The sequence below is a fragment of the Zootoca vivipara genome, chromosome 4, assembly GCF_963506605.1.
Source record: "Zootoca vivipara chromosome 4, rZooViv1.1, whole genome shotgun sequence".
Classification (NCBI taxonomy): Eukaryota; Metazoa; Chordata; class Lepidosauria; order Squamata; family Lacertidae; genus Zootoca; species Zootoca vivipara.
The window spans coordinates 69,446,792-69,507,739 of NC_083279.1; the positions used below are offsets into that span (position 1 = coordinate 69,446,792).

General features: G+C 42.7%; 1 protein-coding gene and 1 long non-coding RNA gene across 3 annotated transcripts; one reads left to right on the forward strand and one right to left on the reverse strand.

The window, feature by feature from the left end:
- Window positions 1–11,056: 11,056 nt before the first annotated feature.
- On the reverse strand, window positions 11,057–49,471 carry NFKBIZ (NFKB inhibitor zeta). 2 transcript variants are annotated; one of them, XM_060273707.1, is made up of 12 exons: window positions 49,454–49,471; window positions 21,274–21,413; window positions 19,715–19,751; window positions 19,495–19,598; window positions 18,654–19,405; window positions 18,223–18,328; window positions 17,828–17,974; window positions 16,837–16,900; window positions 15,901–16,070; window positions 14,707–14,817; window positions 14,398–14,565; window positions 11,057–12,875 (listed from the first exon to the last, which is right to left on the reverse strand). In XM_060273707.1, exons 2-12 carry the CDS (start codon window positions 21,400–21,402, stop codon window positions 12,822–12,824), a joined length of 1,842 nt encoding a protein of 613 aa, XP_060129690.1. In that variant the 5' UTR covers window positions 21,403–21,413; window positions 49,454–49,471; the 3' UTR covers window positions 11,057–12,821. The 2 variants fall into 2 exon arrangements, with proteins under 2 accessions (XP_060129690.1, XP_034970998.1); XM_035115107.2 differs by lacking the exon at window positions 49,454–49,471 and adding an exon at window positions 25,137–25,473.
- Window positions 23,964–24,542, forward strand: LOC132592005 (uncharacterized). Its single transcript, XR_009557493.1, has 2 exons — window positions 23,964–23,994; window positions 24,350–24,542. It is a non-coding gene; the product is annotated as an uncharacterized LOC132592005 (long non-coding RNA).
- Window positions 49,472–60,948: the final 11,477 nt, after the last annotated feature.

Genomic DNA, 60,948 nt, shown 5'->3' on the forward strand with positions numbered 1-60,948 from the left:
TCTGGCCAGCACTCCACCTTAGTGACTCATTGTGCCAGTCTATGCTGCTTCACAACCTGCTTTCTTCCACCTTCGCATGCAATAGAAGAGTGATTCATAGGAGTTTTGGCATACATGAAGAGTCTTTGGGTTTTGATCTGATGGGCCACCAAATGGAGAACGTGATTGAAATATACCAGGTGTATACTGCATGGGGGGCACAATTTATGCATTTGTTGAATAAGGACTCTCATTGTGTTCATTAGCGTACTGGTGGTAATGATGGGTTTTAGAACATTCAAGGCACTTCCTGTGATACCTTTTCTTGGTAAACCTTACAAGAACTCTAACAAAGAAATAAATCAGTATTGTAGTTGGGGACTAAGGCACACAAGTTAGTGTAGTGATGGTTTTTATTTTTCCAGTGGGGTAGGCTTCTAATTTCCCTTCTAGGAGTCCCTTCTAATTTCTGAATCCAACAAGGATTCAAGTGTTGGACTAGCTAGGCAAGTTTTTGATAATGGCCTAAGTAGGAACCAATGATTACGTTAACAAAGGAAGTGGCTGTGTGCAGAAGACAAATGGGTGGGCCTTCCTCAACTCTGGTACTCAGAAAGATAAAAGCCAGAGTCAAGATGTGTGAGCTAGAAGCTAGACGCTAGAAGAAGGCTGGGCAGCTGGGAGACATAGCCATGCCTGATTTCTTTTGGAAAGTAAGGCTGTGGCTATGGGCAAAGCAAGACCCTCTTGGAGTGTTAATGTTAATGTGTATATATCCGGTTGTATATATGTGTAAATCCACCATATATAAAAGACACCGCAGTCGCTGCTTTCCCTCCTTCCAAGGAAATTGAACCCTGGGTAGGCACCTGGATCCCTTGGAAACTTGCACCACTCAGAGATTGTGGTGGCATGCAACATGATCTCTTTCAAAATTTGATTCTGGAAGAACATAAAATGCTGCAGGCAATGGAATTGTATTTACTTAGAGAATAAGTCTACCAGAGTTCTGATCATTGCCTTAGCCTTGAGGAAGCATCTTAAGAGGAAACAGTTTTGTTCATACTCAGCCTTTGTGCTCTTCGCCAAAGATGATGTCAACTGTTTAGAAAACTGAAATGAGGCCACCACACATTCAAAGAGATTGTGTGATGTTTGTCATTCATGGCAACTTTTGTAGCCGTTATCGACTCCTGCAAATAAATAAGTTTCAACGGTTACCGGTATGTCGCAAATGGTCTATTTTCTTCCACTCATTTAAAGATGTGCTACTACATGGCTAAAAGGTAAAGGTAAAGGTACTCCTGACCATTACCTACTAGCTACCTACTACATGGGTAGCTACTACAAAAGACAACTTTTAAGCCATACTGAATAAATCAGTGATAATATGAATGCCATTACTGTATCACCTTGCCAAAGATTTCCAAATGGTCTTCAGAGAAGGCTTTGAAGAGAATTTAAAAGTCCACAGGCTTAGGTGATAGCTAAATATGTAAATATGTAATTCATGCCAAGTCTCTTGATTTTGACAAGTTTAATCACAGGGATATTCTGTGTATTTCTTGGTGAATATGTAGACCTGGGCTGGTGAGCCTCTGCTCCTTAACGTGCTGCTGGACTTCAACTCCCATCATCATTGACCATCTGTCATGCTGGCTGGGATGGGTGGGAGCTAGAGTTCAAAAACTGCTGGAAGTTAGCCAACTGTGATGTAGTTAATGTTGGTCTTCTTCAAATAACAGAGCTTATGTAAAAGTTAGGTAAAGGTAAAGGGACCCCTGACCATTAGTTCCAGTCGTGACTGACTCTGGCGTTGCGGCGCTCATCTTGCGTTATTGGCCGAGGGAGCTGGGGTACAGCTTCCAGGTCATGTGGCCAGCATGACAAAGCCGCTTCTGGTGAACCAGAGCAGCACATGGAAACACTGTTTACCTTCCCGCTGTAGCGGTACTTATTTATCTACTTGCACTTTGATGTGCTTTCGAACTGCTAGATTGGCAGGAGCTGGGACCGAGCAATGGGAGCTCACCCCGTGGTAGGGATTTGAACTGCCAACCTTCTGATCAGCAAGCCCTAGGCTCTGTGGTTTAACCCACAGCACCACCCGCGTCCCTACATATGTAAAAGTTAGAGATGTGCTATTTTGAGGGAAGATTTAAATTGTGGTGTATGCAACAAAACCATTAGCATTTCACATCATAAAGCAGCAAAAATGGGTAACTTGTGGCATGCCAGATGTTGCTGGAGTCCACTCCCATCAGCCCCACCCACATGTCCAATGGTCAAGGATGATGAGAGATGTAACCCAACAACATTTGGAACGCAATAGGTTCCCATTCCTGACATAAAGAATTCATCTTCTAAGCGGTTGGACAAGCACTGAAATATGATGTGGAAAGAGATTAGAATCAAAGGGAGGAGATGTGGCGGATTAGTGCTTGCTGAGGACTCCGGTGCATTGGGGGTTAAACTATTCCTCCAATGATAGGCAGTTCTCTAGGAGGTGGAACTAGACTGTGTTTAAAAACTAAAGAGGGATAACCATTAGGGGGAGTCGGTTGGGGAAGGTGGATAGGGAGTGTGGGGAGTGAGGAGGTTAGGTTTGGAGGGATGAAAAGCTATATTTAGTCTGTGTCCTATAATGAGAGGGATGCACTATAAGTTACCAGTGAAATCCATGTTCTCAAGTTAATAAATAAAGTTAAAAATGTGCCAAAACGCTAATTGACTCCAGCAGTGTGTCAGTTCCTCCAGTTGTGTGACTAAGAAGAGAACCAAGTTTCCCTGGGGTCAGGAAAGGAAGCTAGTTCAAAGTACTTCTGACATACTAAGGGCTGGTCAGTGAAGCCAAGAAAGCCACGAAGTTGCCTGAGGGAAAGGCTAACCAGAGCAGTAGGGATCCATGAGAGGGAAATCCCACTGGTGGTAAGGGGCTTTAGATAAAGTAACCTGAGGTAACCTAAAGCCAAGCCCTATCTCTTGTGAAACTGGAGGTTTTCATCCCGCTTTTGCTGAAAGAACAGTGGGAACTACTGTCTGGGTGTTAGAGACCCGTTGTCCCTTCACAGGAGACATTCTGCAAGAGTACAAGTTGTTGAAGATATTGTTTCTCCTAAGGATCCAGACACTGACGATTAATGGAGCATAACTCCAAGACCCTTGTCTACAATCCACGTGGGCCCTGAACTGAACCATGCCTGTTGCAACTCTCAACAAAACCACTTTTAAAAAGAAACTTGACTTTTTGCAGTTAGGAAAGTGATGGGGAACTGTATTGAGAAGTGTGGAATGAATGAACAAATGATTAAAGGGAATACATCGAAACACCCCACAAGCAAATTAGGGTGAATATTGACCTTCCCACAAACTAATCAGAACAAATGCTCAACAAATATTGTTTATAATATAACCTCCATGTAAGCTGTGTGCAAACAAATCAGGTTGAACACTCAATAAATAGGTCATCTGGAGGAGCCATAAACTAATCCAACTGCATTAAAGTTTTGCCTTTTAGGTACCACTGAAGCAATAGCATCAGTGGGTGTTGGTTCCTCTTGCTTTCTAAGTTAATTAAACTATCACTTCGTTTGATCATAGCTCATGTGTCATGTTCTTTAGCTGCAATCCTTAGCATACTTGCTTATTTGAAAGTTAAGTCACTGAAATCAATGGAAAATCAATGGGACTTCAGAGTAACCTTATTAAGTGATAGGGTGTAACATAGGGATTTATTGAGTGTTATAGATGCTAACTACAAAGACTTGAATAACATCAGCTGTACCATACTCTGATGGGGCATATAAGGAATAATCATGAGAGCAGATAATAGCAGATAATGACTGTTCCAACAGAGGAATTGACAAATCTAAAGAGAAGAGTGGGAGAAGAAATTGGGGTGGTGAGCGCTAGGAAAACTGCCAGTTAATTAAAGAGCTGTAAGTGGCTATAATTAAGGATGACAAGAAGGGGAGAGGTAATTTGCAGGCAGTAAACTAGGCCGTAACTAGCAAAGAGCCTGGGGGCCCTATAAATGAAACAAGAACATGGAATCAACCAAAGCAGATGTCATCAATTGTACATGTTCATGGATCTTTAGCATAGCCACATCTTTAGCAATGGACATTAATTATTTTCCTGTAGTGATTTAGACATAGGAATTGATTTCTAATGAGAATTTATTTCCCATTAGAGTAGATAACCACACTTAAAGTACCCTTGGCATATACATAAATGTATTTTCCTTTATGCTTTACCAAATACGTTGGCTCTCACAAATCAAATAGGCTCAAACTAGGGTGGTATCCAAGTGGACGTTTTGAAATCAGTAGACAAGTTACTTAAGTCCATGAGTCCAGGTGGGTTTAGCATTTGGATATCACTCCTAAAACTTTAGTTTAAGCTTTAGGGGTGATTGAACTTCCAATTAAAGCCTGCAGCTCTCACATTAATCTTTTCCATGTGAGGTGTAAAAATATGGGAAGGACTTGAAGTAATATTCCCAGATTGCAAAATTATAGTGCAAAAGTGATTTCATGATTCAAAATCAAAACAAACATGTGGATTTTAGAGCTATCAACCTATTAAAAGGAATTATGATCAATCATTTCCATTTTAGCCAATCAATGTTTAAAATAATAATTGTAAGACAAATAAGTGTTTAAAATAATAATTGTAAGACAAATAAAATTAACTTACAATTTTATTAAAAAATATTCTCACTTGTTGTTAGAAGGAAATGTCATCCTTAATACTTCCTTTCTAAACTTCTTATCATAGCTGCCAAGTTATCCCTTTTTTACAGGGATTTTCCCTTATGCTGAATAGGCTTCCTCGTGAGAAAAGCGAAAACTTGGCAGCTATGCTTCTTATTACAGTAGCACCTTGGAACCAAAACCATAAAGTATGCTTATTTCTAGTTCCTTTAGATATGCCAATTACCAGAAATGAACTGTTAATTTTCTGACTTTTCAGTCAGTTCCCAGAATGCTTTGAGTATGAGACAGAATGTGGGACCGGTTGCCAGAATTTTAACTTGTGCCAGCAGATTTTTAACGCAAAGTGCACACTTACATGTTCCCAAATTTTGCCTCAGTGTGCCGTTTCACATGCTGACGCATTGGGGACAGAGGCCATATTTACACCATACAGTTAAAGCACTCTTATACCACTTTAAACATTCATTGCTTCCCTCAAAGAATCTTGGGGACTGTAGATTGTTAAGGGTGCTGAGAGTTGTGAGGAGACCCCTATTCCCCACATACAGCTACAGTTCTCAGAGTAGCTTAACCAGTCCTTTTTTCGGGGAGGGGGGACGGGATGGCAGGGGTACGCATACCCCTAAACATTTTATGAATTTAGGTTTGGCCTCATTGAGGGGCAGAATTTCAATATGAGTAGGAAAATGAGAGTGCCCCTAAACATTTTTTTAGAAAAAAAGCACTGAGCTTAACAACCAATGCCTCTTCCCAGGGAATTCTGAGAACCATAGCTCTGTGAGGGGCATAGGGGTCTCCTAAGAATTGTAAGCACCCTTAACTATTGTTCCCAGGATCTTTGGGGGAAGCCTTGACTGTTCAAACTCAAATAAGAGTGCTTTAGATGTCTGGTGCACATATGGTGTGTGTGTGCAGAAAGGTGCTTCCTCCATACTTGTCCCAGACAAGCTTCGTTGGGCAAGGTGGGTGATGTAGTAATTCTGTGGTGGTGGTGGTGGGAATTGCCTGTGAGAATTGCCGGAACACCCATGTCTCTGTGGAGCTCTTTTGCCCTCTATGAGGAAACACAAGCACTAGGTCCACCCATGTTTTTTTCCCCTGCCATGAGCTTAGAAACACATAATAGTTTTGCCTCTGCTGGAGTCCAACTGGTGTCTGCTCCTGGCCCATTCTTCATCCTGCCTTCTGGTCCTCCAAAACGCTAAGGTTTTCAGTTTGGGGAATTCAATCCTGACAATATTTTCTACCACTGATTAAAACGGGCCTGCCTTTGGCTTTCCGGTTCCGGTCTGCCTTAACGGAGGCAGCTCCCACGACAGCAAATCGTTGGCAAAGGAAAAACCAGGATGATTGAGGGTCATTATCCTTCCCAGGGGCGTAGCCAGGATCAAAACGGGGGGGGGGAGCCATGGTCGTTCAGGGGCGGGGCCACAAAGTGGGAACGTGGGCGGGGCTACAGGGCCAGCTGGCCTGACGACATTGTGGCAGCAGCGGCAGCGGCCACCTTGTGCTTCTGGGGCTGGCAGCGTCGGCAGCTACCCTGCTTGGCTGGAGAGGACGGGAGGGTCGGGCAGGTGAGAGGGGGTGGCAGGGTGGGCGAGGGCAAGGCAAGGCACGGCCGCCGTCACGACGGCTCCGAGGCATTGCTGCATATCAGCATAATATTTCAACCATGTCGTGGGTTCAAGCCCCACCTTAGGAAAAAAAATTCCTGCATTGCAGGGGGTTGGACTAGATGACCCTTGTGGTCCCTTCCGACTACAATTCTATGATTCCATTGATATATTATATAGCATATGCATCATTCTGCTTTCTTGAATTGTCCTACTCCTAGGCATAGCAGCCAACTCCTAGAGGCCTAGGTGCCTCTCCCCCCCAATTACTGTTAAATACCGTATTTGAAAGAGTCACCCCCCCATGTTGATGGGCTTTCTATGTGGGGCTTATCTGCCCCCCCCAGTATTTTATTAAGGATGGAAGAGGGAGGGAAGGAAGGAAGAATAGAGAGAGGGATAACTCATATTCGTGGGTGCCTCTGGGTGATGCTGTGATGCTGGAACTCTGCAGCAAGAGGACGGGAGGGTCGGGCAAGGGAGAGGGGGTGGCAGGGTGGGCGAGGGCGAGGCAAGACGGCCACAGTCACGATGGCTCTGAGGCGTTGCTGCATATCAGCATAATATTTCAACCATGTTGTGGGTTCAAACCCCACATTGGGGAAAAATTCCTGCATTGCAGGGGGTTGTACTAGATGACCCTTGTGGTCCCTTCCGACTACAATTCCATGATTCTATTGATATATTACCATAGCATATGCATCATTCTGCTTTCTTGAATTGTCCTAGGCATAGCAGCCAACTCCTAGAGGCCTAGGTGCCCCCCCCCCAATTACTGGTAAACACTGTATTTTAAAGAGTCATCCCCCCCCATGTTGATGGGCTTTCTATGTGGGGCTTATCTGCCCCCCCCCCCAGTATTTTATTGAGGATGGAAGAGGGAGGAAAGGAAGGAAGAAATAGAGAGAGGGATAACTCATATTTGTGGGTGCCTCTGGGTGACGCTGTGATGCTGGAAGTCTGCAGCAAGAGGAAGATACCGGTACACCTGTACAGGAGCCTTGTAAGCAGCTTTCTCTCTGCTTGATTTACAGCAGGCTTGTCCAACAGGTAGATTGTGATCTACCAGTAGATCACTGGATGTCTGTGGTAGATCACTGCTAGATCACTGGCACCCCTAAAAAAAAGCTCACCCAAAATTTTCCTCCTCCCTAAAAAAAGCTGAACTATGACCTGAAGCCCTAAACAAAAATGGGCCTCCCTCCCTCCTAAAAGAAGCTCAACAAGTTTGACCTAAACCCCCCAAAACAGGGCTTCCCTTCCTTAAAAAAACTCAACAGCTTTGACCTAAACCCCCCCAAAGGGGGTAGATCACTCCCAGTTTTTAACTCTGTGAGTAGATCAGAGTCTCTTGGGAGGTGGCCACCCCTGATTTACAGTATACAGATGCAGGAGGAGGGGCAGACTGGAACACCACTGCTTTTTATAAACATCACTGTGTCTATCAAAGCTACAGCACCCCCCCCTTTCTTATTCACTTCCTTTTAGCCTTGCAGGGCCACCTTAGTCAAATTGAATCCTCTGCACCCTCATTAAATCGCCAATAGAACTGTTAATGCGATCCCTGAATGCTCATTAACAGCTCCCACTGAAGAACAATAGGGTGAATAGGGTGAACCTTGCCTGAAGGGATATTCTGCTCCATTGTCTTAACTGCTTAAGTATGGGTAGCCACTTTGCTTTATTTATTTTGTTACATTTGTTTATTTTATTTTATTTGTTTATTTTATTTTGTTTTGTTATTTTGTTACAGCTGTGTTCCTGCCCCCGCCCCCAGCAAGTGGAGAGCTGCTCTTGCTAAAGCAAAGCCCTTTCCACTTCAGTTTGGGGAGGGGGAAAGTGCTGGTTATGGTCTGTAAAATACAATAATTTTTTGCTTCTAGGGGGGGCAGCTGCCCCCTCCTGCCCCCCTGTCTACGCCCATGATCCTTCCTAGTCTGCCCCCCCCCGGGACGGGGAGGGGGATGGGCTTCACTCGCAGTTCATCTCAATACCTGGCTCTCTCTCCAGCATGGAATGTGTGAGTCAGGGAGGCGTTGAGTGCAAAAGCACTTCGCCTGCTGATAATCCTCCTATGCCTCCACTAACAAGCAGAAGTACTCCTGTTAATTAGAGCTTAATTTGGGCTAATGTACAGGCACATGCTAGAAAAGATGAGATCACAATCTGCAGAATGGATCCAACTGCAAGGTCGTTAAGGTTTGAACTTGATAGAAGACTTCATTCGGTGTAAAAGACTTGGGGGGAGGAGCCTACTGTTTCTCTGAACAAGGTTTTTTTCTTTACATTTATGATTCGGCAACCTTCCCTGGAATGTTAGTTCAATTTATGTATGTGCAAGTGAGGAAAGAGGGCATGGGATTGCAGGTAAAGGGGCCCCTGACCATCAGGTCCAGTCGTGTCCGACTCTGGGGTTGCGCCGCTTATTTCACTCTATAGGCCGAGGGAGCCGGCGTTTGTCCGCAGCTTCCGGGTCATGTGGCCAGCATGACAGAGCTGCTTCTGGCAAACCAGAGCAGCACACGGAAACGCCGTTTACCTTCCTGCCGGAGTGGTACCCATTTATCTACTTGCACTTTGATGTGCTTTCGAACTGCTAGGTGGGCAGGAGCTGGGACCAAGCAACGGGAGCTCACCCCGTTGCAGGAATTCGAACCGCCGACCTTCTGATCAGCAAGCCCTAGACTCTGTGGTTTAACCCACAGCGCCACCTGGGTCATATATATATATATATATATATATATATATATATATATATATATATATATATATATATATTCACATCTATTCCTACACAATGGAATACACAGCAGTGCATGCGGAATTTCCAGGTGGCCTGCCATTTGGTCACTTACATCCAACCTGCACAATTTTCCTTCAGGCCATGTCCTGATGCTCATAATTTGGGAAAGCAAAAGGCATGTCATATTATTTATTACATTTCTTACCCACCCACGAGGACAGGCAAGAAATCTAAGAAATAATAAGATCAAAAGCTGCTGTTTCCTTATAGGGCTCAGCCTGCTCTGCCACATCTGAAGACATCAGAATCTGAAACAATTAATCTACCAGAATAATATTATGAACAAGGTATGGAACTATAACAGGTAGACAGCTCTAACAAGGCTCCATAGCTGCCAAGTTATCCCTTTTTTAAAGGGATTTTCTTTTATGCTGAATAGGCTTCCTCGCGAGAAAGGGAAAACTTGGCAGCTATGCAAGGCTCCACTGTGAAAAACTATTCAAATTGTGCTTTTGCATCCACATCATACATTTAAAGCACTTATCCTGCCCACCCAGGCATGGAATCCTGGGAACTCAAGTTTGTTAAGAATGCTGGGAATTGTAGTTCTGCAAGGGAAACTGCTTGCAGGTTTCCCACAGACATCTGGTTGGCCACTGTGAAAATGGAACATTAAACAAGATGGGCCACTGGCCTGATCCAGAAGGCTCTTCTTAGGCTCAAGTATTTTAGTTTAACTGGGACATAGGTCAGAAGTGAATGAGGCCTACAGAAATAAAGATTAAAGGGAGGCATGATAAGAGTGTAAATATTTAAACAGTTGCTTTCCAGATGAAATGTTTTGTGCTCTGTTGCCACTAAGAATAGGGTAAGAGGTTTTTATTATAGGAAAGTATCTTTATGTTAGACGTTAGGGAAACTTTTAAATCCTATTTTATCCTTAGACAATGGAATAAATAGCACAGGGACATTGTAGCATTTTCTTCATGGGAAGGTTTTCCCAGAAAGGTCCAGTATTGGTGTGGTAAATACTTTTTCAGGGCAAGGGATTGGATCCGATGATGCTTAAGATAGCTTCCTGTGTACGACGATGCATGGTAAGAATAGCCGATTGGTAGGAATCTTCTTTGGTGGAAGAGGGGCCGAAGTCTCCAGCTTGGGATCAAAACAATGGACCTGTGCACTAGTATGAAACAGTTGTCGCGCTGCCAATTAAATGGCACTAAAGGAGCTTCTCCAGTTGTTGAAACAGTGCAAAGCTGTTATAAATTGATATGATTGAAATACGTTCATCAAACTGAACTGTACAGTGGTACCTCGACTTACAAACAACTCGACAACCGAATTTTTCGACTTACAAATGGGGCAAATGGCCGCACGCTTATGAATTTCTCGACATCCAAACGGAAACCGCGGCGGTTTTAGATAGGGTTTTTTCAACTTACGAATTTTTAGATTGGGTTGCTTCAACTTATAAATTTTTCCGTTTCCAATGCATTCCTATGGGAAATTGCATTTCCAATGGCACTTTTCTACTTACGAATTTTTCAACCTACGAAGGTGCCTTCGGAACGGATTAAATTCATAAGTCGAGGCACCACTGTATATGTACTTACTGATTTTGCATTACTTATTCTGTTAATCATGTCTGCATATATACAATAACTCTGCCGACTAGCCATCAGGAATCTTGCTTGGCAACCGGGGTTTTTTAAGATTCTGTGAAGCATTGACTACATATTTTCAAGATACATCCTCAAGGACTACAATTTTGGAATTTAAGAAGGGGAAGGGGGGGACACTGAGACTCTCAAGGTGCTGTTCTGTACCAATTCCTAAATGCTCTGTTCATCTACCAGATTATAGACAACCTTTGTTATCACTTGGAAAAGGAAGAGTTACTTGTTCAATGTTATGTCAAAAAGCCCAGATCATTGAACTTGTACCCTTAAGGAGGCCTGGATATCAGCAAAACAGTCAGGCAAATCATGAGATACCAATGCTACTGATTAAACAACTTTATTCCAAAATGTGTATCAGATATTACAAGAATAAGCTCTGCTTTGGAGATAACATTTCTCCAATTATTTGTCTACAAGACATACTTGGTCAAACAATATGATCAGAATAACTATGGAAAAGATATGCAATGCAGAATAGTCACTCAGGAAACAGTAAATGTACAGAGGGAGTAGACTTAAAAGCATGCTGCATAATTTTATAAGCAAATAACTATATAGATGCATTTAATATGTTTTATCTACATTATCTGAAGTACTAATCTGAAAACTGTCAACAACAAAAAAAAATAGTTACTACCATTCTTAAAACATTAATACTTGACTGCCTACGATACCTATGAGGTAAAACCAATACAATGGAATTAAATTTCTGCAAAGCCCTGAGAAAGACTTTTCTCAATTCAAAAACAGAGAGACAATTTCAGCATATGAACATAAGACAAACCCTGATGGATCTTCCCAAGGGTTCATGTAGTCCAGCACCCTATTTCTAACCATCGTCAGGCATATGCCTCTGGGAAGGTCATATCCAGGGCATGAAGCAATGATACCCACACCCCTGTTTCTTTCCAGGCAACTGACATTCTGAAGATGAAGTTTCCACCTCCCATCATCCCTGACCACTGGACATGCTGTCTGCAAAGGCTGATGGGACATTTTTATTGAGCTATCCATCACAATGCCAAGACTTCTTTACAATTTACTTTGAGGTTAGCTAGTTTAGATCCCATCAGGGAATATGTGAAATGGGATCTTTTTGCCCAAGTGTAAATCACTTGACAATTACACTGAATCTCATTTGTCATTTTCTTGCCCGTTTGGAGTTCTTCATTCAAACTAATTTGGTGTCATTTGCAAACTCAGTTACTAATATACTCAAGAACATGCTTAATCTCTTATCTGAAATGCACAGATGGAGAACCAACTTTAACCTCTCTATAAATGCTTCTTATTAAGCTAGAAACTCTGAAATAACTCTGAAATAAGAAGTGGAAAATAAATAATGGTATTAAAATAAAATGTTATTCCAATTAAATGTAAAGAGAATAACTTAAAAATGGGGGTGGGGGAACCCAGTCCAAAATGTTTTCTTTTCTTTTTATAGTTTTCATAAACTGTTGCTGGGAACTGGAGATGATAAATGTTCCCTTCTTTTATTAGTCTGCAAGGTGACTCCACAGGTTATCAGCTCCCTCAACAAAAACATACCTATAAAAGCCATTAAATGCTTATAAAAACTTTACTGAATTCTACACAGAATTCTCAAATTTAAAAGTTAAAAAATGGTTTTGTCCTGTATCAAACTGCAACATACTATTACAATTTGAAAATCACAAAGCATCCTATACATGGTACTGCATAAAATAAAACATGTATGATATAAATGTTTACTTGCAAAATGTTATGTTAGTATTCTTAAAAAGCTTATGTTTCATGTAATGAACAACAGCTCTAGAGTGTTTAAGTTTCTTTTTGAAAAGTAACAATTATTCTTGCCTGATATTTGTTACACTACAGTTGTGAAGTCAGTTAAATGGACCAGCTCAGACTGATCCAAACTACCTGGGTATGAAACATTCCCATCTGGTTCAGAAGTGTTGTTATTAACCCACTATATAATAGTAAACAAGATATTTTTGTTTCATAGAAACAACTAACATTTGCCTCCACTGGACAAATGGTCTATTTACAGTAACATCGGCTGCCTAACTGACAGCGAGCGTAGGTCATCATTCACTCATGGAACTTAATAGACTGGTGATCTCTGCTGAGTCGTTTTTCCTTTCAAGACCCGTCTTATCTAGAGAACAAAGGAGAAGCAATGGGTTATCAACGTTCACTGATTCTGACGTTATGAAAAAACACACTACAGTTCCAAATACATCTACAGTGGTAGCTCGCTAGACGAATGCTCTGCTAGACAAATTTTTCGCTAGACGAATGGGTTTTGCAATTGGAGGTTGCCTCGCAAGACAAATTCATTTTGTGAAAAATTCGTCTAGCAAATCACAGTTTCCCATAGGAATGCATTGAAATTAAATTAATGTGTTCCTATGGGCAAAAAAAAAATTTCAATGCATTCCTATGGGATTCGCAAGACGAATTTTTCGCAAAATGAATTGACTCACAGAACGAATTAAATTCGTCTTGCGGGGCACCACTGTACTAAGACCTAATTCTCATTGAACGTGAGGAGACTTAACTTCCAAGGAAACATGTCAAGTACCAGGCGGACAGTTACACATCAACTGAAATCAACAAAGCTATCTATCCCACTAGGTTTCCAGATAAATTCTGATAGTATAAAAGCTAGATTTCATCACCACAGCGGTACAGTGAGTCAAGTCAACAGGATTATAATAGTTTAGCTGTTTACTGACCTGCCCATGACGCAGTTTCTAAGAAACGTACAGGGTATCAAACTCCTTGAAAGGATTATTCAGGTAAATAATCAACCCAAGCTCAAAAGACTGGTGTTTACATCAGCAGCTTTACAGATTGGAAAAGCTCAGTCAGTAGAGCATGAGACTCTTAATCTAAAGGTCATGGGTTCGAGCCCCACATTGGACAAAAGATTCCTGCACTATGGGGGTTGGACTAGATGGCCCTCACACTCCCTTCCAACTACACAAATCTATGATTCTATGTGCATAATTATGTTGATACCACACATATTTTTTATTTTTAGTCGCTCAACATCTTTTTTACAGTCTGCTGAAATTACCCATGCTCTGTAACTTGAAAGAAAAAAATGTTCACTTTCAAAAGTTGCATATTTGGCATTTAGGGAAATAAGCAACAGAACTCAATAATTAGAAAGAACCGAACATTACACTCTCAAAGCAAGAGTCTCTTCTTTAAAATAAAGTATGAACTGACTATCTAGGAATAGGGGAGGATTTCAGCTCAGTTTGGATTTTAATGTGAACCTGCCTAATTTGCAGTGTGCAAATTGAAATACAGTTACCCTTTGAAATTCATAAAATGCATGCATTAGTGAAAAATATATATAAATATATATATATATATATATTATACCAGGAAACTTTCATCACACAAATAGTCATATTAGGAGAAATTTGCACTAAAATGGTGATGAGTTTTGATGCGGATGTTGTTGTTTTTTAAGGCAAACAGATATGGAAATGTGAAGACTGAACTTAAGGGGGCGGGAGAGAGAGAGAGAGAGAGAGAGAGAGAGAGAGAGAGAGAGAGAGAGAGAGAGAGAGAGAGAGACTGAAAGATGCCAAAACTGCAGAGCTGCCCCTCCTCATTACCACCCACTACACTTCAAAAGAGCTCCAGCTAGTTGGATCTCTTACCTCAACTCCTACAGGGCCATCAGGTACTAGGTGAACCGGCTGCTCATTTTCCAAGTTCCTGGCACTTGGATCAGCTCCCTTCCGCATCAACAAGCGAACTGCATCCAGCTGACTCACCCGATGCTGCAAGCTGGCAGCTACATGGAGTGCAGTGTTCCCATTATATGCCTGGATGAGGTATGAAAGAAAGACCATTATTCTTTAAAAAAAAATGTATATGCAGGACGCTTTGTTCCTTCTAGCAGCTACATGCTGAATTAGACACAGTGCTTTATGCTAATCTCTACTGCTGGCTCAACAGGAACATACCTTGGCATTGATAAAAGAAAGGCAAGTGGGCAGCTCTAAAAACAAACGAAGGAGTTCCACATTTGCTTCTTCCGCTGCTAAGTGAAGGGCAGAACGGCCACTTTTACGATCCTGTCCAAGCAGATGGGGAGAAGCCTAGTTAATTTTACACAATAAGCACTGAACCACTTACAAAATGCCCCTCCCCCCAAAAAATTACATGAAAACATAAACTGCTCTACTACATAGTTTCTTTTATTTGTCCCTACAACTTCAGAGGTAGCCACCAATATTTCCATTTTACAGACAGAAGATGAATCTAGGGGATAACAGGGGCACCTAATGATTCAAGGCTGGGGTGGGATTTGAAGTTTGGAACCTTTATCTCCTCTTGTGGTATCTATTGGGACACAATGACTCTAGAATAATTAAGACCAAGTAATTCAAGCTTCGACTCCCAAGAGAACCTAGTTTTCAGTCTACTGCTGGATTTATCAGTGTTTGCACAACCCAGCAAGAGTTTCACCCATTTCACCCATGATGAAATCCCAATTAAATTACTGAGACGCAAACCAATTCAAGCATGTTTACTCAGAAATAAGCCCCAGTAGTTTCAATGAGGTTTACTTCCAAGTATGCTTAGAATTCTGGGATACGGGTGGCGCTTTGGGTTAAACCACTGAGCCTAGGGCTTGCCGATCAGAAGGTCGGTGGTTTGAATCCCTGCGGCGGGGTGAGCTCCCGTTGCTCAGTCCCAGCTCCTGCCAACCTAGCAGTTCAAAAGCACGTCAAAGTGCAAGTAGAATAGGTACCACTCCAGCGGGAAGGTAAACGGTGTTTCCGTGCGCTGCTCTGGTTCGCCAGAAGTGGCTTAGTCATGCTGGCCACATGACCCGGAAGCTGTACGCCGGCTCCCTCAGCCAATAAAGCGAGATGAGCGCCACAACCCTAGAGTCGTCCGCGACTAGACCTAATGGTCAGGGGTCCCTTTACCTTTACCTATGCTTAGAATTGCAGCCTCAGTTCAATGTTAGTTCCATTAATTTAATGGAATGTATACTCCTATCCTACACATGTCTACTGACAAGGGCTGATAATAGCCCAAGACATCTGGAGGCTGAGGAAGACTGTCTGAAGCTTTAAAAAAAATAGTATGTGACTCAAGTCACTGACACAAATCTGGGCTTGTTACCATGATTTTCTTGCTGTACTTACTCTGGCTTCAACAGAGGCCCGCATCTCAATCAGAAATTTGATGGTGTCTGCCAACCTCTTGCCTTTCAACCTTAATTCCTGGACCTCGGGAGTGTGAGGTGATTGCTGGCTCTCTATGTCATGTACCACAGCATTATGGGCCACCACTGCACAGTGCAATGCTGTCAAACCTAAAAATGAAACACAACAAGTGAGCAATTCTTTAAAAAACAGCAACACTGTTTTGAGTGACTCCCTTTTCCAATAACTGACTCAAAAACTTTAGTCAATACTAGTAAGCCAGGTTTCAACTGCTGTTTGTTTGTTTGCAATGCAAGTCCTTAAAGGATTTTTAACCTGTTTCCAACATTGCTTTAGAGAAAGAACTAAGGTAAAGTTGCTTGGCAACTTGAAGATGTAAAATTAAGCATACGTATTTTTGAAAAGCCTTTCCATGTGTAGATACCCTTAACAAAAATATAGTTCAGGTTTACCAGATACTGCTGTCCAAAATAAGAAAAGAATAAAAGATATTCACAGGTTTCGATGGGTAGTTATGATTTTTGATTTCTCTCCTGACAGTGGCACACAATTCTTTGACTTAAGTTACATGGGGCAGTCATCCTGCTACCATCATGTCCAGCTGCCTTGTATTCCCAACACAGTGGAACAGGTTCTGATTTGTTATTGATGAAATGGAGAGCATCAAGTGTAGGATCAAATATGAATGAGTATTTCACCAGCTTAAAGTGTTTAGTAAGGGCCCTGATCGCCTTCCCCTGCTCCAAATGTTGCTTTGCATTTTTCTGTTTTGAAGTGGATGTCAATAGTAAGATATTCCTGTAAAATATTCCATATGAAATCCAAGGGCCTAAGAAGCAGCAACAACAAATTCAGCATGTTTTTATTAAGCTTTTTGCCTAACACAACACAGAAAGGGGACTCTTGGCTACTCACCATCATAATTTGTTGCCTCCCAGTCTATGTATTGGTTGCTTACAATGGCTCCTTTCTCAATTGCCTGTAGGTGTGAAATGAGAGCATACGTTAACCCTGTACAACTATGCAAAAAGGTAACTGAAACCTCCACAAATTATTTTAGATTCTTTAGATAATAATAATAATAATAATAATAATAATAATAATAATAATAATAATAATACCCCACCCATCCGGCTGGGTTTCCCCAGCCACTCTGGGCGGCTTCCAACAAATATTAAAAAGATTATTTTAATCAATATTATTCACTCAGTAAATCTACTGAGATAGCATTCCACAGTCATGCAGATTAGTAGAACTAAGGCTCACAGATTTTTAAAAAAATATTCAATCCCTTTGTAAACTGTTTTTTGTAAACAGAATTAGTTATAGTGAAGCCTAAGTCTTCACTATAGGAAGGAATGCCATATATTCCTATAGGAAGGAATACCATATATTCCTCTTCATGAACATGGGGTCACGAAGAATCGGACACGACTAAACAACTAAACAACAACAAAGTCTTTCTTAGCATTCTGCAGAAACAGCTTCCTCCAATAAAATTTCTTTAACACTCTTTCTTTGCTCAACTTCCTTACTTTTGGGGTGTGGACAGAACTGTGCTACAGGATCCACATAGTATTACCACACACAGCCACTTCTAGGGGTAAAAACTACCTTTCCGTGTTCAGCTACACTCCTCCTATTGTGGGGAGAACAGGATGTGGTAAGAACTTACGGCAGCTGCCGTGTGAGTTGGGGAGTGGCATGTTCCACAGGTCATAACATGTAATGGAATACTAGCGCCTTAGCAGTCATTTACAAGATTCTAAAGCATTAGTATTAGTATAACCCCCAAGTACTAGAGGCACCAAAGGAAAGGCATATATATATATATTGGATCTTTACTGTACATGCTACATGTCAGGAGAAAGGGAGATAGTTGGAAGATTCAGCTCTGGCCGCTTACCTGAAGGACTTGTGCATGCCCCTTTTCAGCGCACACATGCAAAGGCGTCCTACCCCAGCAATCTGTTGTGTTCACTTGCGCCCCAAGGCTAACCAAGTCCTGTACAATGAGGTGCTGGTTTGCAGCCACAGCCACCTGCAGGGCACTCTATGAGAATGAAAAACAAGATGTTCACCAAAATCCTACCAGAAAATAGCAATCACCTAAGTATAATGAAATATTCCCAATAAGCTACAACCATTTCAGAGTGCAGCTTGCCCAATGTACTTCTAAGGCCACCGTTATAAATTAGCCTGCATGTTAACCTTTGAGGTTAATATAAACAGGCGTTCAAAGGTGTTTTGCATTAAGTCTTGGAAATGTGCAGTGGGAGCCAGTTCCGCTGAGAGCCTCACCTGGCCATTGTGTTCTTTAATATCCAGCATGTGTAGGGCTACCATCTTTCTTGCCAACACATAGGAAACTGCTCGGCGCCCCTGGGCAACTGCAATGTGGAGAAACCTGTGGGGAATAAATACTGTGTTTGTTTCCTTTTTAATATTGAAAAAGCACATGTGTTTAAGGTGTTGTGAAAATCCCTTCCCTTAAAAATATCCTAAACCCCAAATAACTTATGGAACTTGCAGACTGCAAGGAATACCATATATCATTACACTGTTGAATGCACACCTCAATTTAATCACATTTTGAAAGGCAGGCATAGAAGTCTGTGTGACATATTATTTTTAATGCACAATAGAATAATTGACAATTCATGAGAAAGGTGTCTTATTGCTAGCATATCATCTCCATTTTAGTACTGGTTAACAACATGAACAATACTCACGTGTCACCATCAGCGTCTTTGGCAAGAATTTGATCTTGAGAGATGTTGGCCAGTTTGCTTTCTTCCTGTTCCACTTGCCACTGGAAGAACGATTTGCCCAGCTGTGCTGTGTTCCTGACGATACCCTGATGTTGCACAGATATATTTGAAGTAGCCAATGGTAAGCCATGTTCTTCAAGAGCACCGCAGAAATTACTGGGTAGCTGACTGAAATTCTGAGGGTGGCTGCTGACATCACTTTGCTGAGGAAGTGGTTGAGGGAGGGGGGCAGAGATGTCCGACCCTTCTGAATCACTTAAGAGAGAAGCAAAGCTTTGAGTGGGACAGTACTGCAGTTCTTGGCTTTCAAAAACATGCTGATAGTCAGAGGACTGGCTGCTAGTGGAGTGCGGTCTGCAATCCATAAGGGGATTGTAATGCTGAGACAAGTTCTGGGTCTGTGTGGAAGAAAACTGATAATTCTGGGGTAGCTCCATCATCTGTGAGGGGCTGCTTGCTTGAAATGCTTGGTACCTTTGGGGAGGTGATAAAGCTTGCGCCCCAACCATCTCTTGATACTGTTCCCCTGGAGAGTTAGGATCAGTCATGGTGTGAAGCCAGCTCACTTGCACTGTGTTCAAAGAAACTGGGCAGGATTCATTCTTAATATTCATAATGTTCTGCAGCATATCACAACTGCTGTCTTGTTTGGGATCATTCATATGGGCATCCTCCATGTTGCTATCCATTGATGTTGGTGTCTGTGGAGGTGTCTGTAAAATAAGAGCATGCAGATTTTGAATGATCCCGGGCAGGTGAGAAATGTGTTTCAATGTGAGCAATGACTATAAAAAATACATACCAGGAGGTGAGGTTGGAAAGGAGCTGTTCTTTTATAACAGGATACATCTGGAAATGAGTCATGAGCTTTTCTTTTTCGACCATTAGTCAATATATTCTTCAACTCTAATGGAAAAAAGAAAAAAAATGCTAAATTTCAGTTTGTACCCTGCTTTTCAAGTATGCTTTTCTAAATACTAACACATCTAAAGTACTTAAAGGGTATAAGTAAAACACGGTACCTGTGTATGGGTCATAATTTGGTAATCCTCCTTGTACCTGTTTTTTAAAAAAATAAAAAATAGAATTATTTAGAATATAGTGAAAACATTCTCTCCAAGTCTTAAGGCAGCTCTAATGAGGAACAATGCTAACTTTTTCTAATGTTCTATTAATTATTAAGTTCTAAAATCACATTAAAATGTTCTGAAAAATTAGTACACTCTAGATATTTTCAGGAACGTTTTGAGAAGAAACCCATCCGATTCAGACTGCAATCCTTTATAACTTTACCTGGAAGTAAGACCCATGGAACTCAACGAGCTTTACTCCATTAGGACTCCATTATTAGTTACAGCTTTTACAATGTATTCTGCTTCATCCAAGCAAAGCCAAGCAAACTCACTAGGAGTTTCAACCTGCTATGTTATCTACTAGCCTACTCCAGTATGGTACAGGATAATTTTAACAAAACAAAATGTGGCGGGATAATAGCTTTTACAGTTAATCTTCCAAGCATTTCAATATTTTACTCATAAATGTGAAGTGTAGCTGACTGAAAAATTTGCATGTGTGCAGGTAATTTCTGAAAATATTGTTATTCCAAACTGATCTCTGATTCTTACTTTGTTTGGAAAGCATTACCTCTGTGAATGAGCCAGTAATATCACAAAAGTATATGCATTCTCAGAATCTTAAATATTTCCAGATGATGTTGTTTTGTCATTATAGCTTAATCATACAGTTATATATTTGCAAGACAATTCAAGGAATGTATGAATAAGTTTGTAGAACTTGCTAATTCTAAAATCTGTAGCACCTACAGATACATGCTTAAAATGGTACGCAGAACTGCTATATCAAGAGGACCCTAAATAAAGAAAATTTTATATTGCTGTTTTAAGCTTTTTTCGTATATATCAATAATGAATTTACTGTGCAACTGCTGGCCCTTATGTAGCTAAAACAGCACAAGCCATAAAAAGAAGAAGAAGAAGAAGAAGAAGAAGAAGAAGAAGAAGAAGAAGAAGAAGAAGAAGAAGAAGAAGAAGAAGAAGAAGAAGAAGAAGAAGAAGAAGAAGAAGCAGCATTTATATGCTGACTTTCTGCCAAGGCTGATTTTCAATTTTAAAAGACTAAAACAAATGATATAAAATTTAAAGTTCAACCATGCAGAAGGGGGAGGGGTAAAGTTCACAGGAAAAACAAAACAAAGAATCGCTGATTAAGAAAATAAGAATTGCCATTTTAGATCAGACCAAAGCTCTACCTAGTAGAATGTTTGCTCACCAACAGAACTGCAGAAAGTGCTAGTTTTATAATTCCAGCATCTGCCATACTTCCATTACATTCCATTTTTAGCTATCAAATCTCATATTCACTGACAAATCGAGGCACAACAAATTTCCTTTTTTCAAAGGCAGGCAAGCTAGCTGCCATTACCCTACCTCACAGAAATGAATTCCATACACTAATTATGCCCTGTATACAGTTGTACGCTACTGATATTTTAAAAGATGAGAGACTGTGCCATTTATGATTCTGAATAAAATTATTTTAAAAGAAAAGTAATGTTCTGCACCTTTAATTCATCTGCACCATGGTCTGAGGACATCTGCTTGCTGTTTCTGAGGTGCAACAGCAGCTCTTTCACCGAGTTTTTCACACGAACACCTTGAAAAGGTCCTCTTTGTTGCTTTCCTCCCCCCATACGTTGCTCAACTGTTGAGACACAAACAATGAGAAATAAAATAAAAACACTGATAACAATTAAACAGAATATTGAGTTTTTTAAGAGAGGGTGGATTTGTACATAATCTTAGCTAAGAAACATAGGTAATCCTAAATTAATTACACAAAACCTTAAAAGCATGTACAAAATATATTTTGTCAGCTTTGTTGTCACAAACACAAAAGAAACTTCTCTCACTGCCCCCCTGCCCTGAATTTGAAAGAAAGGTTAGAAGCGGGGAGACACCAGTGCATATAAAGGATATGTTAGCTTTAACATGGTTTTACGTGAATGAATTTTCAGAATTACTTGTGCCTGTCACCTCCATAATGAAACTGCTTGTCCAAGAAAATGTGCAACCAAAGAAATGAACTGCAAATATTACATTCATTCTCTTATGTCATCATTCCTTTTAACATAGTCTACTTTGAAGGTGAAAAAACAGAAGTGAAAAGAGGAAACTACAATGTAATACTATCCAAGAGAGAAGTTGTGACTTCATTTTAAAAAGTACAAACCCTTCCAAGTTTATATATAGAAGTACTGCAGTTTATACGACATTTAAATAATCTGAAAAGCCAATTGCTGGAGAACTGGAATTTCTGTCTAGAAAAAAACACACACCCCAATTTATGGGCAAATGATTTCTTCTTTGCAGGTATGCCTAGTTAAAGCAATTAATTGTCCCTTATTAAATTGCCTTATATTGTATCCTTCAAGACAGAATTTGTGCCTACTTGAGAAAATATTGTTAAAGCAATCAAAAACAAAACAAAATACTTCAATTAATAAAATACTTCAGATTAATATTTATAGAAAGTGCAAACCAATGTAAAATAAAAAATATAGTACAACAATAGTTTTCTTATGGAAAAAGATCGAATTGGCCAGAGAAATAAAATAATCACACTGTTTTAATATTATGAAGATACACACAACAGATATTGTTATGCTACCTTTTAATATAATTCCCAAATGAAAGAAAATTTGTGGAAGCAACTTCTGCACTAAAAACACCATGAAATTATATATAAAGACAACTGAGGTTCTTAATTGTGTACCATTTCAACAGCAAAAGGTGCATAAGAAACAAAAGCAATTTCAGCTATAAGAAGCACTATTTGGAAATAAAAAATATTACATTGTTTAAATAAATTGTGCCTCTCTGTCTATTTATATTTGGTATAGATAGCTTTGTCCTTGTTCACTCCACACAACATGTTGTACAAAAAAAGTGAAATCTTTCTACACAATGAATTGTGTTAGCAAATCCATACAAAACTTTCAACTTTCATTGAAGTGATATAAGATTCAAAAGCCTGAATACAAGTCATTTCAGAAAAGTTACCACACTTAGCCATTTTCTTTTCCAGTTAAATTGGGGGAACCACACTAATCTATTTTATCTTCCAGTATCTATTTTATCTTCAAGTGCCTGCAGTTTTAACTGCTCTATATTTGCAAATCACACTGATGTGCTTATCAAACTATTTGATTTCTCTCTCAGTAATACAGCAAATATTATTGAGATTTAAACAACCATAACGAAAAGTCAATACAAGCTAGAATTTTGCAAATTTGCACTTCCTGAACACACACACGCAAGAAATAATTGACAGAAGATTCTAACTCACTGCAAAGGGTCAATAGGATAAACTCCCCACAAACCCACATTAATTTGCATGACTGTAGCATCCTGCTTACACGCTGCTTTCTACCTAAAAGCTTAAGGACATTTCATACCTGAAAATGCTGGTGATTTCCAAACTAACTGATGCAAGACGCCTTAACTACAATTTTTCAGTTTCTTCATGAAATGGATACAAACTGCTGGCACTTCAGCAGCCTGCCATGTTGTGAAATTGGGGAAAGAGGGAAAGAGTGCTTCTTGAGGTGGCTTTTACAACTGCATTGTTCAGATACTGTATTGCAAACGGGTTGATGGCAACAAGTTTCTTTCATTTATTGGATATCCCATGCAAAGGGTGAATCTAGACCAATGGGGGGGAGTTGCATTTTGATGCCAATGACGTGTGGACGTAGCACTCAAGAATGAACGGGACTGATCTCACAATAAGCACCAAAAAACACCTTCCACAACCTTCATAAAACCCTTTCATCAACAGAGCAGCACTGGGGGATGTGCAGGTGCAAAGTGTACTGCAACCTGAGATAGGAAACTCAAGGTGACTTTGGACATATGTTTACCACACTAAAAATCCACCTTTTTCATTATGGAGCCGAGAACACATTCAATGGTGGAGCCTAGACTGGTTTACAGTAATGGTCACTTCCCACATTATGCTTGGGCATACTGAAATACTTGTGTGTATTTCTTCACCTTTTCAGCCACTGACGTGCTTTCTCTTTGTGTGTGTGTCTGTGCGCACACTCGCGTGCAAAGTGCTCTCCTTGCCTACCAATAACAAGCAACTCTGCACTAACTTGCAAATCAGAACGAGGCACTTTGAGCTGTGCGGTTGCATATGTTGCAGCAACATACAAACAGGAACCCATGCAGTTCGGAACGGCTAATTAGTGCCTAACCAAAAAAGCCATCCTTTACAACAGGTGGCGCTGTGGGTTAAACCACTGAGCCTAGGGCTTGCTGATCAGAAGGTCAGCGGTTCGAATCCCTGTGACGGGGTGAGCTCCCATTGCTCGGTCCCAGCTCCTGCCAACCTAGCAGTTCGAAAGCATTTCAAAATGCAAGTAGATAAATAGGAACCGCTACAGCGGGAAGGTAAACAGCCTTTCCATGTGCTGCTCTTGTTTGCCAGAAGCGACTTTGTCATGCTGGCCCCATGACCTGGAAGCTATACGCCGGCTCCCTCAGCCAATAATGCGAGATGAGCGCGCAACCCCAGAGCCAGTCACGACTGGACCTAATGGTCAGGGGTCCCTTTACCTTTACCTTTTACAACAGCGCTGAGGCTACACGGCGGCAGACAAAGGAACTCAGAAAGTAGCCCCCTGAAGGAGACTATGATACAGTACTGGGTTTCCAGACAGGTGTGCATTGCAGGATCCGAGCTCATAGAATCATAGAACTGTATAGTTCGAAAGCCCCCCGAGGGTCATCTAGTCCAACCCTCTGCAATGCTGGAAACTCAACTGTTCCAAGTTTTCCAAAACGGCCATGCAACGCAATTGGCATCAACATCTATACGGTTTTGAGGGTGGAATGGTATTATTTGTTTTTGTAACCGTCTTTGCTTTATTAGGACCTGGTGGGATATGCATGCATATGCATACACACAAACAAACACACACACTCTCTCTCTCGCCCGTCATTTAATCCGGGTTCACCCTTTCCAAGGAAAATTTGTCAAGCTTTAAAAGAACATACTGTTGCCAGAGTCCTTCTGGGATTTTAAGTGCCGCCGGGTGTGCCCCCCCCCCCCGCTGCAGTCTTGCACTGACAGCAGTAGCCCCCTTTTTCTCTCCTAGCCCAAAGGCCACCCAGAAAACCGAAGTGCCGCGGAGCATGAGCGCTCTCACCGCCCAGAGCGGCTTGCCAAGGCGCAAAGGAGACTTTATATACCACATTAAAAAGAAAGGAAAAGCGGCGGAATACCAAACGCGACGGTCCGGCGACACCACCCTCTGAACGGCCCCCTCGCCTCAACTTCAAGAAGACCGCTTCGTAGAAGCGGCGTAGAAATCCCTCCGTCCCGAGCTGCGCGCGCGACGGATGTATGAAATCTGTATACCTTCCCCGGCTGAGCGCGCGCCGCGCCGGGAATAGCGCCTCGCGCCGAAGTCGCCGCTGCCGCCGCCGCTACTATGGCCCGAGTCGGACCCCGGGGACCCCGGCGAGGAGTGCGTGGGCGAGCAGCTCCCCTCGCTGGAGTGGGGAGAAGCTCCGTAAAAAAAGGCCAGGTTAAAAGGGCTGCTCATGGAGCCGTCGCCGCCGTCCGGCAGCTCGTCGCGGCTGCTGTCCACGATCATGATGGCTTGGTGTCGCGCGGATGGCGAGGAAGAGGCAGGCGGCTGCTTGGGCTCAGCCGGTGCGATGACGGGGACGGGAAAGGGCTCGGAAAGCGGAGGCGGCTGCAACGGCTCTTATAGCGCCTCCACGCCCTGGCGACGAGGCGGGGGGAGGAGGCGGGGCGGGGCGCGGCTGCGCCTCTGCAAGCGGCATTTCCAGTAAGTAGGTCGCCGGCCTCTGTCAACAGTCCTCCCGGCTCTCTCGTGACTCCCCGCCTGACTGCATAGCAGGAGGGATGGGCTCAGGAGTTGCCTCCAACAACCCGAAGGAGCCTCGCCAGCCGTGGTGCGCCATCGGGCACCTGGCGGCGGCTGCAGCGGGAGCATCGAACGTGAACGATCTCCTTGGGTGGTCTCTCTCTTCACATATACTGTACCCTGTGCGTGACCAGGGGGCTAGGCGGAAGCAACTCTGTCCGATAAAGTTAGTGGTGATACCCGTGTGTCCCTGTTGCTCCAGATAACATTTTCCTCAACTGGAAAAGGCGACCAAGAGATATGACCGAGATGTATAAAAATTAAGCGTGGCTGCTTCTCTTTCTAGATCAGTGGTGGCCAAACTTGGCCCTCCAGCTGTTTTTGGAATACAACACCCACCATCCCTAGCTAACAGGACCAGTGGTCAGGGATGATGGGAATAGTAGTCCCAAAACAGCTGGAGGGCCAAGTTTGGCCATAGCTACTCTAGATCAATGCTAACATTTGCCTATGAAGCTGAACAGTGGGAAATTAAGGACAAAGAATGTACTTCTCCTAGTCGAACTATGGAATTCATTTCCGCAAGATGGATGGCAATGAGATTAGCCATCCCATTTGCATTGGTATGGTCTGAGCTGGGAATTAATCTGTCTTCATAGAAGGCGTGACTACTCCCACTTGTCTGCAATTCCTACCTGCATTTATTGTTAGTAATATTAATAAATTAGCACTATTAACCCGAGCAAGCCCATTCAGATGAAATTCCACTGCAGCTCTCACTCTCATCCCTTAGCTTGGTTGTCTGTTATCACCCTATTTCCAAATATGGTGGCCTTCAGATATTGTTGGCCTACAACTCCCATCAATCCCAACCAGCAAGGCCAAAGGTGATGGGAGCTGAAGTCCAGGAACGTCTTGAGGGCCACAGGCTCCCCATCCCTGACATGCCATAATTAAAAGGGTACAGGATTGCCCATTTAACATCAGTAACAAAAAAAGCCTCCACCATTACAAGCGTCAAAACGCTATACCTTATAAAATCCTTGTAACACCTATTAAGCTAATACATTGAAACATGATATACATGATCTACCTAATGAGGGTTATGAATGTTCCAAACTGATACAATAGAAATTGCCAATGGTACACCAAATTTTAAAATGCTGAAAATCGATACATTATCCCTTTTATATAGGCATGTATTTTCCTAAATTTTTGTTAAAACTGCATATATATATACAGTGGTACCTCGCTAGACGAATGCCTCACAAGACAAAAAACTCGCAAAACGAAAACATTTTGCGATTTCAATGGAGACTCACAAGATGAAGTTTCCTATGGCGCGCTTCGCAAGACCCTCGTGTCCGACTCTGGGGTTGCGGCGCTCATCTCACTCTGTAGGCCGAGGGAGCCGCCGTTTGTCCACAGACAGCTTCCGGGTCATGTGGCCAGCATGACAAAGCTGCTTCTGGCGAACCAGAGCAGCGCACGAAAACGCTGGAGCGGTCCCTATTTATCTACTTGCACTTTGATGTGCTTTCGAACTGCTAGGTGGGCAGGAGCTGGGACCGAGCAATATATATATATATAATTCAAGGTTGTTGAGGAAGACACATTTTCATTGGTTTGCTAAAGTTCTGGGCAGCATTTTAAAGGTTAGCAAGCTCTTCCTACTTCACAGCTGTGAATTATTTATCTTAGCAACTAAAATAAAACTCTGTTCATGCAGTTTAAATTTTCAAGCAAGTATTTTGCCACTGCATGAATGTTTGCAGAGGGGATAACCTAGTGGATACTGTGTGCAACACTTTTTTCATATGGGAAATATAGAATGTCTGGGACCATCAAATATTCCTTGCATTGTCCTGGTCCTCTTCTCCCCTTATGAAGCACCTGAGCCTTATTATATTATTAGATGGATCCTTCTGTGAGCTGGCCCATCTATGTTTGTTGTTTCCATCAGTGGTTGGCAGACGCATTAAACACTGGGTCGGGTCCCTCTTCTAGCACTTTCAATCATCGTTATGCTGGCTCATCACAGTTTTTAAAAGAAGTGTTTTATTTTCCATTACAACGATAATAAACTGACAGCTTTAAGAAACACTGGAGTACTAGTATTCTTACCACATTACCCAATTTCATCTCTGATTTCGCACTTCCGTTGCAAGACATTAAAACATTGCCAAATCCACAGCTGTATGTCTCCCCATGCACCAAAAGCAGGATTGATGCTGGAGTACTTTATGCACTTTATGAAAAGCATCCAGGACTCAATATAGCCTTTTCAGGGGAGATTTTGCCAGGTCAGAACTATAAACACACATCTAATGTCTTATTTATGGCTCTCTCCCCCTTTGACTAATATTGTAGCCAGCTTTATCTCCAATATGGCGGAATCTAAATTATAACTGCATCATAACTCAGAAGTTTCTTGACAAGTTTCCAGCCGCTAATGAGATTGCTTCTCTTTGATGTCCATGTTTTAAGGAATCTTTAACCACATTCCAAGCGAATCCAAGAATACATACTTTGATTATTTATATTTTCAATTCACACAGTTTATATATTTAAGAAACCATATTAATTCAATAAATTTCCCACTTTCCGATCTCGCTTGCTTTATAAATGTTGTTTACGGTTCTTCAGAAGGGAGATTTGTTAAGTAAATTGTAAGGCACAGTAAAGCAGAGTTATAAAATTCTCGCTCCCCGCTTCCGCTCCGTTACATACCATTTCTTGCTATTGGGTACATTCCTCTGTTATCTTTTGTTTTCTCAGTGGCTGAATAAATAGCAGAATAAATCTTCTTTCCTTGTCTGAAGCATGTCCATGACTTATAACCAATCTTTCTCTTGTCATGGAGCTTGTTTTCGCTCGTAGAATCAGCATCCCGGGAGATCCAGGCTCCCACAGGGGCTTTCCATCCAGTGCCCCCAGCCCCTCATTCCTTCCAAAGTCGAAGTGGTAGGCATCTGCAGATGAGACTGCATCTTCCTGTAAACCCCCCCCCCCCCCGGGAAGACTTCCCGAGGCTGCATACTCCCATTTACAGCCTCATAAATTACCCCGTGGGAACCGGAGAGATGGTATGGAAGTCCAGCACCACACTTTGAATTGTGCTCGGAAACGTACTGGGAGCCAATGTAGGTCTTTCAGGACCGGTGTTATATGGTCTCGGCGGCCGTTCCTTGTCACCAGTCTAGCTACCGCATTCTGGATTAAGTTGTAGTTTCTGGGTCACCTTCAAAGGTAGCCCCATGTAGAGCGCATGGCAGTAGTCCAAGTGGGAGATAACCAGAGCATGCACCACTCTGGTGAGACAGTCCGCGGGCAGGTAGGGGTCTCAGCCTGCATACCAGATGGAGCTGGTAGACAGCTGCCCTGGATAAAGTGATCACCTAATTAACATATCCTACAGTCACATGCAGAAACCCCTCCAAAATGTACAACTGTTCATCTGGACAGAAAAGATGTAAATGAAATCTTAAAAAATTGAGTAGGAGGGAATGTCCTGAAATGAATGCCCCATTTCTTACTACAGTTACCTACAGAAATTCTGCATGGCATGGACATCTTCAGCAGGACTACAAGTAGTACTCAAATACCACTGAAGTGCTACCAAATGAAGACCAGTGTATCACAGAAACAAGCTGTAGTCCTACCCTGTAGTCCTAAACAGCCCCAACTTAAACCCACCAGTATGCTCAACATTTACTTCACAATTCAAATCTATTGTGGCCAAACTTCTGTTGTTGAGCTTTTGGGGGGACTATCAGCCAAAGTTGTTGAGGTTTTTTTTGAGGGGGGGAGATAGGGGTCTTGTGATCGACCAGGGACACCCCACGATCAACCAATAGATCATGAGATACTCTGGATAAAAAGCAGTACTGTAGTAGTAGTAGTAGTAGTATCAGTTGAAATTACACATAGTATCTGTTCACATAGCTTACTGTGTCAAATATATTGCTCTTTTTCTGTTTTCCTTTTATTCCATTAATTCAAAAACTTGAAACACAAAATGGAGGAGTTTTAAAAAGTGAAAGTGTTTTCCAAGTATGAGAAAACTAAACAGTTGTGCTCTAGGTTTTAAGCCGCATCATGATTTGTCAGTTAATTGCACAACTTTTTGAGCTTTGAAACTGATGACACTAAACAGAGAATCCCACACATACACATACCAAAACTTTAGGTACTGTATTGTTATTGACATTCCAGATCTATGGGCCTCCATATGGAAAATTTTTCAAGCTAAAATGACAACTTTCTGAAGGAAATCCTCCAGCTGCCCCATTTTGACACCAGCTTAATTAAATAGTACTGGTGATTTGGTCATGCAGACACACAGACAGCACAGTCCAGCCAAAGATAGGAATTTTAAAGTTCCATGATTTCCAAGGTAGAGTTAAAAGAACTTTTAAATCTCACTAACTTTGAGGTATATATAAATGTGGATTATGGAATGCAGTGTCTTGGTAATTTGATCTTTCAGTACAAGCTTGCCAGACAGAACAATCTCCCCTCTTGTCCCTTGCATGATGTTCTGACACTGCACAGTGGATTGGGGGGGGGTCTGACTTCCCCACCATTCCCAGAAATAGCACACAGCACTTGCCTGGAGGAAAGGCAGAGGTGTTCCAGTTTGCAAACTTTTTTCAGAAGTCGAACGTGCTCCATTTTGAGTGCTACACTTCCGATTTGAGTGCCACACTTCCGTCTTGAGTGATACACTGACAATTTGAGTGTTATGCTTCCTTTTGAATGTTACACTGAGGTAAGGTCTGTCTGTTTTCGCTATTTGTTTTGCGTTTTTGTAGCTCTTTTTTTTTTTTACTGTGTGGAACCCAGTTCAGCTACTGATTGATTGATTGATTGATTGTGTGACTGCAGTATATTGTTTATTGCTTTCATTTTATGGATCAATGGTCTCGTTAGATAGTAAAATTCATGTTAAATTGCTGTTTTAGGGGTTGTTTTTAAAAGTCTGAAATGGATTAATGGGCGAGATGTAAATAATAAATTATTATTATTATTATTATTATTATTATTATTATTATATTACCACTGTACATGATTTTTGCTTATACGCATAACTCTTGCAACCAAACCCTCACGTAAAATGTGATTAATCTCTACTTAAAAAGAGAGTCATATCAGAGGAAGTACAGATCAAAACAATAGGAGGATAGAGATCTTCTCCCAAGACTAAAGTGCACATCTGTGGATACAAGCCAAGTGATTTTATCAGTATCATAATTCCAACCTTATGCTTTCCCCCTTCATTTTGATGTTTTAGTCTAGTAACCTTAACACTCTTTGAGAATGGATCAACCAATTCTCTTTTTCCAGTTTAAGGAGATGAGAAGCTAGGTTGTTCCCCCTGCCACCTGCTCCTTGGACAAAACCCATTTCTTCTTCAACAGTTGGACCTAGTGGACATTATCAATGTTTCCAAAACACTTCTGAATTTGCTTTTTTAATCATGTTCTTAACATGATGTGAGATGAGTGGGAGGGATTACAGGGCTGGGCAATTCAGAGTATGTGACTCAACCTTAGATTGAAAAGGTGGAGACCCATCTCCAAGTGGTTTGTCAAAACAATATGGCCCTACAGTGTTTCATTAGATCTCTAATAGGATTGTTTTATCAATTATTTTACCAGAAAACTCAGCTACCATCTAAATTTTAAAGCTTTCCGGGATTTCCCCCTGACTTTCTCCTAATGCCACAGCTAGCACCGAATAAGTTGTTAGGTACTGGATTCTCAAATACTGGCTTTATTTCATTGTGGATGGCACATAAGCAAATATATTCCTGCTGTGTGTGAATGCTTGTGTGGTTATGAATATCATTAGTTATAGATATCATCATAAACTTGAATTTTGTTGCTTTTCCCATCCCTATGTAACATGTAGTTATTCCCACTGAGTCATGCAGAGGAATGGAACTGTAGTATGAAACATGAGCTGGAAGTCCCCAGCTGAAATCACAGCATGTACTCATTCATTGGTGTCTAGCCAAAGTTCAGTTTCCCAGCCTCAACACTTCATTCTGCCATCAAGGTGTACGGGTGGCACTGTGGTCTAAACCACTGAGCCTCTTGGGCTTGCCGATCAGAAGGTTGGCAGTTCAAATCTGGGGGTGAGCTCCCGTTACTCTGTCCCAGCTCCTGCCAACCTAGCAGTTCGAAAGCACACCAGTGCAAGTAGATAAATAGGTGGGAAGGTAAACGGCATTTCCGTGTGCTATGGCTTCTGTCATGGTGTTCTATTGTGCCAGAAGCGGTTTAGTCATGCTGGCCACATGACCTGGAAAGCTGTCTGTGGACAAACACCGGCTTCCTCGGCCTAAGAGCGAGATGAGTGCTGCAACCCCATAGTCGCCTTTGACTGGACTTAACTGTCCAGGAGTCTTTTAACTTACCCTTACCTTTACCTCTGCCATCTGTACTATGGACATGGGTTAATGATCCTGGCCACTATAGCAAGGTTGCTGTGAGGAATACTCAGATAATATACTCAGTTCTGTATAAATACCAGACATTGTTATCTAAAGGAATTGAGTGATATTCTCCACCCCCATCATTCTGCCCGGACACTGAGGTCCAGCACCGAGGGCCTTCTGGCAGTTCCCTCCTTGCGAGAAGCCAAGTTGCAGGGAACTAGGCAGAGGGCCTTCTCGGTGGTGGCGCCTGCCCTGTGGAACGCCCTCCCAACAGATGTCAAAGAGGAAAACAACTACCAAACTTTTAGAAGACATCTGAAGGGAGCCCTGTTCAGGGAGGCTTTAAATGTTTAATAGATTACTGTGTTTTATTTTTCTGTTGGAAGCCGCCCAGAGTGGCTGGGGAAACCCAGCCAGATGGGCAGGGCATAAATAATATATTATTATTATTATTATTATTATTATTATTATTATTATTATTATTATTATCATTGAGTGTCCTGCAAGTATCTAGACAGCATTGCATGTGCTGGTTTTGAGGTGCGGGGGGGGGTGTCTCTTTGGACAGGGTTGTTGCTGTTGTTTTTTAATCAAAGCCTTCTTCGGACAGTCAAATAGTATGTCATCATGTGAGAGGAGCCACAGGGACAAGCACAGTAGTATAACTATTCCATTCACCCCCCAGATTCTGATTTAAGAACCCTGATGTGGTTCTCATGTGCAGGGAGCCTCCATGAGTACAGGAGGGCCCCCCCCCACTTCAGTAGGTCCCCTGCCATGAATTGGTTGGCTTAAATGGTGATGAAGGAGGAGCACACTCATCTACCCACACACCCCTCTTAAGGCATTAACAGAATGCTTGGTGAGACCTTAACTGATCAGTCTAGCTCTGTATGCTGGTTTGCCAAAGAGGAATTAATTAAAGCCACACATTGAGTCAAAGTGTTGTAGCGGATAGAGCAGTGGGGCTTTGCCCAGGGAGAACTGCTGGGTTTAAATCCACACTTAGCAAGGAAGTTCCCAGATGACAATAGGCCAGTCCCTGTCTCTCAGCCCCAACCTGCCAAATAGGGCAGAGGTGCAGGCATGGAAGAGGAGGAAGGCAGATCAGGTTGGGATCCGATCGGGCTGGGAGCCGGGGAAGAAGAGGCTCAGTTCCCGCCTCCGGCTTGCTTAAAGGAGGGGAAGCCCCGCCTCCCGGCCGACCCTATTGGTCGGCCCGGGTCTGACGGAGGCAGGAACTCCCACCTCGCGAGGAGGCTGAGCTCTCAGCCCCCATCGCGAGAGTTCGGTCGGGGCAAGCCCACAACACCACCTCCATGGGATGCGGAAGTGGTTTTATGTCACACAAAACTTCTTCAAGAAAGGAAAACAATATAAACAGATTTCTGTTCAGTCCTCGGAGCTTTTTGAACATTTCACTAGCTGGCAGAAAACATACAGCAGTCACTAATCATCCTTGTTTAAAAAGGAATAACTATCACCAACGGAGACCTAGAAAACAAAGGCTGTCATATTGTGCACAGTTATGTGCCTGTGGGCCCTATGAAAGTGTTGTAGCTATGCTGTTCATATCACAAATGCAGCCCAATACCATGAATGGGGAGAGTATTGTTGCTTTCATGCCTTGCCCATAGACATCTGGTTAGCCACTGGATGCTGGAGTAGATGAGGAATTGGTGTGATCCAGCAGGGCTCTTCTTAATGGAAGAGTAACTTAGGGTTGTATCCAGTGGTGGCTTTGGAAGCAAAAAGTACTTGCGCTTGGGCAAGGTGGAGCATCCAATTTTTACCAATCCTAGCCCCTGCTACAGCCTTCTGTGCATACTGTTTTGGAGGGTCCCCCAACCATCAGGGGGTTGCAATGGATGGGGAGGGGGGAATAAATGAAAGCCAGGTGCCCAGCCCTGTATGCATACAATGCACAAAACCACCATTGATAGAAGCAGATATCCACAAAAACCGGTAAAGAAAAGAAATAATATGCACAAAAGAAAGTGAAACTTAAAACCACTGTGCCTGTCAAGTTAACTATTCATTTCTTGTATTACAAAATAACTTTTAAAAGTGCCAATGAAACATTTTTTTGACCATCAACATTTTATAGATTCTCTAAGGCCAGGAGAAAATTCCCAGAGCGGAAAAACTTGGCATTAATGGATCACCGTACATAACGCAGCAAGGAATCAAAGGTGACCGTTGTTTGTGGAAATGACTAATGATTAATCAAGGCCATAACGTAAAAGGAAATTTGCCGGCAAAGTTCAAGTCTACTGAAATGGGAGCATCACAAAAATGACCATGCCTGCAATACACATTTGTCCAACAAAAAAGGTTGCCTTTTCAATTTCGTGAGCAGAACAGCATTGGAGGTTCCCATGATCACCACTGTACACTCTAGTGCTCGACCAGGTGTGAGGGAGAGCACAGAAGACAAAGAGAGCTTGAGACAGTTGTGCAGGTGATGCTGTTGGTGCTAAACCATTGTTTGATATGTGAATGGAGAAGGGGCCAGTAAATGTGAAACAGCAATGCTGTGTGGCCCCTAGGGTTTAGGTTCTTAGAAAAGTGTCCGTGCAGAAGCAGCTGAGCAGCCTGATCAGATGTGATTTTATTTACAGTAAAACATTTTTAATCCTGTCTTTCCTTAAAAAGACTTCAAGGCAGCAAACAATCTATTAAAGCAATAAAAGGCGACGGATACTATTTTTGAAAAATACAGTCATACTTCGGAAGTCAAAAAGAATCTGTTCCGGAAGTCTGTTCGACTTCCAAAACGTTCAGGAACCAAGGTGCAGCTTCCTATAGGCTGCAGGAAGCTCCTGCATCCTATCGGAAGCCACGGAAACCACGATGGACGTTTGGGTTCCAAAGAACATTCACAAACCTGAACAATCACTCCGGGTTTGCGGCGTTCGGGAGCCAAAACATTTGTCTCGCAAGGTGTTTGACTTCTGAAGTACGACTGTACACAAATTAAAAGCAGCAGACATTAAAACAGTAATTGAAAGAAGTAAAGTAAAGAAAGGCACCAGATAAAACAATTGAAACAGCTTCCAGCAGAATTAACCCTATTAACCCTAAGCATTCCTAATACAGAAATCTTTATACTGCAGCAAAAGAGGGAGAAAGGTGGGCTTCCCTGTGGGGGGTGTACCTGAAAAGGCTCTCTCCTTGGTCCCAACCATATGCATTCAAGAGGTCATTGGGATACCCAGAAGGCTGAGTATCTTAATAAACAGGTGGGCTCAGAAGAAAGAAGGCAGCCCTCAGCCCTTCTGATACTGTGCTCCCAAATTATCAATATCTTTAAAGGGCATCACTAGCACTCTGAAGTGCTAGTGACTAAAGAGATCAGAAGCCAGCACAATTGTTTTAACAAGGGAGTCACAAGCTTCCTGCAGGCAGTTCTACTCAATAGACACATTCTGGACCAACTGAAGTTTCCAAGCACCTTTCAAAGACACCCCCATGCACAGCACAGTACATTCGTCCAGATAGGATGTAACTAAAACATGTGTCATCACAGCCAAATCTGCAGTTTTCAGGAATGGGTGTAACTGGCACATAAGGCTACTTTGGGCAAAGATGCACCGGATAACAGCCATTAGCTGAGCAGCCAAGGAAATAGTCGAGAAAATTACAAACTTGTGTTTCCATGGGGACTGTTTACAACTCAGATGTCAACAGGTTTTTCTCTCTCTGTGCCTGCCGCAGAAGGAATGTCAAGAGCAGAAATGCCCTTGCCCGTTCATAGACCTTGACCTCGTCAGCACAAATACTCTTCACACTGCTCAACAAGATCGGATGCCCAGCTAACTGAAGATGGTTTGCATTTCCATCCAAGGAGCAATGGGGGCCTCTTCAACCTGGCACATCTCCATGCCAAGACAAAAGTGTGGCAGGTTCTAATCTGCAATATGTTGTTTGTGGATGACACAGCCTTGACAGTGCACTCCAGGGAAGCTCTACAAAGATTCATCAGCTGCTTTGCCCAAGCCTGTAGGGAGTTTGGCCTCACCATTAGCCTGACAACGACCAGCATCTTGGGTCAAGGATGTTGCCAGCACTCTACGCCTCAGCATTGATGATCACACACTTGAGGTAGTAGATTATTTTATCTGCCTGGGCTCCACCATAACCAGCATCCTTTCCATTGACTCTAAGCTAAATAAGCATATTGGTAAGGAAGCAACAGCAATGGCTCGCCTCTCCAAGGGAGAGAAGTGCTAACAGTGCCAAAATGAAGGTTTGCGTGTTGAGCATTGCATCTTTATGAAAGTGAGTCAGGGGCAACTTACACCTGTCAGGAACAACACCTCAATGCCTTCCATATGTGCTGCATCAAGACAGTCTCAAAGATGTGCTCTTCCAAGTCCACATTCCCAGCATGTCTGCAGCGATTATTATGCTGGCTTGGTCGTGTAGATAGAATGGATGAAGAAGAGGAAGAGGAAGAGGAGAAAGAGGAAGAGGAAGAGGATATGGCAGCATCCCCAAGAATATGGGTGCCAGGTTCCCAGTAAAAACACCCCTTTGAAGTTATTATTTTCATTACAAGGGAAGCTCCCATTTGTGCCAATGGAGGCTTCATTTGAAATGCAGATAGCCTTGAGGAGGGGTTTTTCTCAAGAACCTGGCAGAGAGGAAAAACAGAGGAACTACTGCCTCTCCTCACCACTCACTATGGAGATTGTTCAGGTTGTTACTCATATGACTCCCAAAAATATATGTACATTAACTGCATCCAGGTGACTAACATCACATCTAGCTGCAACACAAGTAGCTGCATAGGATTGCAACCTTGGTGTCAAAGAGGCACAGCAGAAGGATAGAAGTTAACTTTACTCAGTCTGCCCCTTTGAACAGCATGTGTTGCATTTCCTTTCCTCAATGAAGGTTATCATAGAATCAAAGAATTGCAGATTTGGAAGGGACCCCAAGGGCCATCCAGTCCAACCCCCTGCAATGCAATAATTTCAACTAAAGCATCCATGACAGATGGCCATCCAACCTCTACTTTAAAAATTCAAATGAAGAAGAATCCATTGCCTTCTAAAGAAGTCTGTTCCACTGTCAAAGAGCTCTTAGTGTCGGAAAGTTCTTCCAGATGTTTAGTCAGAATGCCCCTTGGTTTCTTTGGCTTGGTTGGAAGCCATTGGTTCGGGTCCTACCCTTTGAAGCGGGAGAAAACAAACTTGCTCCATCTTCCATGTGACAGCCCTTTAGATATTTGAAGATGGCTATCACTGAACCAACCGAAAAAGAGCTAAATAAATTAACTGATAAGACTCTTTTATTGACACCATACAGGAAGCTGGTCGCAAGAACATTCTCAAAGTAGACAGTTTATAATTAGCAAACATTGCATTATCTACACAAATATTTGCTGTACCAAAGTGGTTGCCACTGATGTCAATCCGCTCTCCCCTGCTCCACGAACAGGAATAAAGTAACACAGTAGAAGTCCAGGTTAATTTACACAAAAGCAACTGCCCTATCCTTATCACTAGAGAATGGCCTCAGTGCCAACTAATAATAAAAGTGATGTTGTTGATTTTGTTGTTGATTTTGTTGTTTCAGTTCTTTGCCCTTCCCCCTTTGAGAACTTAAGGCGGCTAACATGAAACACACACACACACAAATGAAACCATAGCACAAAACATCATATAATATAAAATATAAGAGCCAACTTTAAATTACGCATGTTGACTCTCCCTTTATGATCAAAAGGCTTGCTGGACAAATAGATCTTAAGGTGTTGCATGAGTGAAAATAATGCAAGGAACGTGTCCGTGATCTCAATAGGGAGGGATTTCCAAAGCCAGGATACCACCATTAAGAAGGCCTTGCCTTGTACAGTATAGCAGCTCCCGTGCCGTGTTGACAACTACACTTCTTAAAACCCAAGTTGGCTGGTACTGGGGAAGGCACTCCTTCAGGTAATTGGGTCCTCCTGAACCATTTGCAGCTTTGTAGATCAGTACCAACATAATAATAATAATAATAATAATAATAATAATAATAATAATAATAATATATATTTATACCCCGCCCATCTGGCTAGGTTTCCTCAGCCACTCTGGGTGGCTTCCAACAGAAAAATAAAATAAAATAAAATAATTGATTAAACATTGAAAGCCTCCCTAAACAGGGCTGCCTTCAGATGTCTTCTAAATTGGGCCTGGTAGTTCGCTGGCAGCCAGTGCATTGCTTTCAAGACTGGTGTTCTGGGATCCCATTTAGATGACCTATTCAGAAATTGGGCAGCAGCATTCCGTACTGCTGCCACTTCCAGACAGTATTGAAAGAAAGTTCCCCGTAGAGTGCATTGCAATAATCCAATCAGGAAGTTATCAGAGCATACACTACTGCAACCAAGTTATCCCAGTCCAAGACTGGTTTTAGCAGATGAACCAGCAGAAGCGGATATAGACTTCTTGCCACTGAGGCCACATGTGCCTCCTGTGACAATTTGAAATCTAGGAGTACTCCTAGACTGTGCACCTAGGAGTACTCCAAGACTGTGCACTGTTCTCCAAGGGAAAGTGCCTCCCTGTTATTAATATGTCATATACCTAATTCTAAGACATGGGAATCACCTACCCACAAAGCTGCTACCTTTATTAGGATTCAGCTTCTGTTTAATGAACTTGATCCTGCCAATCACTGCCTCCAGACAGCAGCCCAGCATTTGCACAGGCTCTCCTGAATCGGATGGTGTGGAGCAAGAGAGTTGAGCGTAATACACATACTGGTAATGCCACACTTGGAATTACCAGATGACACCTCCCAGTGGTTTCATGTAGATATCAAATAACATGGGAGACAGGATAGAACCTTGTAGAACTGCAAAAAGTCCTTTTTTGCACCTCAAATACTAATTTTTGTTCTGTCACAAGTTCTCATGGACTTGAGCTACAAAACCCAATGCCAGAATTCCATTCCTTCCCTGTATGGGGGAACACCCCCCTCCCCTGCAAGAAGAGAAGAGATGGGTAACATGGGCAACAATATGGGGGCAATTTGCCCTATCAGGGAGAACAGGCTATTTAAGCCCATTCCACCCCACACTCACCTCTCCCCTCTTCTCATTGAGGTTAATGTTGGCCAACAGAACCACAGTGTACATGTCAGGTTCATATACCCAAACAGCACACATTGAGGAGGAAGGAGTTTCTTCAAGCCTTGCTGCATAATCTCAAGTGTGTGGCTGGCAGTTCGCTTAGGAGATGGGGCAGTTGAAATCATCCCATCAATCCACCTAACCACCCAGACTTCATCAGTTTTGGTTAATTTGGTTTCATTGTTCTGATTGGCAGATTCTTCAGTTGCTATATTTTAATAAATACTCATCTTTACTCATCTTTATTGTCTCAAGTCTTCTCGGGTGTGTTGGAGATAAAACTATTAGACTTTAAAGTGTCCCAAGATGCCTTTTGGGATTTTTGTTGTCATCGATACTACTACTCTGTGGAACTTTGAAATATGAATATGATGGTGATCCTTTTTCTGTATGGCTTGATTTTACAAGGATGCCACCATATACAGTGGAACCTCGGTTTATGAACACCTCGGTTTATGAATTTTCGGTATATGAACGCCGCGGACCCATCTGGAACGGATTAATTCATTTTCCATTACTTTCAATGGGAAAGTTCGCTTCAGTTTATGAACGCTTCAGTTTATGAACAGACTTCCGGAACCAATTACACCCATGCTTCAGTTTATGAACATTTCAGTTTAAGTACTCCGCGGACCCGTCTGGAACGGATTAATCCACTTTCCATTACTTTCAATGGGAAAGTTTGCTTCAGTTTATGAACGCTTCAGTTTAAGTACTCCGCGGACTGTCTGGAACGGATTAATCCACTTTCCATTACTTTCAATGGGAAAGTTCGCTTCAGTTTATGAACGCTTCAGTTTATGAACAGACTTCCGGAACCAATTGTGTTCATAAACCGAGGTACCACTGTATCAAACTGCAGTTTTGTAGGTGGCATTTCTAGAGGACAGTTTAAGGAAGCTTTCCAAGGGAAGAGTACAGCAACAGTTGCAAGTAAGAGGCTCCAAGGGGACCTAGCCTATTTCCTTCAGTTCATCCCTATTGCAGGAGCAAGTAAGTAGCCCCACGTCAAGTCCATTGCTATAGAAGAAGAAGAAGAAGAAGAAGAAGAAGAAGAAGAAGAAGAAGAAGAAGAAGAAGAAGAAGAAGAAGAAGAAGAAGAAGAAGAAGAAGAAGAATCATAGAGTTGGAAGAGACCACAAGGCCCATCCAGTCCAACCCCCTGCCGAGCAGGAAACACCATCAAAGCATTCTTGACATATGCCTGTCAAGCCTCTGCTTAAAGACCTCCAAAGAAGGAGACTCCACCACACTCCTTGGCAGCAAATTCCACTGTCGAACAGCTCTTACTGTAGAAGACCAGCTTTTAAAATGAATTCCAATTCAGTTTGAGGGAAGCCACCAGTTGCCCTAGCAAACACTGTAATACATGTTAATGCTCGCATCTGCCTCAAGCCACCTGTCTAGGGCAGCCAAACTGTTGTAACAACCGGAACAGATTTGTGTCAACAGCAGGCTTCCTTCTAGGAAGGAGAATCGAATCAGTAAATGATACGCAAGAAATCAACAGCCACATGATTCATAGCATGTCTGGAGAAAGAATGGAGAGGCTTTGAGGTGAGGGCATTCACCTATGTGTAATGTCCTTCCAGTGATAAACTAACATATTACCAGGTCTACATGGCATCTACCCAAGTGTTCTAATGTGAAATGACAGATATGGAACTTATCCCTACGGTTGTCCTCTGTGCCTGAGAAATAGAAAGGGACTAATGTAAAACCCATTTTTTTTATAAAAAAAAGGAACCCGGGAAATTATAAGCCACAAACCTAAATGGTTTTTTAAAGGTTTAGACATTCATGGAGTATAAGTCTGCCTATGGCTACTAGCCATGATGGCTGTGAATTACCTCCAGTACTGAGGGAGTATGTCTCCAAATACCAGTGCACGAGGGGTGAGTGCTGCTGGACTTAAATACAGCTTGTGGGCTTCCCACAGACATTTGGCTGGCCACTGTGAGAACAGAATGGTGGAGCCTCTCCTGGTATGCCCCGCGGAGGACCTTAAGGTCCACAAATAATAATATTCTGGAGATCCCGAGTCATAAGATGGCTAGATTGGCCTCTACTAGAGCCAGGGCCTTTTCAGTACTGGCCCCAACCTGGTGGAACGCTCTTTCCCAGGAGACCAGGGCCCTGCGGGATTTGTCATCTTTCCGCAGGGCCTGCAAGACAGAGCTGTTCCGCCTGGCCTTTGGGTTAGACTCAGCCTGACCCCTGTGTTTTTTTCTCCCTCACGGCTTGGATTTATGGCCTACTTGAAATGAGGCTGCACTTTAAATTTTAATACTGTATTTTAATCTGTATTTTAATTAATTGTTTTTATGTTTTATTGTGGTTCTGTTGGTGTCAGCCGCCCTGAGCCCGGTTTTTGACTGGGGAGGGCGGGGTATAAATAAAAATTTATTATTATTATTATTATTATTATTATTATTATTATTATTATTATTAGCCTAATTCATCGGGGCTCTTCTTATGGTATTCAGAGGCATGTGGCATTAGGCCATCATAAAGCTGGCTGTGATTTTGCACAAGTGTCATGGGGGGTGATTGTGAAGGGACTGTTCTGTCATGACAGCAGTGTTTCATTTGAACCATAGCTTGGCTCTGAGGGTTTTTCCAGTGCAAGATGTGAAGTAGCACCAACACAGAAGACCTTTGGGCAGGAACATGATGAATTTCCCTCACCATTAAGTAACCATGGCGAGTCTCTAATGTCTAGGCCTGATGGCTTAGCTTCAACTTTGAGTTCCGGTATCTAACCTGCATGGAAGAAGACATCCTCTGGGGCATAAAGAGATTGTGGAATATGGGCAGAAAAATGACCTACTGTGCTGCTCTAGACAGAATGGCGGGCCCATCTTTGCGCCATCTACCAGCCTTATGAGTTGACCTCAAGGAGTGTCACACAAATATATTGAATTGTTGTAAGATTGGAAGTTTGTACAGAATAGAGTTAATGGAGCAGAAGATACTGCTGGCTACTCCCTTAAAAGTTCTGGGAAAGTTGTCAGGCATGTTTTTTTGTTCGGGAAACTACAGGCGATGTAGCGTATGTCTCTATGGGAGCTGACTGTTGACTGATAAATGGCCCAAGAAGGCTAAGAGAAGATTAAAGAAGATGACTTATCCTTGTTCCCTTTAACCAGGGCAAGGAGAAAAGCTTGCCAATTTCCTGCAGATTCCAAGTGTGACAGAGACTAAGAGAGAAAGCAGATTTTTTTCTGGCTCTTTAAGCCAGCAGCATTTTGGGGTACTGGCTTCTTTCTACCAGAGATCTGATATGAGCAGTGGATTTGGCTGTTTGTTGGAATATTTAATCTACTCAATATGCATATTTGAAAATAAACTCAAATATTATACAACACTATAAGCCTCCAGTGATCTTCTCCCCCCAAAAACCAATCCTGGATGAGTGCTGCACCCCAGAAATTTCTTGGCCCTCCAGACTAAAACAGCTACTCACTAGGAAGAGCAGGCCCACTGTCTCCATGTCTATTCTGGCAGCACTGTTACAGGACCTAATATCACCCACAACATCAGGGGTTCATGCAACTGTAGAAATGGACTGTAGTCCATAAAAACTTATGCCATACAACATTAGTCATCAGTCTTCTAGGTGCTACAAGAGTCTCTGTTGTTTAAGTTGATGAAACTGCATTTATAATGGAGATATTGTGATGTATTGAACTATTGCTTATTTGCTTGGAAAACTTTTTATGATACTCCAGCCTTACGGTTTAAGAAATTGAAATAATTTCCCAGTTAAAAAGCTAGTTTCCCCATGACAACATCAACACTTCCCTAACCAATGCAATGACTGGATCTTTGTTTCTCTTTTTCGTTTTGGGAAATCAGGAAGTTTCATGGCCAATTACAGCATTTTGATGCAAACAGTACAATGCCATAGCAGAACAGCTGATTTATTTCATCTTTACAGAGCTTTGTACAGCACATCATACTGTGCATGACATTTCATCTCCATCAGGGCATTATTGGAATCCATCTGTCTCAAGAGACAATGGAGTGTGCCTCCAGGGGTGAAGTCAAACAGCTGCGTTAGCAACACCAAAGTGACCTCCCTGGGGTGCAAGCCTGGGTGGTGTCTATGGAGGTCCTGGGCTGCCCAGACAACAAGTCCCCCCTCTACGACACCCTGATGTGGTCCAAAGGAAAGCAGAGCAATATGTTTGGCACCAGCTTGGCTGCAAGAATTGCCAGAAGGAGGCAAACAAGTCACCATCTAACCGTCCAGATTTGTGTAGGATTTACTCCTTAGCCTTTTCTTCTCCTGAAGATACCCCACAAGGCAGCAGAGGTTTAGGATCAGAGTTTTCCTTCTCTTAGATGGGTTACTTTCCCAAGTTGGCAAACCCCATATGCCCGTCACTTTCCCTTTATAGCACATGAAGAAACTGCCTTCTTGACCACAATCGGTCTTGTCTGCTCAGTCTGCTGAAGACAGGAGTGCCTGGCATGCTCTGATCCATGGGGTCACAAAGAGTCGGACATAACTAAATAACTAAACAACAAGCTCAGTCTGCTGGAGCCTGTCTTTGCATGCAGAAGATGTCCCTAACTCACTAAGGATTTGAGACACATTGTTGAGCTATGGGGACAATCAGAGCATTAGTTTCAGAGAAATTTAACCCCCCCCCCCAAAAAAAAAATCCCACCAAAATTATCTTAATAAACACCACCACCACCTTTCCCCACTGTGTCTTTTCTGCCAAAAATAAAGCTGTTTTTCCTTCTCCTACATACCAAATTGAGTTAAAATCTTTTAATTCCATCTTGAGCTATCATGGCCACATGACACACATTTTTAGAACTATCAAAATGCCAGGCCTCTTCAAAATAACATTTTATTCAACGAGAAATCAATACTTTACTTTTTATTATTTCATGTGCATGGAATTACTCAAGAGCCTAATGTGTATGAACTAACATATGTTCATTAGAAGCAAACAACAACAACAACAACAACAACAATAACAACAAAAGACATTGATTTAATCTCTTGGGCCTTAATAGACAAGACTGCTCAAGCATGCCATGTCAAATGCCAGCTCTTCTCAAAATCCATGCCAGGTTTTCCTTTAAGACTATGGGTTTATTTTAGTCTGTGTGCAATACACTGTAACATCATTACCTCACAGCTCATTCATCTCCTGCAATGAAATGAAACCTTGCATTTACATGTAATGATAAAAAACAAAAGTTCCTCTTCTTTCTTCTTCTCTCAGTGCACAATTATCTATGAAGGTGACGGTGGGAGGAAAATCTCCCTAAATACACCATGTAATTCAGTCATAATAATATGCCTATGCAGATCACACAGGGAAGTTTAAACTAGTGGCTGTTGAACTACACTCCAAGGAGGCTAATCAGGAGTTGTTAACAGACAAGATCAACAGTGTTGAACAAGTTCTTCTGAAAACCATTCATGCCTTAGGATTGCCAGGTCATCTGCAGCTCAGACCCTGAGACTCAAAGGACACATTTAGTGAACACTACCACCTCATTCTGCTTAAGTGCAAAAGCTCTCTGTACCCTGTAGAGCTAGTATTTGTGGTTTTTGCAAGTTTACTGCCACCAAGCCATTCCATCAGACTGGGCCAGTCCTAGACTAAATGGTACCCTGGGGAAAAAACAGGTTTGGTGTGCCTTTCTGAATACCTTCTTTCAATGCATTTGTTGCCTGTTTAATAAATTTGATGCACCATTTGTGGACATCGTTTATCATTGACAATAAATTTGCAGGAAAGGATTTGATCACAGATCACTCACATAGGTTTTTTTAATGGGCATAGATGTACATTTCCCATGGATTAAAACAAAAAAGAGTTGTAATGAAATCATGACTGTGCAGGTTTGTGTTGCCAGCTTTATAACAGAGCTTATGAACTGTCCGTACTGTATTATTGTTTCAGCTATTGAGGGGATAGCCCATGACAGGCACCCCGTCTGCTCAGCACCCTAGGCAGTTGTCTGGGTTGCCTGCCCCTAAATTGAAATTAGTGGCTTTCAAATTATCGCTGGCTCCACATCCAGTGCACTCCTACACCTAATGCTTAAAGCCGCATTCACACAATGTTAGCCACAATCCATACTGATCCTGCAGTTTCTTGACAAATACTGCTCCCCCCCCCCAAACCAGGTTCACTCCTATTAGAAAACTTGGATGCAGTGTGTAAGCAGCAAAGTGAACATACCCAGCAGCCATCACACAGGCACAGACTACAGTTTAATGAATAGAGGTTTGTGAGGTTGCAGAGGTGGGGAAACAAAAAAAGCCCTGTGCATCAGGTGGAGAAATCCCTGTCCCCTCTCTGATGTGAAATGACTCCATGCAAATGCAACCCCGCTGAATTTTAAGCCACTAATGGGAACCCTTCATTTCCGTTTGAAAATGATTCTGTCCATGGATTGCATTGTTACATGCCATCCAAATCTCCAAGCAGTGTTTGTTGCATGGCTGCCATGTTGGAGTCGAACTGTCAGCCCACATTGTGTTGTGACCATCCCCACCCTCCCGGTTCTCCATCCTGCTGTGTTTAACAGACCAAAACAATTTTCCTCCAGCCTACATCAGGCAAACTTCAATGCTAAAACTAAACTCTCCTTGTCTCTGCCAACTATCTCCCTCTGAGCTCAGGCAGGGGCTGCTCCCAAGAGCCAGCTAGCTTAATGGCCCATCATCCTGCCATTTGTTAGGTCAGCAACTTGGCCATTACTAAGTAATTACCTCATGAAGAAGCTGATCTGCGTTATTTCCGACACCAAGAATTCAGAGGTTTGCTTAAATTCCAATGGTTTACTGAATCCAGAGTTTTAGGGGAGTCTGACCCCCATCCAAAAAACCCAACAACCTCATAACAATATGCTTGATATCAGGCACATTCCCACATACCAAGGCCACAATTCTGACTGCTACAATCTAAAAGCAGGACATAACCAGCATGCAGAACAAATAACTCAATTGTCAATCACAAATATAGGGCTGATACAACCAAAGAACCCACACAAACACGAACAATGGAACAGATAATCATTCATTTTTTCCCTAGTTCTCTACTACAACCAGTGTGATACAGTATAGTGGCATGTGGTAGGGAGTGAGGCACCATGTCAATGACCTTGAGCTCCTTGGAGGAAAGGTCGGATATAAATGTAAAAAATTAAACAAAACTACACATAACATACACCCTTTCCCCTGCAATCTTTCTCTCAGCACAAGATGATGGAGGGGAAAACAACACAAAAACACTGTTGATGTGTCCTCAACTTCTAAGGTTTCCAAAGGTATTTAGTTGGCCCTTTTTCCAAACTAAGTGTTGACTAGCTGGTGACATGACATATGATATCTCCAATTTCAAAAAATTAGCAAAAGACAAGAAAATGTGTTTGAAATAAAGCAGGCACACTATGTTTTTCAATACTGATTTTCACTTTTCTCTTATTGATTCTAAAGCGTGCGGCAAAGAAGTTTGGGAATTAAAAGTAATCAAGAATTCATTTCTTAAATCTGAACTATTATCTCGAATTCATTTCTTAAAACTGAGCTGAACTCATCAAACAGCAGAAAATAAGTTAGGTAGCAATCCTGTATACATTTACCTGGGAGTAATTCCCATTGAACTCAATTGGGCTTTTTTCTAAGCAAGTATAGGATTGTATCATTTGACTTTGTCCCTTGATAAACCTACACTGTAGTTAATGCACTGCTCTTTCTAAACCCCACAAAATGCAATGGGAATACTCAGTTTAAAATTTAGGATCAGAGGAATGAAATGAATCTCAGCAGGAAATGCAGCACATTGTAATATAAAGCTGAGAAAAAAATCAACTATGCAGTGGCACTCTATCCATGTTCAAACATTCAATAATCCTTTGTTGGATACAGTGCTAGTCAGAATGGTAGTACAAAAGCACGTAAACAGTTAATTATTTTCTTCTGGAATAACTAAAGTTAAAGACAAAGTAGTTTTCAAAACTGGAAAATTTTAACTTTGTTAATATTTCTCAAAACTTCTTACGTATTAAGTTGATTTCAATGAAAGCCTGCTGTCTCCCTTTGTACAGTAAAGGGGATTTTTCATGTTCTGAATATGTTTATTGGTATGTTAAAAGAAGTAGAAGCAATAAAGAAATTGAAAGCGAAAGATCACAGAGAAACCCTCTCATTCATATTCATAAGACATATATAAAAGAAAGCACACAGAAAAACAGACCCTTTCTTTGGAGAGACAGCAAAACATGATGGCAACTGAGGCCACCCAATTTCTATCAGTTTCTATCTATATTCTGTCCAAATTTCTACCAGCTCTATAACTCACCCCATGTGAGCCCTGCAGCTGCAACAAAACTCAGAACTCTCTGATTTTGCTTCTCCACCCCATGCCATACTGATTCCTACTGCAGGGAAGCAGGTATGAGCTCAAGCTTCCTGGTTTGTCTCTCTCAAAGCAGAACAGGAATGGCAAGGAACTGGTTATGTTGGTGTCAGCAGAAGCAAAGTCATCTTTCTCCAGGACCCTCTCAGCATTAAGCATTGTCTGGACTGGGATGCAGGAGGAAAATAGCACCTACTTCCCCAAGCTCCAGTACTGTATCTCTCTCCATTAAGGATGGCTCAGGGGAACCTAGAGATGGAAGTGGGCCCTCAACCCATTAACTGGTCCAGTTGTGTGCCTGCCCATGTGCAGTTGATAGACTTTCCTCCCCTTTTGCTATCCTGGGATATTAGTAGAGTTATGGTGCGGCACAGCCTTTGCTAGCCAGGGGCTGATGGAAGCTGCAGTACAAAACATCTGGAGGGTACCAGCTTCTTGAAGACTGGGGTGACAAGAGCCAGCAGAACAGTTCCCAGAATTCTCTGAAACAGAGGCTCCAAGGTAGCAAACAAGTTCATACAGAAAGTGTCTTCTGAGCTCTGTAAATTAGCTTGAGGGCTATTACATGGATGTTTGTGTTATCAACGTAGATTTAGGGTGGTCACTGTAATCATTTACATTTTACATACATTTAAGCTTTCCACGTGATTATCAGAGTCTGTGTTTGTTGCATTCATTTCCACCTGACCTCACTTCTTGCCTGTGTGTGTGTGTGTGTGTGTGTGTGTGTGTGTGTGTGTGTTTATTTATTTACAGATAGAGATTTATTTCAAACACACATACCTGCCAGTTTAGGATAACACTTCCTGCATCTGATCTGATAATACAGTATGGACTCTAGAATGCAAAAGCTTGTGCCACAATAAACATGTTTGCTTTAAAAGTACCACACTCCACGTTGGGTTTTCTCTAAGCTAGAAATAGCTCCTTGTCCACACTACCTTGCCATCTCAACTGTCCATCATTCCCATTCATACTTATAGACCCTAATCTAGCTCCATTGACTGACACTGAGGTTCCTGTCAGTTCAAGACGACTTGTCAGTCAGGACAAACTCGTCTAATGATTTTTACTGGCAGTTAAGCACAACTAATTCTACTTGGAGCCAGCAGGTGAGCAAGCACAGCCCGCCACATTTCTCTCTCTCTCTCTCTCTCTCTCTCTCTCTCTCTCTCTCTCTCTCTCTCTCTCTGTGTGTGTGTGTGTGTGTGTGTGTGTTTCCTTAAAAGTTGGCTTTCAATAACCAGAGAGACAACAAAACCCCTTTCCCCTCCCTGCCCCACAAACCTCAGATTTCCCACACACAAATAAAAGAATAATGGAATTGCAGGGTTGGAAGGGACCCCAGGGGTCAACTGGTCCAACAGGAATAATAACAACATGAAATAAGTTTCCAGAGCTTAAACCAGGCTTGATGCTTGTTTGTTGACAGAACCTCTGTGTTTTTAATAAAATGAATGAATGAATCTTTATTTGTGTCAGCCATCAGCCATAGCAATAAAACAATACGATATACAAAGAATAGAAATAAAAAATCAATTATATAAAATACATTTTAGGGTTTTGAATCAATAGACAAATAGTAGATCTTATTCGGATTGCCCCAGCTAAAAACCTTGCAACCTTTGCAGTCGCCTGCTCATCTTGATCTGCCAAGAGAAAGGGCACTGTGGCAGTGGTTGGGCGGCCCGGAATGGACAATAAAAGTGTTTTTAATAGAAATTCAGTTGGTGAAAACCTCCATGCCAAGTCTGTCTGCCATGTACCTGTAAGGAAGCCTCTTCCTCTCTCTCCCACACCCCAATAGCAATGGATTGTAGGTGAGAAGCACACGGTCTCGCCTTTTTAAAGGATAAGGAAATATATATATTTATATACCTTCATGTCTCGGGAGTGAAGCTAGGTTTCAGGGAACGAGCTAGATGGTTTTTCCCGGCTGCTTAACGGGTCCTCAGCTGCTTATGTGCTCCGTCGTCTCTATGGCAAAGCGAACATTTCCCTCGGATGCTTAAAATTTCTGCCGGCAGAAGCTCCCCCCGCCCCGCCCCGTCACCGCCACGCGCGCCTCTCCAGCCAAAAGGGAAAGTTTCACAATGAAGCTCGACGTCTTCGGGGATTCTTTCCTCTCCGCACCCCCCCGCACCCCCCCCAATATCATTATCGCCGTGATTCAGTCCTGAGTTGCCTTGTTGGTGTTGCAATGGTTAAAAGGGGGAGGGGTGAAAGGAGAATGTCGTGACGTGGGAGAGGAAGTCGGGGTGGAGGGACGAGAGTTGCAGCTCGGACTTTTTCGGCATGGAGGAAATTCCCTTGCTGGGCGAGCCGGTCACCGGGACGTTCCCCACCCCGCTGAGTTGCCGGAAAACCCGGACCGGTGCCCTGACTACGGAGAGGACTAGTAGTCAAGGCTCCGGGGATGCTTTTGTTGTTGTCCTCGATGCAAATAGCGCTGCACACCGTTCGTTAAGGGCTTTCAAAAAATCTGTTTGCTTTTAGAAACCTGCACGAAGTTCTTTATGAAAACCGGAGTCCTTCCGCTTTCCATTTTTGGTGGACTTTTGCTTTCTGTGGGAATGGTAACTTTCCTAGGCTCTGTGTGTGTGTGTGTGTGAGAGAGAGAGAGAGAGAGAGAGAGAGAGAGAGAGAGAGAGAGAGAGAGAGAGAGAGAGAGAGAGAGAGAGAGCAAGGATCCACTGGGTCTTTAGAAATGTTTAGTCCCTCCTCTCCAGCCAAGGTTTTCAACATAGTCAATATAGGCTGGTCAGAGTGAGCAAAAAAAGGGAAGCGAGTGCATTTACTGGATTTGAGAATATGCTTCCAGAGCAAGGAGTGGTATCCTGTAAATTTTCTGTTTGATTTTTGAAACTAAAATAAAGTAACTCTGACCTTGCCAGTGACAAAACCTGGCCGAACAGGAGATAAAATAAAGTTGTGATCATTTTCTTCAGGGCAATTGCCTCTATCTATCTATCTATCTATCTGGGACGTGGGTTAAACCACAGAGCCTAGGGCAGGCACCCCCAAACTTCGGCCCTCCAGATGTTTTAGACTACAATTCCCATCTTCCCCGACCACTGGTCCTGTTAGCTAGGGGTCATGGGAGTTGTAGGCCAAAACATCTGGAGGGCCGCAGTTTAGGGATGCCTGGCCTCGGGCTTGCCGATCAGAAGGCCAGCGGACGGGGTGAGCTCCCGTTGCTCGGTCCCTGCTCCTGTCCACCTAGCAGTTCGAAAGCACAAAGTGCAAGTAGATAAATAGGTACCACTCCGGTGGGAAGGTAAATGGCGTTTCCGTACGCTGCTCTGGTTTGCCAGAAGCGGCTTAGTCATGCTGGCCACATGACCAGGAAGCTATACGCCGGCTCCCTCAGCCTGAAAACGAGGTGAGTGCCGCAACCCCAGAGTCATCCGCGACTGGACCTAACAGTCAGGGGTACCTTTACCTTTTTATCTATCTATCATCTATCTATCTATCATCTATCCAAAGCAGTGTTTCCCAACCTTGGGTTTCCAGCTTTTCTTGGACTACAACTCCCATCACCCCTAGCTAGCAAGACCAGTCGTCAGGGATGATGAGAACTGTAGTCCAAAAGCAGCTGGAGACCCAAAGTTGGGAAACACTGATCTAAAGCCACCTACATGTATTGTTTTGGTGTACCTGCGATATATGCTGCTCTCTCATTCATACCCTTACACTTCTTTATAAAATTCAGTGCATCTCTACAACCCACTGGGCTTTTGATTTAAGTTGTCCCCCTCTCTCCTTTAAGGGTTCGTAACACTGAGAAGCCTTGTACAGAAGCTGACAGATAGCCAGCCAGGACTGGGGATGAGGATGTTGCAGGGAAAATAATGGAACCGGTTTCCTGAGAGTATGGTGGGAAAGACCAGTGCACCATGAAGTTACTACCAAAACAGGAAGAGGGACAAGTGTGGATAGGCCCAGTTCCTGTACCACAACTCAGGCCCAGCCCTACTTGTCCGCTGACTGAGAGAAATGACGGTCATCCCCAACCCCAGTACGGCAGCAATGATGTCCTGGGGTGCTTTGCTCACTTCTCTCAACCGGACAGTGACATGCGGGCAACCATAAAGGCATTTCACGTCACAGGGCTCAGATAAACAGCGCAAGAAACACGAGCCCTTTCTTAAAAGTTCAGCCGTTGAGACACCTGCATGGCTTAGGGGATCTGACTCATTTTGAGTTGGTGGATATCACAAATCCATCTCCAACTTATCAAGCAGGATGTTCTGCCCCAGGGAAGCCTGGTCTGCCTACATTTCCATCAGCAGTTCTGTACCTCTGGGAAGATATTCATGAGCGCTGGATTGGAGCCAGTAGGTTTGAATGGATGAAAATGTCTGATGAGTGTGCTAGAGAGCAGGGGAAATTGATACACTCATTTCTTTATTATGGTAAGTATATTTATATACTTATCCATCATATGTCGTTTCAAGATGGGTTTAAGCAGTAGTCAGCGATGGGGAAAAAGGATTGGCGTATTAGACTCGCTAAACCAGGCATGGCCAAACTTGGGCCTCCAGCTGTTTTGAGACTACAACTCCCATCATCCCTGGCTAACAGGACCAGTGGTCAGGGATGGTGGGAATTGTAGTCCCAAAAACAGCTAGAGGGCCATGTTCGGCCATGCCTGGGCTAAACCAAGCACTTGCCAGTGACTGAAATCTTCAACCAGTTTACGTTAAAGCTAGAGTTAAAAGTATGAAGATTTCCAGCAACATGGTTTTAAAAGCATACTGGATAAAATACCCATGGCAACTGGGTGTATATGTGCATAATCACACTGTACCATACCAGCTTGAGAAAGCAGCCACAGAATTTTACAGCCTACTAGCATCTACACAGCCTTGCATACAGTACATCTCCTGAGCCTGTTTTTGCAGAACAAGCGCCAACGCCAGGTGCCAAAGGCAGATGCACGAATTCATTGTGGAGCCTCTTCCGCGAGACTTCCCTCTTCCTCCTGCCTCAGCACTGCCTACAGCAGATACTGTGGGCATGAAGCAAGCATGTGTGAACCTCTGCCCTCTCCTGTCTGAGTAAGCGGAAAGATGCCCAAGATTGCTGCTACTGCTTCGCAAAGATGATCGTTTTGAAACTTTCCACGAAGCCAGGAAATGTTGAGTGGCTGAAGCCTTCCCGTTCTCTCGAGAGATGCTATATAATTATATCATCGGATTGTGTCGATGCACAACACCACCAGCCTTAATCGCCTTAAGCTACCGTGCTTGTTCCAAGGGGCAGATACATTTCATTATTTGCAGTCCAGTCCTATGCAGCTAGGTGTGCCTGTCCATTGAAGTCAACTGGCTTAGGGGTGCCTTGCTCTGCACAGGATTAAAATGTTCAAGACAATCCTGCACACATTATTGTCGGAGTAAGCTTCAAGCTCAGTAAGGAAATGCACAAAGGACTAAACTACAAGAGTACATTACAGGCAGATCCTGAAATAAGTGCATTTGCGGTGGCCACCAATTTGGATGGCTTTAAAGGGGGATTAGACCAATTCATGGAGGATAAGACTATCAATGAGTATTTGCCACGATGGCTATGCTCTGCCTCCATGGTAAAATGCAGTAATGCTTCTGAATACCATTTGCTGGTGGAACCACAGGAGAGGGGAGGGCTCTTGTGCTCATGTCCTGCTTGTGAGCTTCCCACTGGCTTCTGGTTGGCCCCTGTGAGAACAGGATGCTGGACTAGATGGGCCATTGGCCTGATCCAGCAGGATCTCCTTACATTCTTATGAGCCAGAAAGGATCTAAAATGACTACCCATTGAGTATTGATCAATACAGTGACTGGGAAGAATATGTGTGTGGGGCTGTGAATGAAATTCTGAAAGCAGGACACAATGTGCCCAGTTGGGCAGTTCCAAAGCAGTAAGGGCTCCTCCAGGTGATTTGTTAATTGAGCATTCATCACAATATGCTTGCACAAAACCTGTGCAGAGGTTTGATTGAATATGGCCTTGATTGACCATTCTGATTTGCCTTCTGGGAAGTTGTATAACAATGAGCATTTATTATGCTCAATCATGCTGACTTGCTTGTGGGCTGTTCATATATCTCCCCATTAATCTTTCATTCATTCTACACTTTTGAATGCATTTCGCTGTTCCTTTCCAAACCATAAAAAGTCTAGTGTTTTTTTTTAAAAAAAAACTGAGCTAAAGCAACAGGGCACTTTAATACACTTTAATTGTGCAAACCTAAATAGGTTGGTATACACTTGAATCCCTCCTGCAAAAAACCTGACAGTCTGGAGGCACCCTAAAATTCCCAAACCTATCAAAACAGGAATTTTGTTGTATGCATTTGCCCTGGCATATCCAGATGCACTAAAGGTAACACACAACAGAACCTTGCTTTCAAATGCTTTGAGAAAACTGGCTATCTATCATGTTAGCTTTTTGTACGCATTGGATTTCAAAGATGAACATAGGCAAGTAGCGTTCTCCTTTTCTCCTCCCATCAGCCCCAGCCAGTATGGGCTATGGGAACCTGCATATCAACAACACCTTAGGAGGCACAGGTTGCCCAGCCTGCCTTTATCTGTGGTGGAACAGATAAGCGACAGTCCACAGTGTCAAATGATACAACCCTTGCCTCAGATGTCTGGTTGCATAGCTTAACCTTGGTGCTCTCATTGGCATTTTAGCTGTCAGCCTTCAAACTCAAGTCCCCGCCTCACACTCTATGCAGTTAAAATGCTAGGGAGAGGACATAGCTTAGGGGTCTTGCAGATACTTTATATGCAGAAGGTCCCAGGTTCAGTCCCTGGTATCTCTGATTCAAAGGAGCTTTAGGAGCAGGGATGGCATTGGGAAGGCCTCCGACTGAAGAGCTGGTGTCAGTTGTAATAGTAGGCAATAGTATTGTGCTCACTCAATGGACAGATGATGTGACTCCATGTGTTATGTTTTACTGAGTACGAAGGCCCACCAGTTTCAGTGCAACTCACACCCAAGGTCCATAGGATTGCAGTCTTTTAAAAAAAAACTTCACTCTGCTCCACGGGTAGCCAATATGGTGCCCTCCATATGTTGCTGGACTTGCAACTCCCATCAGTCCCAGCTAGCATGAAGTTAACTGCTGTACTCTATGCTAAGCAGGAGGCAGAGTCACAGCACAAGGCAGTAGAACTATTGGGAATGGTGCTTCCTATGGAGCAAAGAAAGTTCTTGAGAAAGAACTGAGGGGAAAGAGCACACTCAAAATCATAGGAGCAGCACAGTGGCAGAGCCATAACTCCTCAGTCCAACTCACCTGAGTGCTTGCAGCGGTGGAAAAATCTTCCTTATTTCAAGTGGTAAGAATTTGTTAAGTATCACAAAGTACCTGACCTGTAAGACAAAAGCACCTTTCATACGCAGTCGCAAAATTTGGCAAGAGTGGTGGGAACGTTGCTAATCTTTCTGGATTTCTCTCCTGCCTGTCAGTGTGTGTGTATAAGAATTGGTCATTTATGCCTCCTAATTGATGCTTTTTAAAATCCTTCATACTTCATTTCTGTGAACGGCTGCTTCAAAATTGCTTCTACTTTCTCCTTTCACACTTCCAATGCCAAGAGCAACATAATGAAAATAGCACAAGAGCTTGTGTGTGGAAAGCACCAGCCAGGAAAAAATGACAGAAACTGGGGGGGGGGGGGGGGGAGAAGACCAGCAGCTAATTTCTCTGCCTAAAGCTGAACCAGGCAGAAAGAAAGGGCATGCAAAAGACAAGGATGATTCACGCTGATGAAGAAAGTTAGAACAGAGATAGTTGGGATTAGATGAGTGGGTGCAAGGGCGATGTTCTGCCTAGTTCAGACATGCAAAACTTTCTCCTTGGCGCTAACTACTTTAATCCGATTTAAGCTCAACCAGATATGAACGAGCCCTAAAATGAATGCATAATATTGTGTATTCATGTCAGTGGTTCAAATCCAAAACAGAAGGAGGAAAGGGAATGTTGTTTGACCTGTGCTGATAATATTGCTGCAGTTATTATGAGAACCACACAACAAATGTTGCTGGAATACACTCCTTGCTTTTTTAACAAGGTTGATCTTGGATTTATCCACTCATGGGCATCTCAGGTTTGGTTGCTGTAAATCCTAAATCTCTTGGGAGCCCTCAACACCCACACCCCACACCTCATAAGCAGAAATACTACTCTCAGTAGTGCACTGAATGTAGTACTGCCAGCCTAAGATCAATCAATAAAAGACCTACACAGTAGCATAACTGGTTTGTGACTCATGAGGCTCATGACTCATGAAAGTTTTTCTCACAGGTGGAGAGGGTGCTGTTGCACTCAAGTTCTGCTTGCGGGCTTCCCATCAGCATCTAGTTGGTTGTTGTAAAGAACAGGAAACCGGATTAGATGGGCTTTGGGCCTGAACCACCAGTCTACTTACGTTTCTATTTTCTAAATTATGAGGAAAGTGTCACCTGTTAATAATACTCTGTCAGACTTTTTTATTACTTGTGTGTGGCTCCTGATGTATTTTTGGACCCTTCACATCATCTGCAAAAGAGGATACACATCTGCATAAGACATACTATATGATTGATTGATTGATTGATTGATTGATTGCAAATTGGATCCTCTTTTGTTAATAGGGTGAAGGGTCCAATCCACATATTGTGTACTGACCATTGGAAGTTCTGTTGACACACCTGATGGGGAAAAGTTAATAACCCTCCCTCCCTCCCTCTCCATAAAGGTAAAGGGACCCCTGACCATTAGGTCCAGTTGCGGACGACTCTGGGGTTGCGGCGCTCATCTCACTTTATTGGCCAAGGGATCCGGCATACAGCTTCCAGGTCATGTGGCCAGCATGACAAAGCTGCTTCTGGCGAACCAGAGCAGTGCACAGAAACGCTGTTTACCTTCCCACCTACTGTATTTATCTACTTGCACTTTGACGTGCTTTCGAACTGCCAGGTGGGCAGGAGCTGGAACCAAGCACGCGAGCTCACCCCGTCGCGGGGATTTGAACCGCTGACCTTCTGATCGGCAAGCCCTACGCTTTGTGGTTTAACCCACAGCGCCACCCACATCTCTCTCCATACACACATACAAATTTCAGGTTCAGTAGCTTCATTTTGTAAAACAAAAGTGGTCTTCAAAAAGAATCAGAGCAACATGTAATGGGTTAGAACTTGACTAACTACGCATCTTTACTCAGAGGAGGGACCTCATTGAACCCAAGTATGCCTGTACTGTATACCATTACAACCAAAGGCAGTTGAACATTAATCACCTTGTGAAAAGTTAGCTCCCGCTGAAATCAATATCGTCTGGATTCAGTCTGATCCAAGGAAGGATTCTTATAATATTCTAGAGGGGTGGGAGCATTAATCTGCAGCAGCAGCAACAACAAGCCTTGAAGCTCCCTAAAGACTAAGAAATATGTTACGGGATAAACTTTTGTGGACTAGAGTCCATTTCATCAAATGTCTGCAGTGTTATCCTCATTGATCAGCCTGTATAACTTTTGTTTGCAAATGTCAAGATTGGCAGGGAGGTGTAAATTTGAAACACTATATCCTTCAAACCTTGGGCACTTATTTTCATCACCAACCGATTGGTGGCTCTTAAATGAATATAGGTTTGATTTTATCTATACAGAACAAAAATGTTGTCAAGAAAGCACCAAGAAATAAAAAAAGACTGCCATACCATACCATCTAGTGGCTAATGTTAGGTACTGCATGTACTTTTGAGACACTTTTTTTTCCTCCTCCTTGCTGGGAATTGTAACTCTGTGAAGGGGGAACTACGGTATGATGTCTAGAATTGTTCGAGGGAAATACGTTGAAGGACCACAATACCTCAAGGACCGCCTCTTTCCATATGAACCTACCCGGACCCTGAGATCATTTTCTGAGGCCCTTCTTAATGTGTCTCCTCCTCGAGAGGTCTGGAGAGTAGCAACACAAGAATGGGCCCTTTCTGCAGTGGCTCCACGTCTGGGGAATGCTCTCCCCAGGGAAGTTCACCTGGCACCTTCATTATACACCTTTGGGCACAAGGCAGAAAGCTTTCTTCTTATCCAGGCCTTTTGTTGATTTGATTGACATCCTATGCCCTTTTAAAATGTGTTTTTTTGGGGGGGGGTATCGTTTTTATTTCGATTATTTATTTTGTGGTTTTATATTTTGATTTTATTCTGTGAACCACCCTGAGACCTCTGGGTGAAGGGCAGTATATTAAACCAACCAACCAACCAACTAACTAACCAACCAATAAATAAATATGAATGTGGTTTAAAGATATAGTGTGTGCTCAGCCTGTATAGAATCATAGAATCATAGAGTTGGAAGAGACCACAAGGGCCATACAGTCCAACCCCCTGCTAAGCAGGAAACACCATCAAAGCATTCCTGACATATGCCTGTCAAGCCTCTGCTTAAAGACCTCCAAAGAAGGAGACTCCACCACACTCCTTGGCAGCAAATTCCACTGTTGAACAGCTCTTACTGTCAGGAAGTTCTTCCTAGGTGGAATCTTCCTTCTTGGAGTTTGAATCGATTGCTCCGTGTCCGCTTCTCTGCAGCAGCAGAAAACCTTTCTCCCTCCTCTATATGGCATCCTTTAATATATTTGAACATGGCTATCATATCACCCCTTAACCTTCTCTTCTCCAGGCTAAACATGCCCAGCTCCCTAAGCTGTTCCTCATAAGGCATTGTTTCCAGGCCTTTGCCCTCCTCTGGACACATTCCAGCTTGTCAGTATAGAACTTCCTGAAAGCTTTTCCTGTCAGTTCCTTTAATCACCATTTTCCATTCATGCGTATCTTATTTCGTACTATCTTAGAGCCACGTAAAATTGTGTCTCAGCAGGCTGCATGGCGCACAGATGCACAGCAACAAAGAAGAAAGTGCAATCATTGTTATCACCATCACCACAAGGTAGAAAACAATCACATCTGGGTATGAGCATCATATATTGTGCTGGAGGATGGAGAAAAGCAGTAAGGCACAGGCGAAACCAAACATAAACATGGGAAATCTGAGGACAAGCCGCCACTTGAATAAATGCAATGGTTTAAGTTAGTGGTTTTCAATCAGTGTGCCATGGCATCCTGGGATGCCTTGAATGATGGTCAGGGATGCCTCAGGCAACACTAGCCTGTATCCTTCCCTCCTTCCCTCCTTCCTCTGATGCCTTTTTGCATGTCTGCCTCCCAAAGGCTTGCATAGCTGTTTGTTGCAGCAGCCCTGGCTACAAGCTCAGCTGGCGAATGGTGCCTGGGGGGCTGGCCAGGAGGTGCTGGTTGCTAGGAGCTGAGGTGGCTTCAGAATAAGCAAGCAAATGGGTGAGGGAGCCCAGCCAGCCAGCCCACCAGCCCTTGCTGTTGGGAATGAACAGCCCTGTGGGGCAGTGTGAGGAGGGACCTCTCTTTGGGGCAGGGGTAGCAGCTCAGAGACCAGGGGTGGCAGTAGTGGCTGCCCCAAGGACTCCCAAGGAAAATGGAGGGAAGAGGAGAGGAGCGAGCCGTGGACCCAAAAAGGTTGAAAACCTCTGGTTTAATTGATACATGGTATCAGATTAAAACGTCCAAGAGTATTCAGGGCCAAACCCTTGGTTACAAAATTGGAAGGCAATGATTTGATCGCTCTACTGCTTTTGAAATTTGCACACTCACCTTTCCTGTTATGGGAATCACTTTCGGCAATTGGTCAAACTTTCAAAACAAGTTAATTGCTAGGGACTGTGGTGTTCTGTATCATGGTAATCAATGGAGAGGAGAACAAGGTGTGTCTCTTGCAATATTAAGCATTGTAAAATTATGGTATGGTGAATCTGGAGAGGTAGTAATATTGCAGGTAATTGCTTGATATCCACATTGCAGTTGGATCTTAAACTATGCCCAAAGCAATACTGACAAGGGGTTCTATTTTTGCAGCAAACCTTGTAAGGTAAATCTACATGTTAAGAGGAAAAAATAATAGCCTTCCAATTTCAACTTTTTAATTCTTTGCTTGCATAACTTATGTTCATTTGTGTACTTTTTTTTACTGCTAGATTGTTCTTATATCTCGTTTCAAAAGAATATTCAGACTGCTAACATTGACCCTAGTTCAAGATATTGTCATGCATTTGGACATCTTGATTTCTGTCTCTAGGCCTTTGGCTGGAGAACTAATGAATGGGCAAGAAATCAAGTTGTTTTCTCCTTAAGAGCCTAGAATATCTACTCAGACTTCTTAAGTGGGGTGGCCACATGAAAACTGGATAGGACTCCTACACCTTTAAGAGTTTGTTTTTTAATATCTTTAAAGTATTTATAAGCTGCTTTTGTAGACTAAGATGGCCAACAGAAATATAGCAATAAAATTCATATAAGGGATATAAGGCAGTAGTTCCCAGTTAGTTAAGTACTGCAGACTTATTTCTGGGTCACTATTTGGTTATTACAGTATTTTACAGAAAGTGAAGCTCCACCGCCAGATTTTACAGTATCATGCTATGGTGTCTTTTAGTAATTTTTCATGAATGCTGTCCAGATTACTGTTTACAGACTATTTGGAGAAGTGGGATTAACTGTGTGCATGTTTGATACTTTTCCATTTGGGCTGTTTCCATGCTTCATGCTAGATTTTTAATTTTTTCCTTTATCACCCTGTGAGACTCAGACTCCACACTCCCATTTTAGGTATCTCCTCTCTATTACTATCTGAACTAATTTTCTATTTGGCTCCCCCTGGATTCATCTCCCTTGCTTTCCACCCTAAATCCACAGAAACCTGTTCCTCGGATCCCAGCTTTCAATTGATAGCTATACTTCTTTCCCTCACCTGTTTAATTATTAAATTAAATTGCTGAATAGGTGGGAAATTCCCATTAAAAACAGTTTAGACTAGGGGGAATTTTAGGGAAATGATGCAATTTAGGGATCAAAAATATTGGAAGTTATCAGGCTGTTTCTGTTAGCTAATTGTTATTGTGTAAATTTCTGCTGTCTTGTATCTCCTTTGTATTATACTGTCCTTCAGATTAATTTTCTAAGGTGTTATAGTAAACAGCTGGTCATGTTCCAAGTTTCCTAGATGCCTGACCATGCAGTTGTATTTTACTTGTAGTAGTAAAGACTTGGTCCAAACACCAGCCTACGTGGATGCTTGAAACTTTTAGTCACAGTGTTATTTGAAATGTTGGGAAATTGTAAATAGATGCCACTTGTAAATATCAGAAGTAGGATAGGACTAAGAATAAACAATAGAAACATCAAAGGTGAAAAATCCAACAGTCAAGTCCTTCCCTACTTTATAGTCAAACTAGCTGACCCAGCCACGCGTTGCTGTGGTTCTTTCCTGTGATCCCCACCCCACCCTGTCCCGATCCATAACGTATC

What these genes read in the sequence shown, in the direction of transcription:
- NFKBIZ (XM_035115107.2), bottom strand. Translation starts at nt 25,374, where the DNA reads ATGATCGTGGACAGCAGCCGCGACGAGCTGCCGGACGGCGGCGACGGC. An exon ending in CGCGCGCTCAGCCGGGGAAG is followed by an intron (nt 21,414 to 25,136) that starts GTATACAGATTT and finishes GTGTCTCAACAG; the next exon opens with TTGAGCAACGTATGGGGGGA. An exon ending in GGGCCTCTGTTGAAGCCAGA is followed by an intron (nt 14,818 to 15,900) that starts GTAAGTACAGCA and finishes CTGCTTGGACAG; the next exon opens with GATCGTAAAAGTGGCCGTTC.